At 47.0% G+C, this 71,877-nt stretch overlaps 1 protein-coding gene across 1 annotated transcript; it reads left to right on the forward strand.

The window, feature by feature from the left end:
• The first annotated feature begins 7,475 nt into the window (after positions 1 to 7,475).
• On the forward strand, positions 7,476 to 60,014 carry MYL3 (myosin light chain 3). Its single transcript, XM_074985262.1, has 7 exons — positions 7,476 to 7,696; positions 26,925 to 26,952; positions 35,772 to 35,921; positions 38,221 to 38,394; positions 52,559 to 52,636; positions 53,659 to 53,694; positions 59,201 to 60,014. Exons 1-6 carry the CDS (start codon positions 7,574 to 7,576, stop codon positions 53,685 to 53,687), a joined length of 582 nt encoding a protein of 193 aa, XP_074841363.1. The 5' UTR covers positions 7,476 to 7,573; the 3' UTR covers positions 53,688 to 53,694; positions 59,201 to 60,014.
• The last annotated feature ends 11,863 nt before the right edge of the window (positions 60,015 to 71,877 follow it).

The raw sequence follows: 71,877 nt of genomic DNA on the forward strand, positions 1-71,877 counted from the left end.
TGATTAGCTTCTATGATGAGGTAACAAGCTCTGTGGACATGGGGAAGTCAGTGGATGTGATATACCTTGACTTCAGCAAGGCTTTTGATACGGTCTCCCACAACATTCTTGTCCATAAGTTAAGGAAATATGGATTGGATCCCTGGACTATAAGATGGACAGAAAGCTGACTTGATGGTCGGGCCCAACGGGTAGTGGTCAATGGCTCAATATCTGGATGTTGGTCTGTTTCAAGCGGAGTGCCGCAAGGCTCAGTTCTGGGGCCGGTGTTGTTCAACATCTTTATTAATGACCTGGATGAGGGACTGGGTTGCACCCTGAGCAAGTCTGCGGATGACACAAACCTAGGGGGAGAGGTAGATACACTGGAGGGTAGAGAGAGCGTCCAGAGTGACCTGGATAAATTGGAGGACTGGGCCAAAAGAAATCTGATGCGGTTCAATAAGGAGAAGCGCAGAGTCCTGCACCAGAGGCGGAAGAATCCCAAACATTGTTACAGGCTGGGGACCGACTGGCTCAGCAGCAGTACGATGGAAAAGGACCTAGGGTTATGGTGGATGAAAGGCTGGATATGAGTAAACAGTGTGCCCTTGTAGCCAAGAAGGCTAACAGCATACTAGGGTGCACTAGGAGGCACATTTCGAGCAGATCTAAAGAAGTAGTTATTCCTCTTTATTTGGCACTGGTGAGGCCACATCTGGCATAATGTGTCCAGCTTTGGGGCCCCCAGTATAAAAAGGATGTGGATTGGCTGGAGCAGGTTCAGCGGAGGGCTACAAAAATGATTAAGGGTCTGGAGCACAAGACCTATGAGGATAGGCGGAGGGATTTGGGCTTCTTTAGTTTACAGAAGAGAAGACTTAGGGGTGATTTAATAGCAGCCTTTAACTTCCTGAAGGGGAGCTCTGAAAAGGAGGGTGAGAAACTGTTCTCAGTGGTGTTGGATGGCAGAACAAGGAGTAAATGGTCAGAAGTTGAAGAGGGAAAAGTATAGGTTAGATTTTAGGAAAAACTACTTCACCAGGCGGGTGGTGAAGCACTGGAATGCGTTGCCTAGAGAGGTGGAGGATTCTCCATCCCTTAAGGTTTTTAAGTCCCGCCTGGACAAGGTCCTGGCTGTGATGACTTAGTTGGGGTTGATCCTGCTTGAAGCAGGGGGCTGGACTAGATGACCTCCTGAGGTCCCTTCCAGTCCTGTGATTCTGTGATTATCCCAGGCCAGCTCCCAGGTGGAACTTCTCATAATGTAAAAAGCAAGAGCACTTCAAGATCCACAGAAAGCCTAATACAGCGTAAAAGATACTTGAGTGACTTTGGAACAGTTTTCCAGCAAAATAAAAAAAAAAAAAATCTACCACCACCATCTTTTGTGTGAGCATGATGGAAAACAGAAAAAAAAAAAAAACCCATGTTTCTCTGCACCTGAAAGACTATTATTAGGAAGCAAAATTGTTGCTAAGGTTGCCTGTATCTGTTGCTGCCTGGGATGCCAACAGAACATGTCTCTGATTTCCAAAGGGTTCCATTCCTCCATTCAGAATATTTAAGTCAGGGGTCAGCAACTCTCCCCCCGGCACTGGTGCCAAGAGTGGCACACGAGCCCATTTCCATCGGCACATGAGATGGGAGCTCAGCCCCGCTGCTTCTTCCCTATGCAGCTGGGAGCTTGCTCAAAGCCAGGCCACCTGCGGATTAACAAAAGACCAGCTACTGCTACCAACCACCACCTAAACGGTAAAGCTGTGCGTCTTCATTGATTTATTAATTAAGCCGTTGTAACTAGGACTAATAGTGATCTTCAAAAGTATCACCGGCACTCAGCTGTACATAGAGGTCAAAGGTCAAATTTCAGCCCTCTGCCTTGGAACGATTGCTGACCCCTGGATTAGGGGTCCGCAAATGAAAAAAAAAAGGTTGCAAGGCCCTGAACGGGAGCCCTGAACGAGGAAATCAGGACTCTATGCCCACCTCTAAAACTGATGTCAAGCAAGTCACAGCGACCTTGTTTATCTGCCTGGAAAATGGGAATAATAATACATGCTTACTCTGAAGGGAAGTTATTAGGTTTACATGCTAGACACCCTGAGGTCAGGTGGAGGTGTTGGGTATGTGAAACACGGTTGTGCTAACATTGCACCCCTCTCTCTTCTTGACTGAAATATCCTTTTGTTTTCAGGGTGAGCCCGTGCTGGAGAATTTTCTCTTAATTCACAATGGCCACTCTCAAAGCTTCAAAGAGCTGGCCAGTCGGCATGCTCACAAGATCCCACCCCAGACCCATTCATACCTGAGAACACCAATGACAAATTGCTTTGTGCCTTTGGTGACTCTGGGTGAAAAATATCTCTGCTGATTTGCAGCAAGGGTCTGAGCCAAAGCCTGCTGCAAAGAATGAAAAAACTCCCACCGACTTGAGTTTCCTCTGGATCAGTGGCTAACAGCCCAGCAAGGACTCAGCATTTCTTAGGTTCACCATTAATGGGGGTGTTATGAGCAAGATGCAAGAAGTAATTCTTCTGATCTACTCTGCACTGATTAGGCCTCAACTGAGTCTTTGTCCACAAAAGCTTATGCTCCAAAATATCTGTTAGTCTACAAGGTGCCACAGGACTTCTTGTTGTTTTTTAAGATATAGACTAACATGGCTACGTCTCTGATAACTAGAATATTGTGTCCAGTTCTGGACCCCACATTTTAAGAAAGATGTGGAGAAACTGGAGAGGGTCCAGAGAAGAGCAACTAAAACGATTAAAGGTCTAGAAAATATGACCTATGCGAGATGATGCAAAAAATTGTGTTTGTTTAGTTTGCAAAAGAGAAGACTTAGAGGGAACGTGGTAGCAGCTTTCAAGTACCTAAAAGGTTGTTACAAGGAGGAGGGAGAAAAATTATTCTCCTTAGCCTCTGATGATAGGATAAGAAGAAAGGGGTGTAAATTGCAGCAAGGGAAGTTTAGATTGGACATTAGGAAAAAAAATCCTAACTGCCAGGGTGGTTAGGCACTGGAATAAATTGCCCCGGGAGGTTGGAGAATCTCCATCAATGGAGATATTTAGGAAAAGATTGGATAAATGTCTAACAGGGCTGAGCTAGATGGTGCTTGGTCCTGCTGGGAGGGCAGGGGACTGGACTCAATGACCTCTCGAGGTCCCTTCCAGTTCTAGCGTTCTACGATTCTGTAATTCTATTCTAGACAGGCATTGGTGTGGGTTATGTCCTGGCTGTCCCCTTTTCAGTGCTTTGGCACACAATCCGATTGTGGTGGGCTTCCAAGTTTGTACAGATTCACCCTGCAAAATCTTCTGCCTGCACTATCAGTTTTCCACTGTCTTTTTATGATACAGTGAATGTGGCTGAGAAATTAATTTCAGCCTGTGAACCTCTGTATGAAGCAAACGCCTCATTGTTATTATTACCTTGTAAGCTCAGAGGTGATGAGATGCTGAGCTGCTGCTAAGCTGTCTCTGGCATCTTCACTGCCTGATATTTCCCTTCCCTTGTGGCCACGTTCAGTTCAGAAATGTGCCCTGCTGGAGATTCAGCTGCCCATGTGATTTGAACTGGAAGGCTGGATCCCCTAGGAAACTCACATAGAGGTTCACATGGAGGTTAGCTGCCCTCACATGGAGATCTTGGGCCATCTAAACTCCTCTCTCCACTCCCAGAGGTGGTCCCTGTCAGCTGACACAAAGGAAATGGACACATGGGGAACACTTACCTTGGTCTATCTTTACCGTCTCCAAGTTCTGTATCCATGGAGAACTTCAGTTTCCTGTATCCATGGAGAACTTCAGTTTTCGCTTCACGCTTTTCTCCAGCAGTGAATTTCCCTCAAAGTAGAATGAAAGCTGGAAAAGGACACTTCGACTAAAGGCATCAGAACCTTTTAGAAGCCATCAGACCCCACAAGATTTCTGTGGGTGGGGATAACCCGCTCAGTGGAACGTGGGTAGTCAGATGAATGAACTTTATGCCTTTGATCTGTGTCAAGCCTTACCTTGCAGCGCATCAGTCAAGGCTTGGGATACTGCCTTCACCCTCCTTCCTTAAGCTTCCGGCAGGATCATGAGTACCTCTATCTGCCAGTATTCCCTCTAAGCTGAACACTGGGGCAGCCACCCAGGAGCAGCAGTGCTAATAGCCATCAGGGGCCTTCGGGGAAGATGGGAGGGGGATCAGCTCTGCTCCCCTAAAAGGGGCGAGGCCAAGGGAGGAAGGGGCGTGGCCAGAGTTGGAGGGGGCGGGTTCTAGGGCAGTTAGCCCTTAGCGCCGCTCAGGTTGTGTTGCTGGCCGACCCCTCACTCCTCAGAGCTGTGTGTAGCAGAGCTGCAGCACTGCTGGAGCACTTCAAGGGGCCATGGAGCTCCGGACGTTTCCACGGATAAAGCAGCAGCAGTGGCGGCTGGAGCTCTGGGCTCCTTTGAAATGCCATGTCCTGGGGCCACTGCCCCCAAGCCGCCTCATGTGTGGGCCAGGTCAGAATAGATTAAGGTGCCACGCAGACGATTAGCAGAGCCCACAGCACCCACAGCCAGCAGCACACATTTCTGTTCGTGGTGCACATCCACACATGCCTCAGCACGCATAACAAAATTTATTCCACACCTGGATGCAAAAGAACTCGAGGGAAAATTGCTCTCCGCCGACTCTGACCGATGGTGGGGGCGTTACTTTTGTGCTTGCCAGCACTCACCACTCTGCCCACATCCGTTTTTTCACTTACCGACTCTTCCCCAGCTCTGCCCTCTCGGATCCCCGTTTCCTGCCCTTCCCACTGCAGCAGAGCGAACGTCACAGAGCGGGAGGGGAAAATTCTGCTCTTGATTGTGATGTTGCAAAAACCTACCACTAAGTGCGCTGGGTATCCTCATAGGTAAGTCCCCCGCAGGCCCGAGTGGACTGACAGGACTGGAGTCTAATCTGCGGAGCAGCTGATTCTGAGCGCTACTGCTAGTGGTCTGACATTTCCGTCGCAGCTGGTACTAATGAATCTCGTTGGTGTCAGTGCCCTGAGGAGCGAGCAGGGGGGCAACACTAAGGTGAAAGAGTTTCCCTGGCCCTTTCTGTGGCTGAAGGCATCAGCCTCAAGGGCTGTCAAGCCAGCTCTTCAATGCCTTTTCAGTGTGGGCACACAAAGCCCTGCTCTGCCCTTCCCTTCCCTTCCCGTTTCCTCTTCTCTCTCACACTCCAGGCTGTGCAGCTGTGGAACAGCAGCTCCCCTGGGAACTGGAGACAGAATCGGGGCAGCTTTGAATCAACCTTCTCCTTTGAGATGCTGGGAGGCTTCTCTGACCTTTGCCATAGAGTGGTGGCCGCCCTGCTCGTCCGGCCTCTGGGATGCACGTACGTATGGCATTTCAGCAGCTTTCACACCGATCTGAGCAGAGGCAACCGGAGACAGGAGCTCCAGCAGGACCAAACAGAGCAGGAAGAAACGTGAGATGCCAGCAGCGCATGCAGCTCTCGTTGGCATTTAGTCGAAGATAGCTGCAGAGCAGCCGGCGTTCGGCTTGGCAGGGGCTGGTGGTACATATCATTTCAGTGGGTTCACATGCAAATTCTGAGGCTTAGAGTTTGGGCTCCTTGGAAATGCCTGATAGGAGTTTTGATCCTCATGACCTATCTGACAAAGCAGGGAGAGGAAGACAAGCAAAAGAGGGAGGAGAAGAAGATGAATAGGAAACAGTCAGATAACCTAGAGCTACTTTCCAGATAATGATCCCACTGTCTGACAGCTCAGAACTCACTGATTATCTCTGGCAGTCAGGGAGCAGCCAGAAAAACAGCAATGAAACTCAGGGGAGAAAAGCCTACTGTGTCCCCGCATTATTTTTGCATCCGCCTCAGCTTCCAGGAGGGAAAGTCTGGGTGGATGGCACCGGAGGAGACGGTCAGAGTTTTTCAAGATTCTCAAACAACATATTATGTTATTCAAGATGAGTACCACCAGAGTACCGACAAGTTCTAGCCACAAGCTAGGCACTGGGCAAATACAGAACAAAATGGCAGTCTTTGTCCCACAAAGCTTGCCGCTTAAATAGCAATGAGACAACATGTAGAGCTTGATGGATGGAGACCCTAAGGCAACAATGATGACAAACCTAAATCAATATAGCTTCCAGAGGGCCTCTTAAACCCTGGAATATTGCATTAACCCTTCCCACACCCTTTCCCTTCTCAAAAGAAAAATCAAAAAAGAACCCACAAAGACAGACTATTGCTGGAGCTTGCCTTCATCTGAGCCAGCGGGGACACCCCGCACTGCACTTGAGATTGTGAACTGGGGAAGTTGCATAATTTCTAAGGGTACCCGGAAGATGGTGATTCAGCTTAAACCTCTCTGATCCAGCAAGCTCTCATCCAGCTGCATCTGTAATCCAGCACTGTTTTAGTTAGCCGAGTGATCACTTATCATGGGTGTGGCCAAGTTTCCGGGGGTCCCATAAAGTTTGTTTGCAGCCACCAGTCCTGGCTCTCAGTGTTCTGTGCTGTTTTTTAGCTGTAATTTATCCCTAAATGTCTTCGAAGAGCTGAGCAAGCAGCGGAAGTGATGGTAATGCTGCAGGACAAGATTGACCACCTGTGGTCTGGCAAATTCTGTCGTTTGGCAAAGGTCAGGTCCCGAGGGTGCCGGATGAGAGAAGTTCAAACTGTATCACACTTTCTGAATGCTCATGCACATATGTACCACTGAATTCTGCAGGCTGAGCAAAAGAGCTGACTATCTGGGCTCCTTTAATCTCCCTTGGGAGAGGCTGGTAGATATGGTCCCAAAGTGGATGGTGATAGCTGGGGCTCTTAGAGTGAGCCCACATTGCAATGAAAATCCAGCATCTGGTCTATGCCAGCTGACTTTGGCTCAGGCCGAGGAGCTGTGTAGAGGTTTCATCTGAGGATGCGTCCTGGGCCCAGGACCCTACAGGGTAAGAGGGACCCCACACAAAAGCCTGTGACCTGGGGCCCACGTCAGCCATCCTGGGCCAGCCTCAGGGGTCTACCTGCAGTGTGGACGAACCCCTTTTGCCTTATTCTCCCTTAGGGATCAGAGAACTTACCCCAGAAAGTGAGACAGGTCTTGTCTCAGATGGGAACTCAGACTGACCAACAACTGTGCAGCAAAAGGATTCAGCCCCTGCTAGAAGGGTGAGCCACTTAGCAGCAGGAGTGCGGAGACACCTGGCAGAGACCAGAAGGCTCAGATCAAAGCAAGGCACCTGCAGAGTGAGCCCCTCCCCTCCCTCACTGCAGCCACCCTGCAAGCATTTGATCACAGTCCAGCATCATGCCTCTAACCCCCCAACTCCCTTTCCATTTAAGTGCTAATTCAGAACAATGCCATAACCGACTGCTCCAAAATAGCAGGGGACATGTCTTGTCCTTTTATAGCCGTGCCCCTATTGTGGGCCCAGGCATGTGATGGGCTGGGTGAATGACACAATGTGTGACATTCAGGGGCCGGCGGGGATAAAGACCTCTGCAGGGGCAGTGACTTGTGCTCTGCTTGCTTCTCAAGCAGCCTTCTCTTCTCTGTCTCTCTGTCTCTATCCCCTCCCCTCTTTGTAAACCAGGCAACATGGCCCCTAAAAAGCCTGAGCCAAAGAAGCCTGAACCCAAGAAAGAGGAACCGAAGGCAGCACCGAAGCCACCAGAGCCGGAGCCCCCCAAGGAGGTCACGTTTGACCCATCTAGCATCAAAGTAGGTATCTTGTTGTCCTAAGGCAGGAGCAGCAGCCAGGGCTGTTTGCAGCAGGTGTCTTGGCTTCGGTGCATTCTGAGGTTTGGGCTGAGCATGTCTGGAGTTAGCTTTTCTCACTTGTCTAGATCCCATGCAGTGAGGGGTGAAGCAGTGGGGCCATGCTCCAGGCCAGCTCTTAGGGTCACACTCCTGCCTGAGCTGCCCAGCTGAACAATGGTTCCCAGGGCTTCTCTTTTCTCAGGAGAAAAGCTGGTGGCTGAACTCCAGTTGCAAACAATCTCTGAGGGGGAGCCGTGTGAGTCGGCAGCTTCCCCAAAAAATAAGCCATTCTGTGGCTCCTTAAAGACTAACACATTTATTTATGAGCTCTTGCGGGTGAGATCCTCTTCTTCAGATCGGCATGAGTCTGATCTTCTGACCAGCAGCCCTGGACAGAGGCAAAATCATCCCCTTCCACCTTTCCACACAGTGATGGGAAACAGAAAGTGGCAGGATTTGCTTGGCAAATCCAACCTACTCCTTTGCCTTTCAGCTAGTGAGTAAATCCCCCCAAGGTTTCTAGGAGTGGCAGAACAAAAGCTGTATATGCAGGTGCATTAGGGATGCAGCGAAAAACCCAGGTGGAAGTCATTGCATATGGTGCATCCTGCTACCCGAAGGGGCTGCCTGGAAGGGTACCCAAATGCCGGGAGTCTGTCTCCATTGTGCCTTTCTTACCTCATCTCTGTGACACAGCTGATATTGGGGAGCCCTTCAGTAGTGCTGAGGTCCTGCTGCGTGGGTGTGTTTCCCTATAGTCACAAAGCAGTCCAAATGGTCAGTACGTATGCATCAGTGCAGCTGCATTGAGCTCAGCTGAGGATCTGGCCCCAAGTGTGAAAGAGAGTGAGAACAGAGGCAAGTCCCAGCAGCTGTCAGATGAGTTAGTGCAGGGTTTGGCCTATTACTTTTTACAGTGGGAGCTGGGGGAAGCTGCATGTACATTTTGCTCTTTCTGCACCCCAAATATCCAGAATGACAATCAGAAGCCCTCTACAGGCCTTTGGAAGTCACTTTCTTGCACCGTTTGCATCGCCAGGAGGCGGCAGTTCTGCTCCGCCCTTGGCATAGGTTTGTTTTAAGTCAGGAAACGCAGGAGTCACTGTACACAAAGCATGCTCTGGTGGGAGCAGGGGATGGAGCCTCAGATGGCATAAACCAGACTCAGTCCACTGTCTGATTTACAAGGGGAAAGAGCTGAGGAATTGGCACATTGTGTTAATAGTGAGCCAGCCAGTTGCTTGGAAAGCAGCCCAAGCCCGGTCTGTGTTGAGTATGAGCATAAGATTGTACAGAAACAGTGAGGAAATGGGTAATTCCAGGGAGAGGGAGCAGAAAGCTTTTGCAGAGCATATAGCAGTAGGCCTCCAAATAGGATGAATGGACTTATATCCCCAGCTGTTGTCCAAGTGTAACTGGCTACATGCACACTTGAATCTGTGACCACTGGAGCTTAGCGCAGAAGCCTCTGCGGTTTGAGTTAAAAGCTTGCTCTGCTCAGTTAAGGCTGTAGAGGTGATTCCTTCTTTCTCTCTGTGTAAGTGGTCTAGGTGCTATTGAATGGGGCAGTGACCCACACATAGGTGTGTGGGTTATACAAGGTCATCGGTGCATTGAAATCCATGGGGCCAGACCCTCTGCTCTTACACCTGGGCACAGCTTGATCGAAGTCAATGGAATCATGCTGATTTACACCACCTGAGGATCTGGCCTGGCTTCTCTAAAGAGACATGATTAACAGGTGTGTGTGTGTGTGTATGTATTTGTATGTGTATGTGTATGTGTGCGTGTGCGAGTTTGGGGAAGGAGGAGTGTCTCTTCCTGCTGCCTTTCTGCTGGTTAAAAGTCAAGTCCTCATGCAAATGAACAAAAGAACCAGGAAAAGCCAGAGGATGTGAATGGGTCACTCTGCTGCCTCTGTGGGTTGCTCATTCAGCAGCTTAGTCCACAGGTGCAATAACCAAGCATGGCAGCTACTTTGCTCCTGCTGCGAGATTGTGACCCCACGTCCCAGCTGAGGGTTTCTGAGAAAAGAGGGGAAGGTGGAAGATCTCCTTGGTTTTTTTCACACCCTGTGGGTCCCACAGAAGGCTACATCTGCAGGAGGCAAAGTAAGTTGATTACTGATAGATAATTCTAGCTACGACAATTGCGTAGCTAAAATTGCCATATCTGCACTCAGCTAACTTGGCTGTCTACATTGAGTAAGGTTGATGGGAGAAACTCCCTTCGACCTCCCTTTCTCCTTGTGTCTCATGAGGAGTACAGGAGTTGACTGCAACCCCTGAGAGATCGATTTCATGCGTCAAAGCTAGATGGGCGAAATCAAATCCTGGATGATTGACCCATTGAGGGTCCATCTTCCTGAGTAGTGTAGACACAGCCTAAGAGTCTGCAACCAGCGGAGTAGGAAGAGGAGACCTAGGGCATCCTAATAATTAAGAGGACAAATAGGCACAGAAAGACTCTAACGAGGATGTTATGGAGCTCAGACTTGGAAGGAGGAGGGGCCAGTGCTTTTTCTGCCACTGATTTCCCACAGGACCTTGAGCGAGTTACTTGACCTCTATGTACAACAAGGTAATGGCCCCACCCTACTGCATGGCGTGTTCTGAGATACTATTAAAGTGCTTAAGGGAGTCAGGTTCTACAGTCACATGAACCTTATTAGCGAGTGAGAGAGATGGGCATCAGGACATCCTAGAGCTGGTCAAAAACATATACTCTTTCAATTCATCAAATTTTCAGAACTTCTGAATACAGTGTCATGCTCTCAGCTTGCCAAATGGACCGACTTCTCCTTTGAAAAAAACCACACTTCCCTTTTCCCCACTGGAATTATTTTTCTTCCTCCTAAACTAGGATTTTCAGATACAAACTTCTTCAGAAAAGGGAAAAGGCTGTTTTCTTTGTGAGAAAATACAGTACAAGTGTCTCAGAGGTGAGATCTATCGGACTGTGGAATGGTTTCCATGGGAACCTACTGAAATCCATTACTTGGCCAATTTCAAACTGGAGAGGCTAAAACTAGACTGGCACAACAGGGTCCTTTGCTGCCTGGATTCTTGGGGAGGGGGCAGCTGGGATAAATGGTCCTCTCTAGCACTAAACTCTAACAATAAATCATGGACTTACATCTGGTCTTGCACTCCGGCAACGAATGGAAGTTTTGCCATTGGCTTGAGTGGGTTCAGGATCAGACCCTATGTTCTTATATTCTATATCCATATATTCTAAGAATACTTTGTTACACGAGTGTGAATCCAGAGTAACTCCATATAAGTCGGAGGAGTCAGTCAGGTGGTGCAGTGGTGGATAGAAGGGCAGGATTTAGCCTGACGCTTTGGTACCTGTGCAGGACAAGGGTGGGCTCTGAAACACTTTGAAGTCAAAGGGCAGTTTGCTGTTTATTTCAGGGGAACTGGGCTGGGCCCATGAGGAACGTAAACCGTTCCCTGGATTTTGCCTCACGGCCACGTCACAGTCCAGTGAACTCACTGCCGTCTCTTGGCATTGAGAAATTGGTGCCTGGGCCTCCCTCCCATGAGGGTTGAATTCTCCTTCAGAGGTTCAGAGCGCCATACACACAGCCCAGAGAGCCTGCGTTCCCTGTAGAGTGCCCCTGATGCAGATGGGGTCAGAGTTTTTTCCTGCGTCCTGCGCTCAGGGATTCCAGAGAGGTTGCCCGGAGCATAAATGGAGGCAGGCTTTGGCCCCAGGCTGGTACCTGTGAAGAGTCCACACAGGCCCGTCTTTGGGATGTATAGGGCCCTATGCAGTACTATTAAACTGATGCCCCTGCAGCCCAGGGAAGGAAGAAATTGAAGATTTTTTTAAGAGATGTGTGATGTTTTTAATATTCAGCAACACACTAATGCTATATTTTTAAAGGGAATTTTAAACTGAGGTCCTCTCAACTGACTCAGTAAATTTGAAAACTGACTGCATATACCTGGGCTTGGGGGTTCCATCTATTTTTGCCATGAGTGAGTGGAATAAATTTTGTTATGTGCACCATGGTGTGTGAGATACGCACCACCAATAGAAACACAGACTGTCGGCGGTGGGCACTCTGCTGATCAGATGTGCAGCACCTGAATCTCTCCTGGGTGGCTGTCCAAAGGCTCAGCTTACAGAGAATGCTGATTGCCAAATGCTTGGTCAATGGCCACCGGAATGGCTCTTTCACAGGGTCAGTGTTGTGCTAATAGGTCTAGCAGGATTTTTCCCTTTTGAGTGAAGCAGGTCTTCTCCAAAGGAAGCAGAGCCACAGAACAGGGATTAGGAAGAGAAGGGTGAGCCCAAAGACCCAGTAAGGCCCCACATTTTGAGGTTCCATATGCAGCTGCTTATTTTCCATAGAGGTAAGGAGCCCAGCAGCTTCTGAGCCCAAAGACGAAATAGATCTACGCCGGGAGCTGGAAAGGCTGGGCTAATGATCATCCTTGTAGACGGTCGGTCAGATATCTCCATTCAACAATATTCACCAGTGTCTCCGGGAGGGGATGGACCTGGTTGACTTTCGTTTGGGTGCCTGTTGTCCTAGAACATTGACGGTCCACCTCTTGGGCAATGTTTTCTTCCCTTGCAGGTGAAGACCTTGGCAATTTCACTTAACGAAAAGCCCTCTTCCCCTTTCTGCAGGCAAGTAAGGATTTTAAAGGTCTGCTGCAGCCATGAGGGAGTGGAGTAGATAGTGCGATGAGAGACAGGGAAGATGAGTTCCCTCCTGACTCTCGAAAGCATGTGTTCAGTTCACAGGCACGGAGAGTGTACAGAGAGCTGTTGTGTCCTAGCTAGCAGAGAAGAGACAGAGTCAGCTGGACAAGAAACAAGGCAGGTGTGGGCATTTTGCAAACATAGGGGACACACAGAGGTAGAAAAAAGTAGCTCAAAAGTTACTTGAGTAAAAATACAACTGCTTTCAACTTCTGGATACTTGAGTACAATCAAATGTGCCGTGTGTGTACTCTTACTCAAGTAGTTTTCCAGAGGGACACTGGTGATTTGTACTTAAGTAATCCCCCCAGCAACATTACTTTTACTCAAGTAACTTTTGGGCTACTTTTTCACCTCTGGGGACATGAGAGGATTTCAGCCTGTTTGTGTGCACACCTGAGCAGGAGAAAGGCTGTGTGTGTCCACAGGTGAGAAACTGAGATTTTGTACCCAGTTAGAACCCTAAAAGACTGCTCAGTGGGGGTAAGGAATGGGGCCTGTTTGCAAAAAGCAACACTGTGTGGACTGCCTAGGAAATGCAGCTTCTGTTGCTATTAAAATAAAATGCCTGTTGGAATTAAGGCAGGGCAGGGCATATTCCTGAGTGAAGGAATATGGTGAAAGTTCACTGGTGAAGGCTGGCAGATTGGCAGACCTGAGGTCTGGAGCACTGTCTCTGTGGAGCTGCATGGGTGGGAAAAGTGCTGGTTTCTTCCATGCTGCTCATCAGCAGGCCCCACTCCAGGGTCCCAGAGAGGCAAGAGGAGGACTGAATTCTATTCATGTATAGGACTGACGCAGTTACGGCTACACTCGTACAATCCCCACCCCCATCGTTCTTTGGCTTCGGGCTGAAAGTCCCCTAGATGAGACCAGTTAGGGCCAGCTGAGCTACTTGTGTGATGTGACGCCATAAGAGATAGGTGAAGACCCTCCGGCTCTGCTCGTCTCATCTCTCCACAGCCATCAGCTGATTACAGCTCCAAAGCCCATTATCAAACCCTGGGTCAGAACATCAGCAGTGTAAATCACCATAGCTCCAAGGACTTTCATGAGGCTACACTTATACTTGCTGTGATCTTGTCCGACATAAGTCAGAAAAGCTTGAAAATGTACATCCGCTTTCACAGGCCCTGTGTTTAATTAATTTCCTGGCTATCTTCTCATAAGATGTACAAGGGTCTTGTTCACTAAACTGCTATGTAACCCCACATGAGCTGTGCCAACAAGTCAGTATTTTGTAACTAGAAACAACCCTTTTTCAGGACAAGGTCCCACCTTGCCAACTTTCCTGACCACATCTACTCAGTGGCCTCCGGTCCATCCAGTTGGGAAAGTTGGCAACCCTATAACATACGTTCCTCATGTGAAACACACCCTCAGGTGAGGTCAGTGACCGAGATTCTTTCAGTGCTTTTTTCAGGGCTGCTTTGAAACACGTAAGTTTCAGAGGAGGGTGGCTCAGTGTTCTCTGCAGATCAGGCCCCTTTTTGGCATCTGAGGTTGGGACCCCAGAATCCCTTCTGGCTTGAACACTCTTGCTGAATGAGACAATGCCCAGGCTTGGACTTGGGCTTCGGTGCTTTGCTGAGGCAGGGCCTTGATCATAAACCTCATTTTTCTCTCCTGGGAGAACTCAGCACTTCTCTTTCTGGAGGTTGTTGGGCGGGAAGTGTGGGGAGGGAAACCAGCCAATCTCTGTGTATTTCCTCACTGGGAAATGGGGAAAAATCCACCAAGCTAGTGGCAGTTTTCCCACAATATTATAATAGGAAACTGCAACAGTTACGCATGCCTAATTATGCTTGCCCAGTCCCATTGCATGGGGTGCACTGTGCTCTGCGTAATTTCAGGAGGTTGTTGGAACCAAGAGCAATTCTGACCCTGAGTGGATTCAAGCCAGATATGCCAGGCAGCACATGTAGGCACTGGCGTGGCCATCCTTGAAGAGGTAGAGTTTATGCTTCTGGCTGGGCACGAAGCACAGCCATGGCTCATCCACCTCAGGACACAGGGCATCTTTCAGGGTGCCAGAAGGCTTGGATGTCATTGGGAATTTAGCTTGATCTGTCCCAGCAAGAAGGTGGAAACTCTGATAAGCTGTGTCTACACGTGCACGCTACTTCGAAGTAGCGGCACTAACTTCGACGTTAGGCGGCGAGACGTCGAAGTCACTAACCTCATGAGGGGATCGGAATAGCGCCCTACTTCGACGTTCAACGTCGAAGTAGGGACCGTGTAGACGATCCGTGTCCCGCAACGTCGAAATTGCCGGGTCCTCCATGGCGGCCATCAGCTGGGGGGTTGAGAGATGCTCTCTCTCCAGCCCCTGCGGGGCTCTATGGTCACCGTGGGCAGCAGCCCTTAGCCCAGGGCTTCTGGCTGCTTCTGCGGCAGCTGGGGATCCATGCTGCAGGCACAGGGTCTGCAACCAGTTGTCAGCTCTGTGTATCTTGTGTTGTTTAGTGCAACTGTGTCTGGGAGGGGCCCTTTAAGGGAGCGGCTTGCTGTTGAGTCCTCCCTGTGACCCTGTCTGCAGCTGTGCCTGGCACCCTTATTTCGATGTGTGCTACTTTGCCGTGTAGACGTACCCTCGCAGCACCTATTTCGATGTGGTGCCGCGCAACGTCGAAGTTGAACATCGACGTTGCCAGCCCTGGAGGACGTGTAGATGTTATTCATCGAAATAGCCTATTTCGATGTTGCTATATTTCGATGTTGGCTTCACGTGTAGACGTAGCCATAGTGTCCAGAGGTTGGATTATGTAGTCCTCTATCCATCCAAACATCCCTATCCATCCCCATACATCTGCCTATCCTCACACAAAACCATCCACCCTACCACTTTCTCACATGCACTTTTCTTTTTCTTTCTTTCTTTCTTTCTAATCATCCCCATTATTGCTACTGATGCACAATGCCATCCTGCAGAGCTATATGTGCAGAGCAATTTCCAGCCTAGCTCCCCACTGGTCACACATTTGAAAGTTTCAGTAGTCGCCTGTTAGGCTGAAACTTTCTTTACACTGCCTGTATGTGGCTTTTTCTTTTTCCCAGGAGTTTGAGCAAAAAGAAGTCTGAGTCGAATCTCTGGGTAGCTGAGATTTTGGCATGGCCAAAGCCCCCGATCCAAAGCTCCCAGGAGTTTTTCCTTTCCTTTCAGTGAGCTTCGGATCTGGCAGTGTTCTGTCAGGCTCGCCATACACCACGGCTGAGACCTGCCTCCTCCTTGCTCTTGTCTTCTATAAATGGAAGGGTCTTTCTTCCACCCGCTGTGTCCCCTTTTGTAACAGGCGGCAGGGAGGTGTGATGTTACAGGGCACACACGCGGGGAGGGGGCATCTCAGCTAGAGGCATCCAGATCTGGTCTGTCAACACAGTCTCTGTTTCCTCTCACAAACGCCTCCTCTGCTGCAAAGGGCTGTTGTCTTCAATTACCCTGGCCAATTCTCACACTGCATTCAGGAGTCTGCCGCCAAGAACGGATCTGCTTTATACGTGCCATACAGCCAATGCCCGTGCTTAAAATACCCTATTAGTAATTTACTCAGATGGATCCAAGCAGTAAAGATCATTGAAGCACCAGGCAGTAATAGGGCCGTTCTAATGGGAGCTTTCTTCTATTCGCAACTTTATTTATCAGAGTGCCTGTAACTCCAGAGGTACAAACTGTCCTCCCTCAGGCTGGGCACTGGCGGGGAGGCTTTTAATCGATAGAGAAAAGCTCTCCCTTTCCATTGCTTTCTTCTGATCATCTGGCTTGGATTGACTTAAACCTGGCAACTAATTCGGCAGGAGTTGGCCACTGAGCCTACAGCTACACTGCGGCTCTATTTTGAAATCAGAAATTTTGAAACAGCTATTTTGAAATAACACAAGTATACATAGTCTGTAACTACCCTACATTCCCCTTTTGGAAGTGGACTGCAAATGCAGCTGATCGGAAGTGGAAATGAGGTGCAGATTAATGAGTATTGTGTTTTATATACACAATCACACAGGATCTCACTTCTGGAAGAGCTGTTTTCCAAAGCCAAAGCAGCAGTGTAGATGGGGCTCATTTGACAGGAAACCCTGCTTTCGAAACCACCCTTCTTCCTGAAGAAAATTAGGAAGAAGTGCATTTTGAAAGCGGGTTTTCCTTTTGAATGAAGTCCATCTACACAGCTGTTTTGGCTGTTGAAAACAGCTCTTGCAGAAGAGAGATCCTTTGTGATTATGAAATTAAGCACGAGATTTGTAAATCTGTGCTTCGTTTGCATGTCCAATCGGCCACATTTGCATTCCCCTTCCGAAATGGAAATGTAGTTTAACTGCAGCCAAAATGTATTTCAAAATAGCATTTCCGGATGCAGTGCTATTTTGAAATGGGATCACTGGATGCCGTTATGGCTTATTTCAAAATAGTGCTGTTCTGCACCTTAATAATGGCCATTTCAAAATAGCAGTTTTGAAATACGGCTATTCTTCCTGAATTGAGGGTTTCCGGTTTCGAAATATTGCACCTGCCATTTGATTTTATTTAGAAATACCTTTGAAAACAAGTGCATGGGGTAATAATGGCCTGGATCTGACAGTCCCTTTTGAGTTACTCAGGTACGGAAGGGTGGCAGGATCAAACTTTTTCTCTTGTAATTGGGGATGTGGCTTCGGTCATCCTAGCTTGATCCAGATCTCGAAGCACAAACTGGCCCAAATTCCCTAGGGCAGTGTTTTCTAAACTATATTCCATTGAACACCCGTGTTGTATGAACAACTCAAAGGTGTGCCACGAATGTCTGACACTTGTTTGATATCATACAATGATAGTATCTATTTTCTGTTGTTAAAACCAGATACAATATTACTTTATTGCTGGAGAGTTGATTAAAGGACTTGATTTTGGTTGACTGTATATGTTGCTGTTTGGGATTTTTTATTTTTTGTTTTCAGACAACAAATCTTTTTTTTTTTTGGAGAAAATTTTCATAGGGGTTCCACAAAAAACATATTATTGTTTGGTGCTCGATGGTCTCACCAAGCTTAAGAAACGTTGCTGTAGAGGGACTGGGTTTGAAAATGGCAGGGCTGGGAAAATAGGTTCCTGGGAGCTGCTGGGTCAGATGCATAAGGACAGAGCAAAGGATCAGAAAGTGGAGAGGAGGAATGGGCTAACGGATAAGGCACTGTGCTGGGGATCAGGAGATTAGAACCACCGTGGGACCCCTCCTGCTGTCAGCTTTTTTATCTTTTGCTCTAGGTCAGTCCAGGGTGTGAAAGAACAGGAAATTCAGGACTGGGCACCCACAAAACTTACACTGGGAGTCTTGGGAACTTGGTGCTGGAGGGGTTAAAACTGAGCTGGTGTTGAGCTAAACCTGGCATGAACCTCCACAAAACCAGCCAAAATCATACATATCTTTCTCTTTCTATTGCCACACATACCTGTGTATCTATTCACCTAATCATCTATCAACTCCCTAGGTAGCCACGTCTCTGTGTATCTCTTTCAGCCCCCACAACCCACCCGCTTTTCACACTTATGTGGTTCTTATCTTCGTAGTTTCCAGTTTGAATTTTAGCTGCGTAATGAAACAGAGAGGTGGGTGAACATAACCCCCTGCCAGAGTTCCACCTGGCTTCTCTATTTGTTAAAAAGTTTTGCGTGGTTCAGAATAAGTGGTCTCTGTTAGCCAGTCTATTTTTGGGTGTGGGTCACTTTAAAGTCATTACCTATACTCGGGATGTGCTGAGATAGCTATTACTGTATTGCCAAGTTAGCATCATCTGCAGGAGATCTGAGGTCTTTTTTTAATCTATTTCCCCAGACCCCTAAATGGGCTCTTCAAGGATTGTGTTCACAGCTCTAGGTTTAGCAGGTCACTGCTCAAACCACTGAGCTATCCCACCCTGAGCTTTGTAAGCTTCTGCTACCTAATAGTCGTGTTCACTAAGGCAGGAATGGCAGCCTAGAGCTGTGTCTGGCCCAAGACACTGGTGTAATTAATCTAATGATAACCCATGTCTAATAATGCTGAGAATGTACTCCTGCCAAGGATGTGGTGAGAATCCCTATTGTGCCTTTGAGACCCAGTCCAGCTCTCCTTGAAGTCCATGAGAAGCTGTTCAGCTTCAGAAAAGTGTTACAGCAGCTGAAAATCAGCCTACGGATTTCGATGGAGCACGAACTGAGGAGATGGCCCTGAATCTGAATGGAGGTGCCCTGCTTTACCCTAGCAGAGAATGGAGCCTGTTAATTTTAGTCTTCGGTGTACCTGGTCCTTGGAGATAGACTAGAATGCCTTCCTGCCTCTCAGAGGGGGTAGACAGTGCTTTGAAGGATGAGGGTTATTTAGTGTTATCTTCCTATATTAGCTTGTAAAGCAACAAATGTTATTGATACCAGTCAGAAGACTGGGGTGGGTGCTAATGCTTCAGAGAGTATACTTCGGTGTTGGAACTATTTTGATTTACACTAATAAAGTATCTTATGTTTGCTCTACTCACTTGTTTATGTAGCCTCGTCACTGTAACTTGTGAACACCTTACAACCCTTCCAAACATGGGGAGGTTTTATACCCATTTCACAGGTAAGGAAAAGACCAGCAGAGGAATATGACCATCTTTGTTCAGGTCTCAAGAGCAGTTTGTACTTGGCCTATGAATTTTATCAATATGTCCTGATTCCCACTCGAGTGCCCTGTCTGTTTCACCCCCATGCCCTTGGGCCCCTTCCTTGCAGGTCTTTTTAATAACCGAGCCACCATGTGTCTTGATGAGCAGGTAATTGTTAAAAATCCACTCTGGAGGCAGAACCGTGCTGTAATCAGAGCTACATTTCTCACAAAACTACTATACCTCAATCGATGTGTGTCAAATCGCTATTTGTTTAACGTACAACAGCTGGTCTAGTAAATTTAAGTTAAATACATGGCTGACGGTTTGGTCCTGTTTACAGCAGGGGGCTGGACTCGAGGGCTTTTTTAGGTCTCTTCCAGCTCTATTCTATGATTCTATGAATGCTGGAACCAAGGTGATAAACTTTCCCGAAGGGACTCAAGGCCAATGAGGAGAGAAGAAACTGAAGCAGAGTGTTCATTTCACCTATAAAACTTAAAGGGAAGGGATCAGAGCCTTGAGTGTACCTACTTCCCGCCTACCTATTACCATCCAAGGGGCATTGATACAGGAGAGAACACATGGACATAAAGGGGCTCCTTTCTTCTGCCTTTGATTTCCCTGGGTAGGTGTTTAGTTGGGTTCACAACTGAGCCCTCAGAAAGAGACAGCCCATGACCCCAAGAGTTTGCACTGTAGTTAGACAGGCCAGACAAAGGAGGCATCAGTGTATGGAGAAAGGATGGGCTGTAGCATGAGGCCAAGATGCAAGTGCAAGTTCTGACTCTGCCACAGACTTGTTGCATGACCTTGGCCAAGTCATTTAGCTGCTGTCTGCTGCAGGTCCCCCTGTGTAAACTTGAGATAGCACCTGTGCTGGCTTTTCATCAGTAAATCTCAAAGCTTACAGCCCCCTGGTTTGCAGATGGGGAAACTGAGTTGCTGAGAAGGGGATGTGACTTGCACATGGGTCACTCAACAGCAGAACCCAGATCTCCGGTATCCCAGCTCAGTAGTCTAATCACTGAGCCACACTGCCACCTCCTGGGGTTAGCCCTGTGCCATCGCCATTGTCTTTCAAGTCAGGAGGGCCCACCAGAGCATCTCATCTGACCTGCTGTGTGCCGTGGGTCACCCACACCCTCTGCCTCACCCCCGCAAATAAAGCCAACAATTGAAATGAGACCCAAGGGAGACAAAATTACATGCAACAGGTGGAGGGGCTGAGCAGGCCCACCAATGAGGAGGGGAAGGGAGCAGCTGCACAGAGGCCTGGCGTTTCAAAGGGACCAGAGCTCCCAGCCACGGCCAGAGTGCTGCCACTCCACACGATTTCAGAGAGGGGAGTGGCAGCACCATGCTGGGGGCTGATGATACTTAGCCCTGCCCCTTCTGCCCAAGGCTCCGCCCCTTCCAAAGCTGTGGAGCCGGGCCCTCCCACAGGCCTGCACTCCGAGCATTCAGAGGACTGTCACAAGTAACGGGGGGTGAGGGTGAGGTACGGATAAGCGCCTAGATGACAACTGGGGCCCAGAGGCGGAGCGCAGTCAGGAGACATGCCCAAGGTCATCCTGCAAGTCTAGGGCACAGCTGGGCAGCGCATTGGCAATTCTATCCCTTTTTTTTAATGCTGGCAAGTTCATAGCCTGGAACGAACCACAGGAGAGGAAAGGCAAGTGATAAGGCCAGAGAGACAACGCAGCCACAGCCCACAGTAGAATTCTCTCTAAGCACAATCCCTTCCCGACTGTAATTACATCCCGCCACTGCATTCAGGCCTCTTATAAGGCATTGTTCCCTCCTCTCTGTGTCCTGCCTGCACAAAAGAAGTGGTAAGAAAGGAAGGGGCAGCAGAGGAGCTAAATTTAACCTGAAAGCACTGGGTTAGGCCAAGGGTATGAGGCCACCGATGAGAGAGCTGCCTCTGAGAATCAGGGACCAAATGCTCGCATCCAGGGAACGGCGTGTTATCACTGCTAATAATAGAGGCCCAGAACGTTTCAGAGGCATTCACTCGTGGTGTTTCTCTGCACTCAGGTCCAGGTCCTCGGCTGGTGTAAATCGGCATGAAGGTATTGAATTCACAAAAGCTGACCAGGTCCCAGAGCTCCTGACTTCAAAGAATTACACCATCTGCAGATTTGGCCCATTAGCTTTAGTGGAGCTGTGCTGAGTTACCCCAGCTGAGAACCAGCTTACGGTGCTAATAAAGGCGCACTGATTTACACCAGTGGAGGATACAGTCCTTTGATATCAGTGCAGATATTTTGATTTATACCAGCTGAGGCTCTGGCCCACTGATCTAGAGGGAGCGGTGCTGATTTTCACCAGCTGAGATATGGTCTGTTGATTCCAAAGGCCCCATGCTGATTTACACCAGCTGAGCAGAAAACCTATTGATTTCAATAGAGCTGTGCTGATTTACACCAGGGGAGGATATGGCCCATTAATTTCAACGGAGCTGTGCAAATTTACACCGTGTGAGGCTATGGCCTTTCAATTTCAATTGAGAGGTGCTGATTTGCATCAGGCGAGGATATGGCCCACTGATTTCAATGGAGCTGTGCTGATTTACACCAGCAGAGTGTATGGCCCATTGATTTCAATGGAACTGTGCTGATTTACACCAGGTGAGGATACGGCCCGTTGATTTCAGGGGAGCTGTGCTGATTTGCACCAGTTGAGGCTTTGGCTTATTCTGTCTCCCAACCTTGATCCTGACTGCTCTTTGGGTGGGGTGCTAATGAAACATTTCTACATAACGGGTGGGAGGTGTCAGTATGTCCCCATGGGTGAGCTCTCCCAATATCACCCACTGACCAACAGTGGCCTGGCCTGGAGGGATAACTCCTGGATGTGACCATGGTGCTGAACCCTTGATCTCTCAAAGCAAACCAACTGAGATCTGGATCCAATTTACCCAAAGGGTTCATGAGCTGCAGCAACCAATGGGGTGGAGAGAGAAGATTGGGTTCCCCACCCTTTGCATAGGTTGAAATTATACTGAAAAAGTCCATTACAATCCTGATATTTCCAACAATCCTGGCCAGCAAACATCGCCTGAGCTTCCTATTTTCTTTTAGCAAACTCCATCCTCCAGGCAGAGTGTCTGGACCAGTTGGGATTATAAGGAAACCCCAGAACACAATGTTTGTTAGCATGGAATGAAGTGTGTCCCCTATAGAACAATAATAAATTACAGTAATGGGTCTAATCATGCCCGAGGGCAGATTTATCCTTGTGTAGATTTGCTCAGGGGATCAATTCCCCCATTAAAGACCATGGCTGAAGGCCAGGGTAATTATTTTGGGAAAGGCACGTCGGTTGACTGCCAACTCTGAAACAAAACCAGAGCTTTCTCTAGTGCCAATTCTTTATCGCTGTGATTCTTTGGAAGAGCCAGTGTGACCCTAGTTTTTCAGGCTGGTGCTTACACAGCTGAGTGGCATTTCTGGCTGGCTGGTTATGATTTGCACTGCTGGGATTTTAATAACGGCAAGTGCAATGGCAGGGATTCAATCAACAAGGAGTCTGGATCTGCATGGGGTTGGTGCACCTTTCCAGGGTATGTTTGGACATTTGTGGCACCATAACAGGAGGTCTTCAGGGACGCATCAGGAAGTGAGACTGGTGGCAAGGCAGCTGGGTCTCCCAAGCAAGCACTGAACATCCTGCATTCTCGACTGGATGTCTGTTTTCCCACCGGTGGCCTGGTCAGTGGCTCAACTCCATTTGGCCTCTGTGGAGGGTGAACTCATATGCACCGTACGCAAAAGGTCAGGCCACTGAGTGGAGCACTCACCCATTCCTGGAGCACTGGACCTTCCAGTACTTCCAGGAATGGTCTGAACCTGCCTGGATGACCTCATGCTCATAGTGGTTTTGGGGCTGTGCCTCAAGAGGGAACTGCTTTGAAGAACTCACCATGCTGCTCCCGCCTATGTGACCTCCCACGCTCAGGATGTGGGGGCTTATGCTGGCAGCCAAGTAGCGCACTCCCCATGATGGTGTCTCCTGCCCCATAACGGCATCCAACTTTGTCTCAAGAGAAACCACCCAAAAAGAGGTGTCCAGTTTATAACCGGAGGAAGGACATCGTTTCAGGCCAGGCAGAGGACTCTATTTTGGAATGCCTGGGGCTTGCAAATGATTGGTTGTAAGCCTGAGTAAAAGTGTTCCGGCGCACTGCTGGTTACGCTCATGGTGACAGCACTTTCACCACGGTGCCACAGGGGTCACAGGCAAGTTGTTAGCCAAACACCAGCCAGGGCTTGTCTTGATCCATGTTTCGTAAACCATGTTCTGCCGAAAACTGGTGTTCTGTGAACAACTCACAGGTGTGCCGTGGGAATTTGGAAAAACAATTCAAAATTTTACAATAAGACATCATTTTAGGATGATTACCAGATACAATGTTACATCTTCATTGCTATGATGCCTGACTAAATTGCTTCATTTTGCTTTTGCTGTATATGTTGCAGTTTGTTTTTTGCTTTTCTGGCCTGACAACAATTTTTTGAAGAAAATTTTCATTGGTGTTCCACATAAAAATATTATTGAGTGGTGTTCTACGGTCTCAAAAAGTTTAAGAAACACTACCCCAGATGATACTTGTGTAAGTGTAGGGGACTAGGTTAAGTGACATCTCGTGACCTAGAGAAGTGGTTGTTCCTCTGTATTTGGCAATGGTGAGGCCACTTCTGGAATATTGTGTCCAGTTTTAAGCCCTCCACCCAGTATAAAAAGGATGTGGATGTTCTGGAGTAGGTTCAGTGGAGGGCAACAAAAATGATTAAGGGGCTGGAGCACATGACTCATGAGGAGGAGGGATTTGGGCTTGTTTAGCTTATGGAAGACAAGACTGAGTGGTGATTTAATAGCAGCCTTCACCTTCCTGACGGGGAGCTCTAAAGAAGATGGTGAGAAACTGTTCTCAGTGGTGTCAGATAGCAGAAAAAGGAGCAATGGTCTGAAGTTCCAGAGGGAGAGGAGTAGATTGGATATTAGGAAAAACTACTTCCCCAGGAGGGTGGTGAAGCACTTTAGCGTTGCCTAGGGAGGTGGTGGATTCTCCATCCCATGAGGTTTTTAATTCCTGGCTTGACAAGGTCCTTGCCGGGGTGACTTAGTGGGGGTTGATCCTGCTTGAAGCAGGGGGCTGGACTAGATGTCCTCCTGAGGTCCCTTCCAGCCCGATGATTCTATGATCTCTTCTACCAGTCTCTGTTTCCGTGACTGTGAGAGACATTGCAAGCACAGGCAGAATCCTTGGGGACTGTATTGTATTTCACATTGACAGCATGAAAACCTCAAGAAGCCATTATACTGAGATAGACTAGGCCGCATGAGCTATGTATATTCATAGACTTCACTAGCGGTACAGGACCATGAATATTTGTGTGCTCCTGGAAACACCAGAGGGTGACGAATGCAAAATCACATGCCTGGGTATAAAGTTTGACAGTCAAGCCAGGGCAAAGTACCGGCTTTACCACTTTCCAGAGACCAGGAGGTAAAAAGATGGAGTTTAAAGAGACTCTAGCTCTCCATTTTGATTCAGTGAAGGGACAGCACCTTCTATCCAAGGGGAGGGCCCAGCCCTTGTTGAAAGGACATTGGCCTACTGCAAAGGATGAGCAATACCTGGTACATTAAATGAGTTTTTAGATCCTCAGTTGTGGTTACCAGCAGGAAGCAGAGTGACCCAGCCAGGTACCCCGGAGATTGAAGCTGCATTGCTCCACTTGTGCCAGAGAGTACAGGGGGACCCACCCGATCACTATGATGCAGACCTGGGTGGGTTTCTGGTCTCAGCATTTATGATCCCTGAATTGGGCTTCCATGAGAAAATCTCTTCCCGTTTTGCCCTGTTTAGTTAAAAGCCTTGTTATTGACATTGGACTCCCTTAGCCTGTCATCGAAGAGAAACACGTTAGTTGCAGTCTGGGGGCTCCTTGCTTGCATTGTCGAACTGCTTTCCTTAACCAGCACCAGTTTAACACAGGCAGGGCTGTATGAATAGGACCTATTTCATCATAATCTTGTGTGGGATTGAGATAGAGGTATACAGAACATCCTCCTGGCACCGAGCTATTTAAGGTTGAGGAATAACATCACGCAGGGAACGCTGGAAACCCCATCACTTGGGATATTGAAACAGGGCAAAACTGGATGTTGGATGAATCACACTCTAGGAAGCAATACTGCTCTGCTCTGGAGTTGGACCAGATGATATGACCGGCTCTGATTCACCTTTAACCCGCTCTGATTTGGTGATAATACAGATTTAACCTCTCTAATGCAGAACTCTCTTGTCTGGCAAACTCCGTAATAAGGCAGAATTTAAATTAGCTGGACAATCGCTTATCATGGGTGTGCCAATCTTCCTGTCATCCCACAGTTTATTTCCAGCCACCAGCCCTGGCTTTTAGTGTTCTGTGCTGTTATTTAACTGTAATTTACCTCAAATGTCTTCTAAGAGCCCAGTAAGCAGTGGAAGTGTTGGTAACGCTGCCAGACAATATTGACCTCCTGTGGATGAGCAAATTCTCTCATCCGGCACTGAACAGGTCCTGAGGGTGCCAGATGAGAGAGGTTCAACCTGTATCTCAATGTCATTGCTTAGGAAACCAGACAGTATCTCATATATGGGGGGCTGGGTACTAAAATCAATATTTAATAAGAGGGCCAGATCTTCAGGTGGCATAATCTGGAGATATTCCAGTTAAGACAGTAGGGTCCTGATAGTTTACACCAGCGGAGAACATGGTGCACAGCTTGATTTGGAAACAAATGAATGGAGACTCACAATATCATTGTGGAACAAAAGTCACCATCAGAATCCTACCGTGGGATTAAAATCCTATGGCTACTGCAGGAGCCACTCTGATAGCAGCAGGAGAGCATTAAATGCAAAATATACTTCATTGTAGGTGGTACTGGGTGGGCATGAAAACCAGACCATGATCATTTGTGGGGAAATGTAATATCACCAAATAGTTTATGTGAGATTTGCTGAATTCTTTTAGTGATAAACATGGTATCTGAATTCTGTACATATGTATATATAGAGAGAGAGAGACAGAGAGAGAGAGAGAGAGAGAGAGAGAGAGAGAGAGAAATTGACTGTTTGTTTGTTTGGTAGGAGGTCGGTCTCTCTTGCAGAATTTGAAAGCAGTGGTTCTCAACCTGGATTTTTTCTATCCATGAGCAGGATAAATGTTGTTCTGTGCATGAAGGTATGCATAGATACGCTCCAAGAATAGGAACACACACTGTGGGCTGAGGGAGCTCTACTAATCAGCTTGGTAGCACCTGAATTTTTCCTGGGTGGGCACCCAAGTACTTAGCTTACAGGGAAGGCTGGTACTTGGACCTTTCCAGCACTTGTCATCTGCAGACCTCCAAGTGCTTTACAAAAGAGATCAGCATCATTAATCTCATTTTATGGGGGGAAACTGAGGCAAAGAGAGGTGATTTGTGAAATCGTGTCCTCAGTCTCTAGCCTGGGGTATTTTGGGCTAAATTTTTAGCTCTGATTGAGTCTCCTCAATAAGTGGCCGGCTTTTCAAATGCTGATTTTGATCTGTCAGAGTGAAAACTGATTTTTTTTTTTCAGTTGAAAGGGGAAAAAATCTTGATGGGAAACAGAGCAAATAAAGGTCTGGTAGTGGTGCTGGTACTTTCCATATTGCCTCCCTCTACAAGGGGGGATTATCACAGGCCCATTAGAAATGCCAGAATGAATCAGACCAGGGTCTACCCAGCCAAGTGGCCTTTCTTCATCAGTGGTCTGCACTGTGTCAGAGACTGCAACCCCTGAGGTCCACCAGCAGAGGAGCTAATTTGTGGCACTTTTGTTGCTCTCTTTCAGCTTGAATTCACAGAAGACCAGATTGAAGGTGAGAAGGATTTGCAGCCGTTTCCAGGTGCTGCATGGAATGAACACAGCTTCAAATGCTTATAATTCACTTGGCAAAGAGAAGGCTTCATGAACAACGTAGCTTTGTTATTTGATGACTGATAGGTGTGGGATGGTGGGACCAGGCAGCCTGCAATGAGATAGGGGACCCACTAAACCCTGCACGAAAGCACAACCAGAGGCAAGTCCTGCCCCCTACCTATATAGGGTATTTTGCTCTCCCCCCATCTAGTGCCATACCAACCAGTTGGAAAGCAGGGCTGAGGAAGGCCCCCTGGTAGATTCTGGAGAATTGATCATTGATGGGCCATATACTTGGCATGGAGATGCTTGGTCACTCCAAGATGCTGGAGACAGACCAAAGACTTTCCGCACAGAAGAGTGAGGCTACAGCTACACTACCCTGGAAGATCGACACCATCAATTTCACATGTCTAATATGAACCTGAGAAATCGACCTGGCAGGGGTTACGGTCAACCCCTGTACTCCTTGCAAGATGCAAGGAGTGAGGGAGGTCGATGGGACATTTTCCTGTCGACCTTCCCCTCTAAAGTTAGACAAGTTAGCCAAGTGCAGCTGCATCAATTTTAGCTGCCCAATTGGCGTAGGTAGAAATGTGTATCAGCAGTCAATTTTCTTAGTCTAGTGTAACTGTAGCCTAAGTGAGGGTTTCTTGCAGATCCCTCCTTTACCGTGTTGCTTTCTTGTTAGCTGTGGAGATACAGATCTCATAGGATGGGAAGGGACCTTGAGAGGTCATTGAGTCCAGTCCCATGCCCTCTTTGCGGGACCAATTACCATCCCTTTTTTAAAATCTATTTACACTTCTCAGTATCACAACTCTTGGTCCCTGAGCTGTGTACCCCATGTTCTTATCATGCCTATCATGCAGACGTGATACATACACAATCCACTGAAGGGACAGGCCCTTTAATTTACTCCTTGATTAAATGAATACACATCCCCAAATGGCCCTGCGCTGCTCAGTAGAGAGTTGAAAATCACACATCATTTGGATTAAAGACACGTCAAGCAGATTTATTACATTTGGGACTACACAAACAGCAAAGAATAAAATTATCCCATCTAACCATATGATCTTTCTTTTAAAGAAACCCCCCAAGCCAAAAAAAACCCAGCCACCAGCCTTCTTTTGCCTTTGAAAATGATTCCCTGAGTTCAGCTGGGATGTAATCAGTTGCAGCTACATAATGGAGCATGGAGCAGTTATTTGATTCTAATTTATTTCAGTCAAAGGAAAACATCAAGTTCAATTTCCTAGCTGTCCAACCACCCTCCCCACCCCGGCCCAGAAACTGACACGTAAGCTGATCTCAACAGGCAGTGCAAACCCCACATGCTGTCGCAGCCTGCAGCTTGGCACCCGCTGCATTATTTGCTTAGATGTAATTGATGCTTTGTGGTTGAATGTCTGATGGGGGTTTTAACGGGTCCTCAAATGCTTGAGACGTAGCACTGACAGACTGGTTAACAGCACTAGGGGAAACTTCCCCGTGACTGGCAGCTAGCAGTGGGGAAGGAGGCATTTCTTACTTAGGAGGGTTTTTCTGAGCTAGATGCGTGACTCTTGTCTTGAGCCTAAGAGGTAGGGGATGCAGATTCTGCTCCCTGTTGTTCAACTGACCTCCTGTGCAGTGCTGGGGAAGTGACTTTGGATAATAATAGCTCTGCTTCAAAAAAAAAAAAGGGCTCGTGCTTTGGGGTGCCTCTGTTTTTGGGGCCTAGGCTGTATGGCTTGGCACTCAGAGCCACTGTGCCGTACCGAGGCATGCCCCAGAGAACTCTCCACCAAGCGTAAGGGAAAAGCCCCATGTCATGGGCCACAATTGCCGTCTCACTGCTGGCATCTATGGCTGCACAGGAGCAATTGGCAAGCTCATCAGGCCAGACTTGGAACTGGGAGCCATTTCCCTTGCACCATTGCGGCAGCATGAAAGGGTTGGAAAACAGCTGGATTCGCTAGATAAGCAGATGGCTCAGCCCTTTCTGGCTCCCGGGCTCTGTCTTCTCCCAATGGCCCATGATATAGGGCACATGTAGGGAAGGGTGGAGGAAAGGGTGCTGCTGAGCACCAATGTTCTCTGCTGATCCTCATGAGGAGAGAGCCTCTGGAGACCACAGATAGCTGGTGTATTTTGGAGCAGCCCTGAGGCTGCTCTAAAGTGCTCCAAGCCCAGAGCAGGTATAGGTCATTCCTGGAATCAGGGAGCCATGCCCATCTCCGTCTCAGCCCCTCCCTGCCAGCAGCTGCACCCACCTGCTCCTGGGCAGAGCTGAGAATCCATGCCTGTGCTATTGTCTAGTGACAGTCTCAGCATCAGACCCGCGGGCAGGAAAGATGTCAGCTCATGCAGCCACGAGGTCTCCACCAACACCATCTCTCTGGAGCTACATTCGCAGCAGCATAAATTCCTGAGGGTGGGAAAAGCACCACAGAATCCCAGACCACACCAGGCCACTGGAGACAAGCTGGGTATAACCATCTCTCTTTACCTGCAGTGGCGCACCCAGACCACTTTATTCTCTCAGCACCTCAGCATGATGCAGTGTGGAGGCCGTGAGGGTACCACCAGCAGCTGCACTGGGCAGAAAAGCCGTTGCATGCTGCATGAACTGAAAATCCTACCCACTGCTCCAATCCAGTTACTTTCAGACTTTCCTGAGCCTTGTTGTGGACTGTAACCAACCACGCTCCACCCAAGTCACTGTCAGGCAGTTTCTTTCCATCGAACAGGCCTTGATCTTCTTTCCCTGTTGCCTTCTGGGCCTAACATGGGAACTTCATCAAAGGAGGGACCTGGCACCTGTTCCCTTTGTGTAAGGAATTGTCTGCTTGAGGGATTCAGGCTTATTTAGTCTACAGAAGAGAAGAGTGAGGGGGGATTTGGTAGCAGCCTTCAACTTCCTAAAGGGGGATGACAAAGAGGATGGAGAGAAGCTGTTCTCAGTAGTGACAGATGACTGAACAAGTAGCAATGGTCTGAAGTTACAGTGAGGGAGGTCTAGGGTGGATATTAGTAAAAACTACTTCCCCAGGAGGGTGGTGAAGCACTGGAAGGCGTTACCGAGAGAGGTGGTGGAATATCCATCCCTAGAGGTTTTTAAGTCCCATGTTGACAAAGTCCAGGCGGGGATGATTTGTTAGGTTTGGTTCTGCTGTGGGCAGGGGGCTGGACTCAATGACCTCCTGAGGTCCCTTCCAGCCCTAGGATTCTATGTGGCACGAAACTGTCAAGAGAACAACCTGGTCAGCCTGATTCTGCGGCAGGCAGAGGGAGACGGAGTGGAGGCATTTCAGGGAGATCTCCCTCCTGCGCGTCATGCATTCCTCCTGCTCATGCTGCTCCTGGGAGGAGAGGACAGACCAGAGGGATGGGGTGGGCCGGAGAAGAGTGACACAATGAAGAGTGGCCCAGGAAGGAGACGGGGAGAAGCAGAGAGGCCTTACCCATTCCGGTTTGGCCCAGTCACCTGGGTGCATCATGGGGACCTCAGCAGCGTCTTCGAGAGGGTGCCTGGGAGGAAGTTCTCCACCAGCAGCATTGTGGGCAGGGCGCATGGAGTCACAGCAGAGCTGCCTTCCCACAGTGCCACAGTTCTTCCCTCTTCTCCTCCCCTGAGCCGCACGCAGCAGCATCAGCCCAAGGTCTGTGGCGAAATGCAAAGCCACAGCTTTGGGAGAGCTACCGAGCGAGCCAGCCAAGAGTGAGGCTCCTGCTGACGGGGACTTTCGAATCGCAAGGGCCTGGCCAAAGCAAACCAGAGGGAAGGGCTGTAAGCAAACCGCTGAGTGTTTGTTCAGCTGCAGCTGGGCACAGCAGGCTGGAGAACCACTCTCGTCTTCGCCCCGCCGTGACGTAAGGGCGGATCGCTGGGCGCGTTGGCAGCAGATTGGAGTGGTGATAACCAGCCAGAGCAGGAGCACAGGAGGGAGGAAATAGGTTGGTTGTGGCATGTCTGGAATGGAATCTAAGCAGGCTTCTGCCCCTCAGCTTATCCCTCTCCAAGACTGCTTTCCAAGGGCTTCTATTCATTTCACACCAGGCAATACCAAAAAGGCTGTGGTCTGGGTGCGTCACTGCAGGTAAAGAGAGGCGATTGTGCCCACCTCATTTCCAGAGACCAGCAAGGTTTGAGTCTAGCACCTTTAGCACAGACCTCCACCACTGGAACTGTAGGAGTAACTCCTTCAGCCGGCAGCAATAGTAGGCTGTTATCCACACCGCAACGCATACACTGGAGGGCGACAGAACACATGCTGTATGAGCATATCCCAGGATCATATCTCCTTCTCATGTGTAGAACAACCTGCTACTTACACCTACAGAGTTTGCTGTTCGCCTCTGAGATGGGTTTGTACAGGGCTAAGTCTACAGTGCCCTGACAGCATATAGTCCTTTTTCATTCCATTGTTCAATTTGTTTTCCATTCGGAACTATGCTGCCTTTTGCTCTACTCAACACTCATTAGGCCTCAACTGGAATATTGTATCCAGTTCTGGGCACCACATTTCAAGAGGGATGTAGAGAAATTAGAAACGGTTCAGAGAAGAGTAACAAGAATGATTAATGGTCTAGAGAACATGAGCTATGAAGGAAGACTGAAAGAACTGGGCTTGTTTAGTTTAGAAGAGAGAAGACTGAAAGGGCCTGTGATAGCTGTTTTCAAGTACCTTAAAGAGGGTTACAAAGAGGAGGGAGAAAATTGTTCTCCTTGGCCTCTGAGGATAGAACGAGGAACAATGGGCTTAAACTGCAGCAAGGGAGATTTAGATTGGGCATTAGGAAAAACTTCCTAACCATCAGGGCAGTTAAACACTGGAATAAGTTACCTAGGGAGGTTGTGGAATCTCCATTGCTGGAGATATTTAAGAGCAGGTTAGACAGACACCTACTGGGTTGGTCTGAAGAAGTGGGTCTGTCTCACAAAAGCTCATCACCTAATAAATTATTTTGTTCGTCTTTAAAGTGCTACTGGACTGCTTTTTTGTTTTGATAGACTATAGACGAACACGGTGATCTCTCTGTTACTACTGGGGATGTTCTAGATGGTGCTTGGTCCTGCCAAGAGGGCAGGGGACTGGACTTGATGACCTCTTGAGGTCCCTTCCAGTTCTGGAGTTCTATGATTCTGCATTCTCGTTGTGTTCTTCTCTAACTGTGAGTTCCATGTATTTATTTCCTCCCACCAGCATCTCCCTGCAGCTCTCTCCTTCTCTTTCTGTCCTCCCATTGCCTCCCTTCCTCCTCCACTTGAGCTTTCTTCTCTTCCTTTTCCACTTACGTTGCTCTGCTTGTTTCTACCCCTTGCTCGTTTCTTCCGCCAATTCCCTCTGTATCCCCGTCCTTTCCTAGATTTGCAGTCTTTCCCTCTCTCACTTTGCTGTGCTGATCTTGCTCTTCCCCTTCCTGGGCACTGTCCGCATTAATGGGTTAGACACTAGGTTGCCTGGGAATGATTTACATATGTAGCTATTCTCACAGTACCCCTGTTGTGTGATATTCAAATATGCTTGGGATTCAGGTCAATAACGAAATCCACCCATCTATTTTAGACTCTTAGACTCTCACCCTCTTGAGTAAGCTCTGAGAAAGCTGAAGGCCATGTCTGAACTTGACATGCACTTTTTGGAATATCTTGTACTACGACATGATCTGCATGCCAGGGTCACTTACCACTTATGTGGATCATCATCATCATCATCAAAACCCATGGGCTCAGCGCCTGTTGGTGTCTTCTGCATCTCTCATTACTTCCTTCCATCTTTCCCTGTCCTTCATGGAATGGCTTAGTTTCTGTAGACTATCTCTGCACCAATCTACTATATCATCTACCCATTCTCTGTGGGGTCTGCCTCTTCTATTCAAACCATCCATTATGCCAAATACCAGGGTCTTAGATTTTTCGTTCATCGTTCATTCTGTAGATATGCCTAAATAGCTGTAACTTCCATTGTATAACCTTCTGCAGCAGGTTCTGTTTAGGCTGCATGTTCCTATATAATCCCTCGTTGGTGACCTTCTGCATCCATCCCATTCTCAGGATCTTTCTATAACAACTCCTCTTGAACACCAATATCCTTCTCTTTGAATCTTTTGTTATCAGCCATGTCTCACATCTCTACAACATGCTGCTGAATACACACATTTTCAAGATGCTCAGTTTCATTCCTAAGCTAATTGCTTTGCTTTTCCAGATTTTATCCATCGCCTTCAAACTCACTCTTGCTTTCGCTATTCTCGTTGCTATTTCCTTCTTACAGTCTAGATCATATATTATGCTGCTCCCCAGATACATGAACTTCTCTGCGTTCTCTAGTTTGATCCCATTTACACTGATCTTCCTTACTATGTCCTTATCTCCAAATACCAGTGTTTTTGTTTTATCAATGTTCATAATGAGTCCGTATTGCTTCCCTTCCTCGTTTAGCACCTGCATCATTTCCCCTTGCTTCTCTTCACCCTCCTCCATGGTAACTAGATCATTCACGAACCTCAAGTTGTTCATTCTTATCCCATGCACGGATATCGCTTCTACCTCTTCCTTGATCTTGTCCATCACTCTCTCTAAATGGGTGATGAAGACTTACGTGGTTATTTTATCTTAACGAAGGTGCACTCCAAACCCAGCACAGGTCTGTGGCTTTGGGGGATCAGTAATGTCTCTATGCAAAAGCACCCCTTTTTTTTGAGCTCAATAGTTCACAAAGTTGCACTCTGAGCAACGAAACTGATGCTTTCCTTCCCTTCTCTGTTCTTATATTAGCCGTTAAACCACTGTCAGGGTCCATGAATATGTTATTATGACTAATTGCTACCTACAGTCTCAGCTTGAATAGCGTGTATTCTTCTCCTCCGTTCAGCCAGTAAGGAATGTGGGCTGAAAGAGACCAGAATTACATCATCCAAAATACACATCTTGCCAATGCCAGTTCAATCCACTCCCAGCCTGACCAGAAGAACTTGGGACAATGGGTGTATTACACGCTGCTGTCGGCCGAGATGTCAAGAGTGGCCGGGCGTGACGAGGTGTACCAGGAGCCCAGGATGGCCCTGAGCTCCCTGTAAAAGGGGCTAGTGGTGGGGGCAGCCCCAGATCAGCTGGCCACGTCCCGGGCCTGGGCGTAACCCTGCCGCAGTTCCTTGACTTTACTCCTGACGTGGTCAGGAGTGCAGGCAGGATGACCCCAGGCATCCAGGCCCTCGGCCAGCCGAGCGAACGCATCTGTGTTCTGCCTCTTGCTCCCCATTACCTGGAGCACCTCCTCCTCGCCCCAGAGCCCCAACAGGTCCCGGATCTCGGCCTCCGTCCAGGAGGGGCCCCGCTGCCTCTTCCCCAGCTGGCTGCCAGCCTGGGAGCCCTGGCTTCCCTTGGGGGGGTGCCCTGGGGACACTTGGGGGGCTGGCTGGCTGCCATGGGGTGCAGGATGGTGGCTTGGGGCTGCTGAGGTCCATGCAGGCTGGGCACGTGGCAGTGCTGCTGCCTGCACAAGCTCTCAGCTTCCTGCACAGGAAATAAGGGGGCGGGGAGCTTTAAGGGGCTGCTGCACGCAGCGACCATAGAGCTCAGGGGCTGGAGAGAGCGTCTCTCAACCCCTCAGCTGATGGCCACCATGGAGGACCCCGCTATTTTGATGTTGTGGGACATGGATCGTCTACATGTGCCCTACTTCAACGTTCAACGTCGAAGTAGGGCTCTATTCCCATCTCCTGATGGGGATAGCAACTTCAACGTCTCGCCACCTTACGTCCATTTCAACTTCGAAATAGAGCTCGCCACGTGTAGACGCAGCGGGCGCTATTTTGAAGTTGGCACGGCTACTTCGAAGTAGCTGGCTCGTGTAGATGCGGCTTAGAAGGCAGTAGCCTACAAATGCTACCGGCTAGTAGAGATGCTTCTTTAACTCAAGTGTCGAGGACTTATGCAGAAGCTCCTACATTGTAGAACACTACTGATGACTCAAGCAGGGGATTGTTACCCAACCAGCTAATATACAGAGTGGATACTGAAGTCTTTGCCATGGCCTCTCATTGGTCTGGTTAGCTCTCAAAGTCTGACTTTCCCATGAGCTTTCCTGTACTTCCACTAAGCTGAAAATACTACAAGAAGAACGGGTTGAGCTGTGTAAGTCCATTCCCGGCTGGAAGCAGGAAGTGTGGTGGGAAAGGAATGCAAACAAAGCAAACAACAATGTTAAGCAGCTTTTCCAAACAAGAAGACAAAAGGTTCAGGGTCGAGTTGAATAGTAACAGAGAGGAAGCTGTGCTAGTCTATACACTATCAAAACAAAAAGCAGTCAAGTAGCACTTTAAAGACTAGCAAAATGGTTTATTAGGTGAGCTTTCGTGGGACAGACCCACTTCTTCAGACCATAGCCAGACCAGAACAGACTCAATATTTAAGGCACAGAGAACCAAAAACAGTAAGCAAGGAGGACAAATTACAAAAAGATAATCAAGGTGAGCAAATCAGAGAGTGGAGGGGTGGGGGGAAGGTCAAGAATTAGACTGAGCCAAGTATGCAGACAAGCCCCTATAGTGACTCCGAAAGTTTTTGGTTCTCTGTGCCTTAAATATTGAGTCTGTTCTGGTCTGGCTATGGTCTGAAGAAATGGGTCTGTCCCACGAAAGCTCACCTAATAAACCATTTTGCTAGTCTTTAAAGTGCTACTTGACTGCTTTTTGTTTTGGTCGAGTTGAGTAAGAGTTTGCGGGGAAAGTTCAGGATGGCTGTTACTTTATCTGTGTGTGTACATGTTTTTCTCTTTTGTCTCCCAGAATTTAAAGAAGCCTTCTCGCTCTTCGACAGAACTCCCACATCTGAGATGAAAATCACATATGCGCAGTGTGGAGATGTTCTGAGGGCTTTGGGGCAGAATCCAACTCAAGCTGAGGTTCTCAAAGTCCTTGGCAAACCCAAACCGGAAGGTATGTGACCTTCTTTCTGTTTGTTTGGAACAAGAGATCTCCAGGACTAAATTGTCGGCCCGAACGGATTATGTCTCCCGATCATGTAGCCGTAACTTGAAATAACTTATACAACTTACTCAATGCAAATTGCGTAAATTATTTTGAGTTAATTTGTTTTGAATTTGGGGCTGACCAAACGGCAATAAAGTTCATAATAAGCAGCTCTTTCGAAGTTTCCGCTACCCCCTTACAACGAGGGGTAGTGGAAATGGAATACTGAATTCAAAATAGCACTACTGTTTTAATTGGTGTTTAGCCAGGGAGAGGCTATTTTGGGATACCTTTGTAACCCGATACAGCAACAATACTTTAGCCATAGCTTATCAGTCCATTCATACACATTCATGCACATCTGTCCAACCATCCATCCATCCATCTAGCCATCTGTTCTCATTCTTATCTACATCATCTGTCCATCCAACCACCCCTATCCATCCCCATACTTCTGTCTATCCTCACACATATCCATCTACCCTATCACTTTTGCACATGCACTTCTTTTTCTTTCTTTCTTTCTTTCTTTCTTTCTGTCGGAGACACAAGGGCCGTTTCTACACAGGCCACTTTCTATGAAAGTGGCATAGTAATACACGGCCTGAAATATGCTAATGAAGTGCAGATGTAAATTTCCTGTGCCTCATTAACATACGGTCACGTGATTTGGAGTCCAGAAGACCGTTCTTTCACACTCCAAAACGCCGTGTAGAAGCGTGGCCCCGGGGAAGCTTCCAGAAGGAAGTTCTTCCGGAGTCCTCTTCTTCCTGAACATTTTTGGGAAGAAGGGGCCTCCTGAAGAAGGACTTCCTTCCGGAAGAACCCCTGGGGGCCACGCTTCTAAACGGCTTTTTGGAGTCTAGAAGAATGGTCTTCCGGACTCCAAATCACATGACCGTATGCTGACGAGGCATGGGAAATTTGCCTCTGTGCCTCATGAGCATATTTTGGGCGGTGTATAACCATGCCACTTTTGAAGAAAGTGGCCTGTGTAGAAACGGCCAAGGAGGGTGAGAAATGGACCAACTTCTGGTGCCTTCCCCTCCCTTGTTTCTCTAATAGCATGGAACAAACCCAGCTACAGCAAGCTTCACCAAGGAGAAATGTAGAGTCCTGCACTTGGGACAGAAGAATCCCAAGCACTGTTATAGCCTGGGGACTGATGGGCTCAGCAGCAGTACAGTGGAAAGGGACCTACAGGTTATGGTGGATGAAAGGCTGGATATGAGTAAACAGTGTGCCCTTGTAGCCACGAAGGCTAACGGCATACTAGGGTGCTTTAGGAGGAGCAATTCGAGCAGATCTTGAGAAGTAGTTGTTCCTCTCTATTTAGCACTGCTGAGCCACATCTGGAATACTGTGTCCAGTTTTGGGGCCTGCATATAAAAAAGGATTGTAACAGAGCGAGAGCTGTGCTAGTCTGTACACTATCAAAACAAAAAGCCATCAAGTAGCACTTTAAAGACTAGCAAAATAGTTTATTAAGTGAGTTTTCGTAGGACAGACCCACTTCTTCAGACCACTGCTTTTTGTTTTGATAAAAAAGGATGTAGATGTGCTTAAGCAGGTTCAGCGGAGAGCAACAAAAATGCTTAAGGGGCTGGAGCACATGACCCATGAGGAAAGGGTGAGGGATTTGGGCTTATTTAGCTTACAGAGAGAAGACTGATGGATGATTTAATAGCAGCCTTTAACTTCCTGAAGGAGAGCTCTTAAGAAGATGGTGAGAAACTGTTCTCACTGTTGTCAGATGTCAGAACAAGGAGCAATGGTCTGAAGTTGAAGAGGGAGAGGTGTAGGCTGGATATTAGGAAAAACTATTTCACCAGGAGGGTGGTAAAGCACTGGAATGTGTTGCCTAGAGAGGTGGTGGAATCTCCATCCCTAGAGGTTTTTAAGTCCCAGCTTGACAAGGTCCTGGCTGTGATGACTTAGTGGGGGTTGATCCTGCTTGAAGTAGGGGGCTGAACTAGATGACCTCCTGAGGTCCCTTCCAGCCCTAGGAGTCTATGATTCTATGAACACTGCAAATATCCATTTACTATTCAGCGCTCTCCAAGCATAGTCCTCTCTCTCTCTCTCTCTCTCTCCCCTCCTCAGCCCCTTCCCATGGTCCCATGCTCCTACCTTCCAGTACTCTGACAGTTTGCCAAGCTCCCTCACACAAATATCCTGCAAGGTGCCGAGCACCTTCCAAATGGCTTTGCACCCCTCTGTCTCCACAGAATCCTCGTATCTTTCTTTTGAACCTCTGCTCTTACAGAAATGAACAGCAAAATGCTTGACTTCGAGACCTTCCTGCCCATGCTCCAGCATATCTCCAAGACCAAAGACACCGGCACCTACGAGGACTTTGTGGAGGGCCTGCGCGTGTTCGACAAGGAGGGGAATGGAACGGTCATGGGTGCTGAGCTCCGCCATGTTTTGGCTACTCTGGGTAAGAAGAAGCGCTCTTCATATACTTTCAGCTTTGCGGCCTTTTCTCTCTAGCTGGTGACATTGGCTAATGGGACCAAGTACCTCTGCTGTCTGTGGGACACAAAGACAAGAGCACTTCAGCACATGTGATGATTAGGTCACACTTTAGCGCAGTGGTGAGCAACCAGCAGCCAATCCGGGTTCTACGCATGTCCCAAGAGACGTTGTGTTTACCGTTGCCCATACACAGGGTTACCAGCTCCTGCTAGTTCCTGTCCACATACTTCTTTTCCTAGCAGTGTTCCTGAAGTGACAAACCCTTAAAGCAAGTGCGTGTGAAGAGTGGTGCGGACTGATTTCACACAACATTGGCTGGGAGAGCCGTGTGCACCCTCAACAGCCAATCAAAGCGCTGCTATGATTCAATCGGCGTGCTCCGCAAATTCAAGGTATGCAAGTGCAGTTAAGAAAACAGCCTTATCCCAGGAGACTGTCGAAGGCTGCATTGCCACTACGAGATAAATTCGAATTTAAGGCAGTTAGTTTGATAGGACCCCATGACTGTCTTCACTGTAAATACCATTAGCCGATTTAAGGAGCATTAACATCCATATCACAATATTGTTGGAACTGTCTGGGTGTAGCATCAAGTTTGAATTTAAAAGTTCAATTAAAAGCCATGTCTTAAAATTGAATTTATTATCCTCCAGAGGTCTCCCATATGTGTCCCACAATGCCCCTCAGTGCTCCACTCTGGACGCTTCCATCTCCGCTGCTCTCTGGGTGCACAGGAATTAGGTAACAGGAAGGCCGTGAATTTCAATTCGGGACCAGGAAGCCCGTGGCTGTGGGGTCTTGTTTGTATGAGAGCCGGAGAAATGTCTTTTTTTCTTTGCTATGAAAGCTGTGAGCTCACCTAGGCATTACAAATAGCCCCAGCAGGAGTTCACGGTGTTGTCTTTACCTCTGCTAGCTGAGCACTTGGTACTTTTTTCTGTACTGCCTGGTGCCAGTGACTGCCCTGCCGTGGCAGCAAGGCTGTTGTGGGGGTTGTGCTTGTATTAGAGGCTGAGAAACTTCTTCTCAGTGGTTTGCATTTGTGCAGGCCCTGCCCTCTCCCCCATAGGCGCCACGCAGTCAGGGTCTTTCCCGTGCTCAACCACATCAAGTGGCTAGCCCCCAACCTACTGAAAGAATGTGCCTGTAGTTCAGTGCTGACCAGGCTGCCAGGAAGCTCCACGTCCTGGCTTGTGCACGGTGAAGGATCCCAGGACAGGAAAGATTTTCAGGGGCTTGCAGCTGCCTGGGGGAAGTCTGCCCCAGCAGGTATAATTTTCAGGGGCTCGCTGCCACCAGGGGGACTTCTTCCCTGTCGGCTAAGATTTTCAGGACCTTGCTGCTGTTGGGGGGACTGCTTCAACTGGCTCCCCACTTCTCATGCCCTGCCTCCCACCACAAGGACACAGGGTGAGCTAGCTGTCACTAGGGGGAAGTGTCCCTCAGCGGCTACGAATTGTGGGGCCTGGCTGCCACCTGGAGGAAAGGTTTAAATGGCCCTCGAGCCACGGTCCTCACACCCCACCGCCAAAAAAAAATTTCAGGGACCATATCAACTGACCATTCACCCTCCCAAGCACCAACCCCCTCCACAATGGCAATGAAATTTGAGGAGCCTCATCCCTTTTTCCCCATCCCCCTTGTTGGCAAAGTCTGTGTACTGAAGAGGGAAGCCACAAATCTTTTTTCCTAGCCTTTTGTATCCTCTAACTTTGGACCCTTTCATGCAGGGAACAGTGGGAGGAAGGCCAGTTGAGAACACAGACTATTCCCAGAAGACGTATAATAAGCTGAGAACCCAAAAACTCTCCCTCACCAAAACTCTTTTTCAAAACCTTTACTATCGACTTTTTCTTCAAGCTTTTCAGTGTCACTGTGTTATTTTCAGGGATCAGATGTAACCAAAGGAGTGAGGACAGTCAGCAGAGAGTCAGTTGAGAAGACGAACTGTGCACAGGAGCTCTATGATAGACTGGGAAGCCAAAAACCCTCCCACAGATAGTTTTATAAAGCAATTCAGTTATAGAAGAAAGAGATTTTTGTTAATTTAGAGATCTTTATTCATGCACTAGTTTTCCTTCCTTCCACCATGGAAAATGGACATTTGCTTTCCACAGGAGAGGAATGATGATAATGCAATGTGGGAAGATGATGTCAAATATCAACAACCCCTTGCGGGGCATTTGTTCCCATGCTGCACCGGCTAAAATACCAAGAGTTCTATGGGCATGAGAAAACATAAGAACATAAGAACAGCCATACTGGGTCAGACCAAAGGTCCATCTAGCCCAGTAGCCTGTCTGCTGACAGTAGCCAATGCCAGGTGCCCTAGAGGAGGTAAATTGAAGACAATGATCAAGCGATTTGTCTCCTGCCATCCATCTGCCGCCTTCGTCAAAAGGCTAGGCACCATACCTTACCCCTTGCTAATTGCCATCTATGGACCTAACCTCTGAATATTTATTGAGCTCTTTTTTAAACTCTGGTAGAGTCCTGGCCTTCACAGCGTCCTCCGGTAAGGAGTTCCACAGGTTGACTGTGCGCTGTGTGAAGAAAAACTTTCTTTTGTTAGTTTTGAACCTGCTACCCATTAATTTCATTTGGTGTCCTCTAGTTCTTATATTATGGGAAAAAGTAAATAACTTTTCTGTATTCACTTTCTCCACACCATTCATGATTTTATATACCTCTATCATATCGCCCCTCAGTCTCCTCTTTTCTAGACTGAAAAGTCCCAGTCTCTCTAGCCTCTCCTCACATGGGACCCGTTCCAAACCCTTAATCATTTTAGTTGCCCTTTTCTGAACCTTTTCTAACACCAATATATCTTTTTTGATGTGAGGAAACCACATCTGCATGCAGTATTCAAGATGTGGGCGTACCATAGTTTTATTTCAGGGAAGTAAGGTATTCTTCGTCTTATTTTCTATCCCTTTTTTAATTATTCCTAACATCCTATTTGCTTTACTGACTGCCGCTGCACACTGCGTGGATGTTTTCAGAGAACTATCCACTATAATTCCAAGATCCCTTTCCTCATCTGTTGTAGCTAAATTTGCCTCCATCATATTATAAGTATAATTAGGGTTATTTTTCCCAATGTGCATTACCTTACACTTACCCACATTAAATTTCATTTGCCATTTTGCTGCCCAATCACTCAGTTTGCTGAGATCTTTCTGAAGTTCTTCACAGTCTGCTTTGGTTTTGACTATCCTGAACAGTTCGGTATCATCTGCAAACTTTGCCACCTCACTGCTTACCCCTTTCTCTAGAAACTGTGGTATAGGTTCCCATGATGCACTGCTGCAACACTTGATGTTTGGCCATGGAGTATAGCAGCAATAAGGGGGAGGGATAGCTCAGCAGTTTGAGCATGGGCCTTCTAAACCCCCAGTTGTGACCTCAGTCCTTGAGGAGGACATTTAGGGGGCTGGGGCAAAAAGATCTGAAAAAAAAAATCTACCAGGGTTGGTGCTTGGTGCTGCCAAGAGGGCAGGGGACTGCACTCAATTGACCTCTCAAAGTCCCTTCCAGCCCTATGAGATATGTGTGTATCTCCATATCGTCTCACTTCCCCATGAGGGCAGTGAAGCACTGGAATGCATTGCCTAGAGAGGTGGTGGATTCTCCATCCCCAGAGTCTTTTAAATCCTGGCTTGACAAGGTCCTGACTGGGATTACTTAGATGGGGTTAAGTGTCAGAGAGGTAGCTGTGTTAGTCTGTAGCTTCAAGAACAACAAGAAGTCTTGTGGCACCTTATAGGCTAACAGATATTTTGGAGCATAAGCTTTCATGGGCAAAGACCCACTTCATCAGATGCATGAGTTGGGGGTGGAGGTGGTTTCAGAGGGGTGTTAAAAGAGTGGGGTCTCAGTAAAAAGGAGGGCCAGAGCTTACAAGATCTATTCAGCAAGGTGGAAATAGCCCAGTATCAATAGCACTTATCAAAAGAGGAAAAAACAAGTTAGATCAGTCAGGGGGATGTGAGCTTTTGTCAGAGTCTAATGGGCTACGTCTACACGTGAAGCCTACATCGAAGTAGCCTATTTCGATGTGGCGACATCGAAATAGGCTATTTCGATGAATAACGTCTACACGTCCTCCAGGGCTGGCAACGTCGATGTTCAACATCGACGTTGCGCAGCACCACATCGAAATAGGCGCTGCGAGGGAACGTCTACACGCCACAGTAGCACACATCGAAATAAGGGTGCCAGGCACAGCTGCAGACAGGGTCACAGGGCGGACTCAACAGCAAGCCGCTCCCTTAAAGGGCCCCTCCCAGACACACTTGCACTAAACAGCACAAGATCCACAGAGCCGACAACGAGTTGCAGACCCTGTGCCTGCAGCATGGATCCCCCGCTGCAGCAGCAGCAGCCAGAAGCCCTGGGCTAAAGGCTGCTGCCCACGGTGACCATAGAGCCCCGCAGGGGCTGGAGAGACAGCGTCTCTCAACCCCCCAGCTGATGGCTGCCATGGAGGACCCCACAATTTCGACGTTGCGGGACGCAGATTGTCTACACGGTCCCTACTTCGACGTTGAACGTCGAAGTAGGGCGCTATTCCGATCCCCTCATGAGGTTAGCGACTTCAACGTCTCACCGCCTAACGTCGAAGTTAACTTCGAAATAGCGCCCGACGTGTGTAGCCGCGATGGGTGCTATTTCGAAGTTAGTGCCGCTACTTCGAAGTAGCGTGCACGTGTAGACACAGCCATGGGGAGATATTAATGCCCAGGGCAGAGCAGCTGGTTTTGTAAGCTGCAAGCTACTCCCAGTCTCTGTTTAATCCTTGGTTAATGGAGTCAAATTTGCAAATTAATTGCAGCTCAGAGATTTCTCTCTCCATTTGATTTCTGAAATTTGTTTGTTTCAGAACTGTCCCCACGAAAGCTCATGCTCCAAAATATCTGTTAGTCTATAAGATGCCACAAGACTTCTTGTTGTTTTCGATTGGGTTGATCCTGCTTTATGCAGGAGGCTGGACTAGATGACCTCCTGAGGTCCCTTCCAGCTCAAGGATTCTAAGATTCTAAGTCAACTTTGTGTGGAGCACATCAGGCAGTGAGGAAACTCAAATTCGAATTTATAAACCCAATGTTACAAAAATGAAATGAATAAATTTGAATTTATCTCATAGCATAGAAATAGCCTTTGTTTTGACAATCTTGCAGCCTACTGAGATGAAGGAGGGCCACTCCTGTGGTCCATTCACTGGGCTAGGTTGCCCATCACTACTAAGAAGTCCTAAAATGATTCTAGCTCAGGATGCTTTTCTTTTAGCTCAAATGTTAACTGGTTTTCTTTCCCTCTGAGTTCTTTTGCGCTAGTTCCATTATTCCCTTCTCCTGAAAACTGTTAATTGATCTGGCCCAGGAATCATCCAGCTCTGCCACATGCTTTCTTTGGAAACTGTGAAAAACCCATCTGTGCCTTTGTTGACTTTCTTTCACTGCACAGATGTGTGATGAAGGCTTAAGGTTTATAATTTCTTCTACTCAGCGGATAACCCTTTCCTAATGAGTCATTTATGCAATCTGAAATGACTCTGCAGTGTCGCTTCCATGACGCACCACAGCCAGGGACTCCCATGATGCACTGCCTCCCTCCTCCACCTGGCTATTGTAAGGGAGTGAGAGGAAGGCCTGGCAGGGCAGGGGCTAAATAGAGCCTGTCTGCTCAATTAACCCCACCCTGTTTCACCTGCAGCCAGCATCAGGCCTGGAGGCAGGATGAAAGGAGAGAAGCTAGACCTGTTCAGGGCAGACCAGCCAAAAAGCAGGGCTTGAGCCAGAGCTGCAGCTGGGTCAGCTGCCAAAGAATGCAGACTCCAAACCCTCCCACAGGCTAAAAGGGGTGAGAATCCCAGAGAACCTTCCCCTTAAGGAGGGGAAACTAGAAGCTCGGGGCCATGCCCCACACTAACCCTTCAGCCTCCAGGATCTGGGCTGAAGGCCTACACTTTGGATGCCTAGGCACTGCAGGGGCCTAGCCTCTAGACCACCCTGCCATGAGTGGGACCCGCTCACAGATATTAGGGGGAATGTGGTCTGACCAACAACACCAGGCTATGACAGAGAATGGGAGCATGAGGCAACTGAACCACAACTCCCATGAGGCACTTCAGCAGCCACTCCGAATATTTTTTTTTCCACTCATTGGCTGAACAATTTTGGTGTTTGAATGGCAATAAACCATCAGAATTTCTCTTGCCAAAATCCCCCATATTCTGAGCAGCTCTGCTCAGCAACTCACATGTACCCAGCCCACAGTGGTGAATTTTTCTGAACATTTCACAGTCATAGGATCCTAGGGCTGGAAGGGACCTCAGGAGGTCATCTAGTCCAGCCCCCTGCTTCAAGCCTGATCAACCCCCACTCAGTCATCCCAGCCAGGACCTTGTCAAGCTGGGACTTAAAAACGTTGAGTGATGGAGATTCCACCACCTCTCTAGGCAACGCATTCCAGTGCTTCACCACCCTCCTGTTGAAGTAGTTTTTCCTAATATCCAACCTACACCTCTCCCTCTTCAACTTCAGACCATTATTCCTTGTTCTGCCATCTGACACCACTGAGAACAGTTTCTCACTCTCCTCTTTAGAGCTCCCCTTCAGGAAGTTGAAGGCTGCTATTAAATCACCCCTCAGTCTTCTCTTCTGTAAACTAAACAAGCCCAAATCACTCAGCCACCTATGTTACTGCCCAAGTGGGAGAATATCTCTTTTCCAAATTTTCCCCCAAAATGTGTCTACTTCTTTACCCGTGTTGCTAATAACGATCTACTATATAAATCCATGGCACACCAACCTCTTGAATACTGCATACTGATGTGGTGGCCTCATCTCGAAAAAGATATATTGGCACTGGAAAAGGTTCAGAAAAGAGCAACAAAAATATGAGGGGCTTGGAAAGGACACACAGGAAGAAAGAGTAAAAAGGCTGGGACTTTTCAGCTCAGGAAAAAGAAGACTAAGGGTGGGATATGATAGAGGGCTATCAAATCATGACTGGTGTGGAAAAAGTGAATAAGGAGAAGTTATTTGCTTGTTCCCAAAACATAAGAACTAGGGGTCACCCAATGAAATTAATGGGCAGCAGGTTTAAAACTAACAAAAGGGAGTTTTTCTTCACACAGTGCGTGGTTGGCCTGTGGAACTCCTCGCCAGAGGAGGTTGTGAAGACCACGATTTCAACACAGTTCAAAAAAGAACTAGATTCCAGATACATTCATGGAGGTTTGGTCCATCCGCGGGTATTAGCCAGGAGGGGTAGGAATGGTGTCCCTAGCACCTGTTTGTCAGAGGATGGAAATGGATGTCAAGAGAGAGATTACTTTCATGGTTATCTGTTCTGGTCACTCCCTCTAGGGCATCAGGCAATGGCCTCTTTTGGCTGACAGGACACTGAGTTAGATGGGCCTTTGGTCTGACCCAGTGTGGCCGCTCTGAAATCGTACTGGCTGAGGAGATACTGTTCCGATCTGGTTGTAAGAGGAGATTCAGTGTGGTTTAGGAATCAGCTTTAAACTTGCAGCTCAGATTTTGTCTTGTGACATCAAGGAGATGTGTGTTTGTACTGGACACAATTCTTTCCAATTACATTAGGGCAGTACTCAAAGACTCCAGCAGGCCTCCGATTAGCCAGGAACTGCACAAGTGTAGTTTGGTTCCTGTTAGGGAGGGTTTACAGTGTAAAAACACAGAGACAAAAGGGGAGGAAAGGGGGAAAAGACATGAATGAATGTTGTGAAGAACTGGCGCAGCTTTGGTAGTCACTTGCATTATTTTTGTTTCTTTGGGGATGGAGGCAGTAGGGAAAGGAAAGAAGCAGACAAGGAACAATCACAGTTTGCTATTGACTTTGCCATGGTGCACAGTCGGGGATTTGTGGCAGAGTGGCAGGGATGCATTTCAGAGGATAACTTGGCGCTGAATGAGAGCTTCTCCATACTGGGGTTTATTTTGCAGAAAAAAAAACTTTTTTTTTTCTGACTCATGCATCTGACGAAGCGGGTCTTTGCCCACGAAAGCTTGTGCTCCAAATATCTGGTAGTCTATAAGGTGCCACAGGACTTCTTGTTGTACTGCAAAACTTGTAATTCTGGAATAACAGGGCATTTACTTAGAAATAGTAACTCCACCAAAACAGTTGTCTTTTGCCAACCTCTCTGCCTTTCAATTTGGAAATTGTCTCAGTGTGTACTAAAGCAGAGGTAATTGTAACTTCATGGACCTCCAGGACGCAACCCATCATTGCTCTTATTTCAAAATTGGGCTCTCTAGGGTGAACGCTTAGTTTCAAAATGCTCTTGCTGAGTGACCGCTCTTTTAAGAAGTAACTTGTTTTGGTGTTAGAACGTCAAAATGAGTTGTTTGTGGAAAACCCTACAGAGTAGACACAGCCTGACAGTTTGAGGGCTGACGCACTGCACGTTGGTGAGCCTCACTCAAGGTCAGGTTTTGGTACCTTTTTGAAAAGACTCAGAAAACAAATCCATTCCGCTCCGTGATCTGACTTGGATGAAAACCAATAAGGATGGATTCAGATCTGGGGTGTCCGACTTTAACCACAACTTGAAATTGGAAGAAGGTTGCATTCTATTTCAGGCTCATCTCTACTAATAGAATTTGACAAGATTAAAATACCATTTTCACCATTGATGCTGTTTGTTTACACTGGAGACAATCATTTGAGGGCAATACGTCCCACTTTTATAGGGATAGTCTTATACTTAAACCTTCCACCCAGTCCCAGTTTTTCACACTTGTTATCTGATCAACTTAAGCCAAATTCAGAGGGTACAACACCACTGAGATCAGGGGAGCTACATCTTTTCAAACCATTTTGGACAAAGACACTAGCTTGCTCATTGTCCGTTTCACATCTTTTGATAGACATTTCCCCTTTCCGGTTCTCCTGCTCCAACAAAACACTGTAATGTCTGGCTTCCAAGCCCGAGTGGGGAATATTTCAATCCAAAGGAAAATAGTTGAGTTAGCAAACATTTACATTTGGATTAAGGCTTCAAAATTATGTCTTCAAGCCCCAACTGGTGTAAATCTGGCTTCGGTGGAATGAGATAGATTTCCACCAGCTGACCTAATACACCCAAAATCAGCGGCATAAAATTGGTTTAGCAGCAGTGAAGCCAGCATAATACATTTTATTTTAAATGCTATCTACATTTTTGGCTAAGGCTACCTGACAATTTCACTTTCCAGCTGAAAAATATACTGACACCAGCATTTTTTTAATCCGCACGCATATCTTGTTACTGATTAGCAGATCTCAAGTGGATTTTTGCACGTATTTAGCTCCATATTTCAGGGGAAAATACTTTTCAATTCACCATTAAGCAGTTAATAGAAAACCTGTTGAATGTGACTTCACATCCACGGACTCTCTAACTGCCACATACTTTCCTGGCAGTCACATACTGTGCTGAATAATACCCTTAACCAAACCCCGTGAAAGTCACTGGAAACACTCGCATTAACTTCAAAAGACATTTGTGCAGGGCCAGATCTTCAGCCAGTGAAAACTCGTTGAGCATCCTTGACTTTGCTGGAGTGTCACCAATTTGCACCAGCTGAAGTTTTGGCCTGTTCTGCACATCATTGGTATTTGAGGGCGACAGGCATATAGCCCGTCTGTCAAGGTCTGATTTTAAGTTTCATTACAAAAGTTATGCTAACTAGGGTAAAATTTTTAGACAGTTCATTGTGGGTCTACTCCAGATGATAATTATATAACCTGCTACAGGTTGAACTTCTCTCATCCAGCATGCTTGGGACTGACCAGTGCCAAATGAGATAACTTGCCGGACAATGGGAGGTCAATATTTTCTAGCACACTATCAACACTTCCATTGCTTATAGGCTCTTAGAAGGCAGTTAGGAGTAAATTACAGCTGAATAACAGCACAGAACAGTGAGAGCCAAAACTAGTGCCTGTAAACAAACTTTATGAGACTATGGGAAACTTGGTCATCCGGCTAACTAAAATTATGCCAGATTACGGATGTAGCCAAACAAGAGACTGCTGGATTAGAGAGATTCAGCCTCTACTATGGTATCACTTTAAAGGTCTCAAAAAAGACAGGGGCTCTGTTCACATAATAAGAGAAAGTTCCTGCCCCCAAGGAACTTGCATTCTAAAGAGACTAGCCAGACTGAGGAGAGAAGAAACGTAGGTCCGGGAGAGAGGAAGGAGTTTCTGACTGGTCTATAGGTCCGGCTCTGCTTCCACTTACACCAGAATTTTAATCCAGGTTAATCCAGTGCGGTTGTGATTGGGTCATCCGGAAGAATTCAGATCTCAAGGCAGACACAGTTCCAGTCTTCAGTTTGAAATGGTGACATGCAGGAAAATGGGGGAGACAAGGAGAGGTGGCAGGAAATGGGTAATGGCAGGCAGCAGGCAGAGCACTAAAATCATGTTAAAATACTCAGTTCAAATTGAGGTCACTTGGCTGAGGAAGTTCTGTCTGAACTAGGGAGCAGGAAAGAACGTTTAGCTTCTGAACGGGGAAGGTGGGTGGAGATGGGCCCAGCTGGGACCACCCATGGAGCCAGCACTGTGTGAGGGAGAACTCCTGTCTAATTATGGGGGTAACACTACCCATGCTCCCAACCTCCTGCTGTGCAGACAGGGTCAGGCAGAGCACAGCCTCTGCTGAAACTCTAGCAGGGATTGGCCAGACACTAATGATGTCATCAGGATGCTTCCTATGTATTTAACTCTGGATGGTCTCTTCTCTGTGATGATTGGGTTGTGACTCCAACCCCCTCCCCACAATATCATGACTTCAACCTTACTCCTTCATCCTCCCACCTTCTCTTCCCTCTCTCTTCTGCCTTGCCTTCCATCTTTTCTCCTTTTCCTCCACTTATCTAATCCATTCCTAACAGAGCTGAGTTCAAGAGAAAAAACATGGCACTATCATAACCTTATCCAATCATCACAAATTATCCCCCTTCTTGTGTACTAAACTCCAGATCCCCCAACTTGAAATTGTTGCATCTTCAGACTCTACCATGAATATTTCTTATTCTTTGTACAGCACCTAGCACAACAGAGTTGCATTCTTAGGCAATCGCTAAGCAATACCATAAATGTATTACTCACAGTGTTGTTGACTTGAAGTATTCAGAAATCCTGAGATGGAATTAGAAAAAAAATGAGGTTTATAAAATAAACTAGTTTCTTTTTATTTGTCCCCAGGGAGTAGAGTGATGAGGTTAACTTGGTCATGTTCCCAATGTTTTATCCACAAATAGAAACTCACATTTTTAGGAAAAACAAGAGCTGAGATTCTGAATTACAAGACCCCAGGAGATGGGGCTTTAATAAAACTATACTCATGATAACATTGCTAGAGTTGCTGATACTGTATTAAATCATAAGCATGACTAGTACTATCTAAAATACATTTCTTCTATAAATTGGTCCATATTAACTCTGCACATGGCCCCAAGCTTTGACCATAAGACAACCATTTCAGTAAACATTGTGCCAGGGATTTCAGGGGGAGCAGGAGAAAACCGTGAAAGTGCAGAGATCCTGGGTGACATCCTGGATCCTTCCTGAATCTAAACTCAGAGCTAAACTGGCGTGACTTTACTATGGGTTTTGCTGGAGTGATCACAGAAGTGAAAGCTGCCATCAACGTCAAAGTCCTCTTGATTTTAGTTGATTTCATTAATTGCAATGGAAATGGAGAACCTAAACATGTTTAAAAAATTGGAGCAAGGTGCTTTAAGATTTTGCCCTTTCTGTACGAGTATACTAAGTAAAGTGATAATGTGAAAGGATATGGAGAGGATTTCCATATTCATTCAGACTCACCAGCTTGCAGATAAATTCCTTTGGTTGAAAGCTCTAAAGTAGATTTTTAACACACAGCATTGCAAATCCAGCTTCGGAACTCTCATTCTCTCTCTGTTGTTACGTGGCATCGATCACAATAGCATCTGAACACTTCTTAAATATTAATTATGTGGATTAACACATTGAAATGTGCAAAACAAGAAGTCATGTGTCGTACGAAAATATCTGTTAGTCTATAAGGTGCCACACGACTTCTTGTTTTTGAAGATATAGACTAACTCAACTATCCCTCTAATACGTGAGATGTGCATTAACCTTATTTGCTCTGAGTTCTTTCTGCTGCTCCGTGAAATGAAGAAGATATGGGAGGTAGCATATGGGAAAACTGAAAAAAAAAATGATTTCTGTACACCGCCTCTGACTTGAAGACAGACAGCTAGCAGTTAAGATGAGAAAGATGGTGCTGTTATGGTTAGTGTTTGGATGGTGACCTCTACCCAAGGGGGTATTGGACAGATAGACTCCCTCCTCAAACCCTATGCCACCAGCACTCCTCGCTATCTCCAAGATACCACTGACTTCCTGAGGAAATTACAAAACATTGGAAACCTTCCTGAGAATTCCATCCTTGCCACCATGGATGTAGACGCTCACTACACCAATATTCCTCATGCAGATGGACTACAAGCTAGTTACCACAGCAAATCTGGTGGCTAACCTAGGTAACTTTGTTCTCACCCACAATTATTTCCAATTTGGGGACAACTTCTACCTCCAGATTAGTGGCACTGCTATGGGCACCTGCATGCCCCCATAGTAGGCTAACATTTTTATGGACGACTTAGAACAATGATTCCTTAGCTCTCGTTCCCTGTTATCCCTACTTTACTTACACTGTATTGATGACATCTTTATCATTTGGACTCATGACAAAGAGACTCTGGAAGAATTCCACAGAGATTTTAACAACCTGCACCCTACCATCAATCTCAGCCTTGACTATTCCACATGAGAAATACATTTCCTTGATACCACAGTACAAATCACTCATGGCCACATCCACACCACTCTCTACCAGAAACCCACTGGCCACTACAGTTCCCTACATGCCTCCAACTTCCATCCAGCACACACCACATGAACTATTGTTTATAGTCAAACCCTTTGATACAATCGCATCTGATCTGATCCTACTGACAGAGACCAAAAACTTTAAGACCTCTACCAAGAATGTATAAAACTTAATTACCCACCAGGAGAAGCAAAAAAACAGATTGAAAGGGCCAGACAAATACCCAGAAACCAGTTACTTCAAAATAAGCCCCAGAAGAGGGGCAACAGAACACCACTTGTCATCACCTATGGCCCCCACCTCAAACCCCTACAATGCATCATCAAAAACTTGCAACCTATTCTGGATCAGGATGCTACACTCCAGAAGGCTCTAGGTGACAGGCCTGTCATTTCCTACGGACAACCTCCTAACCTAAGAAAGATTCTCACCAGCAATCACAGGCTACACCACGGTAATACTAATCCTGGAACTTTTTCTTGCAACAAACCCCGCTGCCAACTTTGTCCACTTATTTATTCTGGGGATACCCTCACTGGACCTAATCAAGTTACTTACAAGATCAAAGGCACATTCTCATGCACTTCCAGCAACATTATACATGCCATTATGTGCCAACAATGCCCTGCCACTATATATATTGGACAGACTGGGCAAAACCGTCTCCAAAGAATAAATGGACACAGAGAAGACATCAAGAAACTCAATACACATAAGCTGGTCAGTGAACACTTCAACGGAGCGGGCCATTCTGTTAAAAACCTGAGAATTTGTATCCTAGAGCACAGAGAATTTAAAAACTGATTGCAGCAAGAAATGTTTGAATTGGAATTTGTAGTCAAATTTCACTCATTAAGACATGGTATGAACAGAGACATCAATTACCCCATGCATTATGAGGACTGCTTCCCTTCCTTTGATGCTTGTAATTATTCCAAGCAGGACAATTCACATCCCCCTCCCCTACCCCAGTCTTTCAGTCCTATTTGATTTATCAGTTTTTATTGCAATTTTTTTTTTGGTTCTTTGTACTTATAAATGTCAGTCTGTATTGGAAATGAGAATGATCTGATGAAGTGGGTCTGTCCCACAAAAGCTCATCACCCAATCAATCGTTTTGTTAGTCTTTAAAATGCTACATTTCTGCCATTCTGTTTTCTACCCAAGGGATGGTTTGGCCACTCCTGAACACTGACCAGCTATTTGTTTTTCTGTCCAGGTGAGAGGTTGACCGAAGAGGAAGTTGACAAGCTAATGGCAGGACAGGAAGATGCCAATGGTTGCATCAACTATGAAGGTACAAAGCGGTTAGGGTCAGACGAGTCTCACAGGGCTTGGAGGCTTGATTTATACAATAATATCATAGAACAGGAAGGGACCTCAAGAGGTCATCAAGTCCAGTGCCCTGCCCTTACGGCAGGACCTCTGATCATCCCTGACAGATTTTTTTAAAACCTGCCCTAGGCCCCTCTCAAGAGCTGAGCTTACAACCCTGGGTTTACAAGGCCAATGCGCTAACCTGTGAGCTATATATCAATAAGCTTGTGAGTGCTTGGCTAAACTTCAGTCTAAGCCATAAAGCTCTGGTTTGGCTCTGACCTTCCTCAAAGTTTGGGTTTCATTCATGCTCATTGTCCAGAATAAGGTTCCTTGCCACTTAGGCTATATCTACACTAGAGGGTTTTGTCAACAAAGCTGACGTTTTGTCGACAAAATCCAGAGAGTGTCCAGATTCCCAAGGCATTCTGTTGACTGTAAATCGATAGAAAGCAGCACTTTTATTAACATTCCTATTCAATTCTCCATGAGACATAACTCCTCTGTTGACAGAGATCAGTGGACAGAAAGCTAGTCTGGATGTTCCGTGTGGCCCTCCGTATACAGACAGGACTTCTGGGAAACTGGGCAGCCCTTTTTGCTGTGCTTCTGGTTGACTGTTTTGTTGAGAGAGGCCGGGCAGTTCAGCCGCTCTCTGTCAACAGAGAGGATCATTCTTTCAATCCTCCTGGCAATTTGGCGGCAATCTGTCTACAGAAGTTTTGTTGGAAGATACAAATTTCTGTAGACAAATTAATCTAGACACAGTCCTAGATGTTATGTGAGGCAGACCATTAGAATGGACTGCCAATATTGTCTGAAGGATCTACAGAGCACTTATCACCATGACACCAGGCAGCTTATTTATCAAGTTAAACTTCATGAATTATACAAAATGAGATGGGAATGGAATTAAACATCAACAGTGAGGAACAGATGCCTCATAATGTTCCTGAAGGGTAGGAAATATGTGCTAAATGATCTTCTTTCTCTTCATTCTAGCTTTTGTGAAGCACATCATGGCCAGCTGAACGTTAGGTGAGCCTCTTTCTTCTTCCTCCCCAAGCCTCAGCCTGTTTTTGGGCTTCCCTTTTGGTTTTTCAGCCTCTCTTCCTCCTCATGAGGATGTGGGGTCATGCACAACTGGAACTCAACTTCTTTCTCCAATGACCTTGTTTCCAAAGACATTGTCTTAGACTCCCTGGATGCTGGGGAGAATCATGGATGGGTGGAATCTACCGTTCATTGTTTATCATGGGTATATTTAACCCCTTCTGATCATTTTCAGGAGACTACAAGGCAAATGCCCTTGTGGATGATCATTGTAGCTATGTCTACATGGCGGGAACTATTTCAGGATAGGGTGGTATCCCAAAATAGCTGCCCACATCTAAGCAACACACTTATTGTCTTGTAACATTTTTCAAGATAACAGGTGCACTGCTTGGGTATGCTTGTGCACCTCATTGCAGGAGGAGTACAAGGAGGCCTCAAAATAGCACTTTATTTTGGCATGTCTTGCTGTTTAGACAGTGCCATATGCTGAAATAACCTCTTTCAAAGTTAGGGCACTGTGTAGACACAGCCTGTATGATCTGAAGCAATGTTTTCTTTTCAGGTTTGTGCAGGGCTCTGCTTCCAGTGTGCTCCTTCCATCTCGGTTCTGGGAAAAAACAAAAAAACAAAAAAAAAACCCAGCTTTTTTGAGAGTGAGGCTATTTCAGAGACTACTTTCAGGGCTAGATTTTTAAGCTCTTAAATAAACAGTTAGTTGCACAAGTGGCTGGGAATAAGTTATTCCCATTGTATTGATAATGAGTGGCCAAAATCAGAACGAACCCACCAATTTTGGAGGAGTAAAAAGATATTGGCTCTTAGTTTGAGCTGATATCTTACTAGCTGCCCTAATATAGATCTTTGACAAGAAGGTGAAAGGTGAATGGGGGGAGCCAGGAATTTATCTCTGTTTTTGAGTCAGGCTTGGAAAGCTCATCATTGTGTGAAGTGCAAATGGTCGGGAAATTTTCATCAGGCTGCGTGATTGCCAGAAATCACCATGTTGGGTCCCTTCTGTGAATCATGCTGGCTTGAGGAAATAGTGAACACAGCAGACTATGAGTGACCCCCTGAAAGACCTCAAAATAAAATAAGGTTTGAAGGCACCAGACCAGGTTTATTGTACCTGAAGCTCAGTCCTAGCTTCCACAGATCATAGAATCATAGAACACTAGAACTGGAAGGAACCTTGAGAGATCATTGAGTCCAGTCCCCTGCCTTCATGGCAGGACCCAGGACCATCTAGACCATCCCTGAGAGTTGTCTACCCTTAGGCTAAAGCATGAATGCTTGTTGCAACACACTCAGCTCAATGACATGGGATCTGTCGCTGTTCCCGAGGTCAGACAAAAAGAAGTTCTTTAGGGTTCATTTTTATACACAGGTACAGCAAGTTACTCATCACTCCTGACATATCAGGTAGCCACCCTTTGGCATCACCTAATTACTACCTGTTACCTTGTATATGGGGGCCTAGTCACTATTTATCATGCTGTCAGTTTAGACCCTGTCCTGAACCTCGGACAGTACGTTCCTGTTTTCTGTGAGGGGTGTGTTGGTACCAAGATGTTTCTTCATCAAGTGCTCTCTTACGACACCTCTGTAATTTACTTACATACTCTGCTTAATACCGCTTAGCAATGAATATTTTGCAATGTCAGCCTTGTTCTTGACAGCTGCTGTGAGCAGGGGCCTGCCTCTTGCTCTCAGCTTCACTTTGCTTTATATTAGCAAGTCTTGACTATTGTGGCCTAGGCCTCAGGCTTCACATCAGCCCTGTGGTACATGAGCTTATGTTTCAGTCCCTCATCTTATGACAAGCTGTCAGAGAAACCCAGCTGAGAACTTCCATTCAAGGGAATTACAGATAATTTTCTGCTCTACACTGGAAATACAGTACAATGACCCCTGTGAGTTACCTTTCCAAAACTACCACAGGATCTGGGTGGGGGGACTTACATTTTTGCAGTCCAATGGAAGACTGCCTAGGGGGCCTTGCTTTTGGAGCCTGGGCTTTCCTCACTTTCTGAAAATTGGGCCCCTTAAAGTTTTCTCCAGTTACATACCTGAAACCTGAGGATCCTCAAATAACTTGTCACTTTGAAAATATAGGTGTGAAAGGGAAGTTCTGCTGTCACAGTCTTTCCCTGCAGAGCAGACAATGAGAAACTGACCTGAATAGGGAGGAAATTAGTGTAGAGAGGATTCGGATGCACTGGAGAGGGTCCAGCGGAGGGCAACTGAAATGATTAGGGGTTGGAGCACATAACCTACGAGGAGAGGTTGAGGGATTTGAGCTCATTTTATGTGGTAAGGGAAAAGTGAGGGGTGATTTGATAGCAGCCTTCAACTTCCTGAAGGGGGACTCTAAAGACGATGAAGAGGATGTTTTCAATAGTGACAGAAGGCAGAACAAGGTGCAATGGTCACAAGTTACAGAGCAGAAGTGGGAGGTTGGATATTAAGGAAAACTATTTCTCCAGGAGGGTGGTGAAGCACTGGAATGTGTTACCTAGAGAGGTGGTGGAATCGCCATCCTTAGCGGTTTTTAAGTCCCAGCTTGTCAAAGTCCAGTCTGGAATGATTTAGTTGGGGTTGGTCCTGCTTTGGGCAGGGGGCTGGACTTGATGACCTCCTGGCCCCTTCCAGCCCTAGGATTCTAGGATTCTATGAGTATAAATCCCAGGTAAATGAAATCTCGACAGACAGAAACAACTCAATCTTATGGCACTATAGCCAGATTCTCAGGAGCATGACTGGCCATTGATAACACCAATTGTCCACCTTTATGGGAAGCTATCCCAGTTTTCCAGATGAAGATTTCACCTTTTTCAAGTAGTGCCTTTGGCCTGCTATTCAGAGGTGTGCTTTCCATACCACAACAGAGATTAAATCCCCCAGCCCAAGTCTTGTTATTGCAAAGTGGCTGAACTGCACTCCTAGTATTTGCTGCGCATAATGTTTTTTTTTTTTCCTTTCTGGAAACCAGGCTAGAGATTTCTGTGTCTTATCTCAGCATTTGCATCTTTACAGCCCAGGGGAAAAGTATGACCTACAAACCAACCACCCCATTTATTTTGCAAAGGATCTGAGAAACCAGAAAGGAATTTGGCTTCATTTGGACCAGTTCCTTCCTCTTCTGCTGTGGTTTATCTTTGCACTCATGCACTGACTAGGCCCAGCTTTGCTTAGCTTGTGAGATCTGCCACTGCCCCTGATCATGGTGACAGAACAGCAGAATAGCAGCTTTCTGGTTTTGTTTGCTGAAGTCCTAGGGAGTGAGTTAACTTGAGTATGAGTCAAGCCCCAGTCTCCAGTACTTTTGTTTCAAAATATACTTTGCCGCTTAAAGTAAGTTGGCTTTAAACAGCAGTTGTTTTCTCATCCTCATCCAGTTCTTTTTTAGACCTGGGAGGAGTATCTGGTCATCTCATCTCTATACACACTCTGTTTTAGTCAATGGCTTATATGTTTTAAGTTTTCTCTGGCCTATATCATGAATGGATTGTAGCCAAGGTTAACATAATTCGTTATGAGTACGATATAGAGGTAGCCCCAAATCTAATGCCCCCAGAATCACCCCAGCTTTGGGAAAATTCAGATCAGGAGTCCAAATTTATAGCAGACACCTTATCACAAGTCAACTCCAAACCCTGGATATGAATCCTTCTGAACTTTGGAGATTTGGATTTGAATCTGAATCAGAACTGTGGCTCTTTTTAATGGGTCTAAGCAAATCAGGATGCAAATATAGCAACTTAAGCTAATCTTGTGTTCTTCTTGCTTATGATCATTGGTTTGCATCTTTATTCTCAACCACCACTTACTCCCCAACAGATGGTTGCAAACTCTTGATAATATACTTTGGTAAATCCTCTGCTAGTGAATCCTCAGTTCATTTCTTTAGATCTTTAGACCAAGTGCATTCTGGTTCACAGCCTGTTCTTGCTGCTTCGCACTCACCACGGCTGTAGAGAAGCGGTCCCAGGTTTGCTGCTCTTCTCATTTCTGATGCTAATAACTCAGAAAAGGCAGAAGGCACAGGGGATGCGGAGCTCTCAGTGGGATGGGAGACTGTGGTTGATGAGCTCAATGTAAGAAACAAACCATCAGAGCAGGGATGGTCCAGAGCAGTGTTTCTCAACCTTTCATTTTTTAAAATAAAGTACCCCTTGTAAAAAATATAAGTACCCCAGACCTCTCTTGCATAGCCCTACTGGCATGAATACCACCAGTTTAGAAACATTGTCCGAAGGCAAAGTGAGGTCTTGGAACAAGTGCCATTCAACCTTTCCATATTACTGGATCCTTTTCAGGAGTCAGATTTGGTTTGCATACCACCTAGTTACACCTGACTCTGGTATGAGGCAGAACGGACGGTTCGAATAGGAGAGGCAGACCCCACAGAGAATGGGTAGACGATACAGTAGATTGGTGCGGAGTTAGTCTACAGAAGCTAAGCCACTCTGCAGTGGACAGGGAAAGATGGAAGGAAATAGTGAGGGGTGCATCAGACACCAATCTAGACCATCCCTGCATTGCAGTTTTCTTTCTTACATTGAGCTCGTCAACCACAGTCTCCCATCTCACCAAGAGAGCCGCATCCCCTTGCCTTCTGCCTTTTCTGAGTTATTAGCATCAGAAGTGAAAAAAGCAGCAAATCTGAGAACACTTCCTTACAGCCATGGTGAGTGCAAAGCAACAAGAGCAGGCTGTGAGCCAGAATGCACTTGGCCTCAAGATCTAAAGAAATAAACCGAGGATTCACTAGCAGAGGATGTACCAAATTATATTATCACGAGTTTGCAACTGCCTATCGGGAAGTAAGTTGCACCTCATTTAAAAACTACTTACTTACAAAACCATGCAAAAATATCACAGATAACTACTACTGAAAACTTGACTTTTTACTTACTATGTTATTATCAAATAAATGAACTGGAATAGAAATATTGTGTTTGCATTTCAGTGTAAGGCATATGAAGCAGTAGAAACAAGCCATTGTCTGAAGGAACTTTTAGATTGTACTGACTTTACTAGTATTTTTATGCAGCCTGTTGTAAAACTAATCAAATATCTAGGGGAGTCCATGTACCCCCTGGGAGACCTCAGTGTATCCCCAAGCATACATGTACCCTTGGTTGAGAAACACTGATCTTGGGAGCATAGGACATGGAGTTGTAACTTACAAAAATTGGGTTCTGTTCCAAACTCTGTCAGTGCGCTTCCATATGACCTTGGGAAAATCACTTTGTTTCTTTGTGTTTTTGTTTGTTTGTTTGTTTGTTTTTGCTAAGCTCTTATGGGAAAAGACTGTCATGGGTCCCAAATCTCCATCCCTGCAACATAAATAATAGCACTAGGAAGAGGCTCAGTTCAAGATTTTCTTATTGATAATTTGAGTGCAGATGCAAGAGAAGTCCAAGCTGGCTCAGGCTTTGTTTTTTGCTGGTTTTCCCTTAATGCTTAAAAATAACTTTGTTTTTAGGATCAGACAGATTCCGACAAACCTCCGATGCTGGCTTTGGATTTCGCCATAACGGAATAGCTCTTCACTTTCCAGTCCAGATTCCTGTTACAAAGCTACAAAATGTCCCAGCCCTGAGATTATTTGGATAAATGTTATTTTTTTCCATGGGAAGATGAATGACCTTTACAGAAATGTGGCAATCAGAAAGAACTGGGGTCTGAATTATGACTACCTGGGCATTTTCATTGCTCTCTGATACCAGTGATAAAATGACTTGAAATGGATAGGCTGGGGAAAAAGGATATTTCACTTATTTCATGCCAAAAAGAACTGGAAGATCTGAGATTTTTTAGAGGTTTTTCCACAAACAAGTGGATCTGTCTCTTTGCATTTGTTTTATTGAGAGGCCTCAAAGTTTACTCAGAGGTGAGGCAGTAATTAACAGTGATTAATGCAAAGATCTCTGGTGTTCAGAGCATCATCTCTGGGGTGTCTTAGTCCTTGAGGAAATGTGGGCAAGGGATATGAGTAATACCCACCAATGCACCAACAAATGCATCCTAATACACTAGTTTCTGGGATACAAAAGGTGCACAATTTAGGTTCAACCTGAAAAAGTGCCTTTTTTGGCATGATGTTTGTGCCTTTTAACTTATTTTGGAGTCAGTTAAGGGGGGTGACAAAGTCCACCTGGTCCATAAAGGTCTCTTCCAGTTCGATAGCATGAGCAATGGAGTAAGTGAAACACCTACCTCCAGTCCACATTGGAGAATCTTCTAATACACGTGTTCATTGTTACTGTAGCTTTTCTCATTAAAGCATTCTTTTCTCATATGGGGCCTTGGTTCCTTGTTTCTTGCATTGAGTTTGGGTGTATGTAACTATTCACAGGCAGATTTGAACCTGGGAACTCTGAAGTTTAGTGCACAAGCTCTGTCACTTCAGCTAAAAGAGACTCTCACCTAAAGCTGTAGAGGGGACTAATTCTTTCTATCCGTAACAGGGCTTAGTGCCACTCCATGGGATGAGTATCAGCAAGGTAGCTGTGTTAGTCTGTATCTTCGAGCACAACAAGAAGTCCTGTGGCACATTATAGACTAACAGATACTTTGGAGCATAAGCTTTCGTGGGCAAAGACCCACTTCATGCATCTGATGAAGCGGGTCTTTGGCCATGAAAGCTTATATTCCAAAATATCTGTTAGTCTATAAGGTGCCACAGGACTTCTTGTTGTTCTGTGGGACAGTGAACCACACCCTTAGGTGCATGAGTTACATGCGCATGTGTGTATTAGAGAGCGTCTGAAGCGAAAACCATAAGTCTGAACTGCAGCTCGGGGTCTGGAGTTCTCCATTCAGTGATGGGCAGAACATGACCATCGTTCTAAAGATTATGTGATGTGGTGGCTGAAGCTGCATTCCAAATGTCCTGGTGTCAGGACATTGGCATTCTGCATTCCCACATTTTAGAGCTTACTTCTCTCTATTTCAGGGATCCCTGGGTGAATTGTTATCGCCAGCGAGAGGCAGAAACTCAGCGTTCATGATCACAGTGGTTTCTTCTGGCCTTCCAACCTAGGGATCCATTCAGCCTCTTTGTACAAGTGTCAGGCAGAAAACTGGGATCTGAATCTAGAGCTCAGATTGTGGTGAGGTCCAACTCTAAAATTTAAAACTCAGCCATTTTCTCCAAGAGGAGACAAAGCATCGCTTCTAGATGCCCTCTAAACAAGCCCCCCAGATGAGCTGGGTCATAATGGATATGTCTACACAACAGAGTTATTCCAGAGTTAGTATGTCAAAATAAACTATTCTGGAATAACACATCTGCACCACAGGGAAGCTCCAAAATAAGCAAAATTTATTCCAAAATAGTGTATTCACGCACAATAAAGCCTATGTCAGATTAGAATCCCTGGGACCACTGCTTCCACGGGCTCTAATCTGACATACTGGGTGCGTCTACACTAGCCGGCTACTCTGAAGTAGCTGGCGCAACGTCAAAATAGTACGCTTCACGTCTACACTCGCCATGCGCTATTTCGACGTTGAAATCGATGTTAGGCGGTGAGACGTCAAAATCGCTATTCCTATCTGAAGATGGGAATAGCGCCCTACTTCAACATTCAACGTCGAAGTGGGGCATGTGTAGATGATACACGTCCCGCTACGTCGAAATAGCGGGGTCCTCCAAGGCAGCCATCAGCTGAGGGGTTGAGAGATGCTCTGTCCAGCCCCTGCGGGGCTCTATGGTCGCTGCATGCAGCAGCCCTTAGCCCAGGGCTTCTGGCTGCTGCTGCAGCTGGGGGTCCATGCTGTGTGCATGGGGTCTGCAACTTGTTGTCAGCTCTGCGGACCTCATGCTGTGTAGGCTGAGTGTGTCTGGGAGGGGCCCTTTAAGGGAGCATCTTGCTGTTGCCCCAGAAGGGCTAGTCCAGCCTGTGACTCCATCTGCAGGCTTTGCTAGCCCCTTATTTCGATGGGGAGCACTTGTGTGTGTGGACGCTCCGCATTTTCTTCTGGGGTGACTCCTTTCGACGTTCCCTGTCACTACTTCGACGTTGAACGTCGACGGCACTAGCCCCGGAGGACGTGTAGAAGATACACATTGAAGTAGCCTATTTTGATGTTCTTACTTCAAAATAGGCTCCTTCGATGTAGTGTGCTAGTGTAGACGTAGCCACTATGTCTACAAAGCAGCTTCATTTCAAAATAAGCTATTCCAGACCAGTTTATTTCAAAATAGCTCCTATTCCCGGACCGCCCAGCCCCTATATGGAAACATGTCTTTCAAAATAGGCACTGTTCCACGTGGAATGAGGTTTATCAATTTCTAAATAAGCCATCTGCTATTCCAAAATTATTTTGAAATATCAGTTGTATTGTGCATTCCCTTGCAGAATTATTTTGAAATAGCAGTCATTATTTCAAAATAACTTTGCTGTGTAGATACATCCAGCCTGCGTCTACGCTCGCAAGTTCTTTCAAAATAGCTCTCGAAAGAAGGGGGTTCTTTTGAAATATCCTGCACAGCATCTACACACAAAAAACGCTCTTTTGAAATTGTTTCGAAAGAATGCAGCACTCGTTTCGGAAGCGCTCGTCCACTCCCGTTGTGGGAAAAGCGCCTTTTTTCTAAAGCTTTTTTCAAAAGAAAACGTGTGTCGATGCGCTGCAGGACCATTTTTTGAAAGAGCAGTGCTCACAGGGCCTGATTTTTCGATCTCTGGCCTGTCCTTTCAAAAGAGAGGGGACTGTGTGGATGCTCGCTTTCGAAGGAGCAGCTCACTCTTTTGATCCGCTTTTTTTTTTTCCCGGAAGGGCTTCTTTCGAAAGATCGGCATAGTGTAGATGCAGCCCCAGTGAAATTTGCTGGGCATTTGCATATGTAAACCATTTTGCAAACACTTGGTCCCTCTGCAAGTGTGAGAGAGAGAGAATCTTGGCAGCACTGACTTGAAGCTGGGTGTGTAGCACACCTTGTCCACTTGTTACTGCTGGGGCTGGGGTCTTCTGAATCTTGCCGCCCACTGAGTAAAGTTTAGGAACTTATATGGTGGTGCCTCTACCCCTTGCTTTTTCCTGACAGGGTCACCTGGGTGGGTGGGAAGAAAATTCTACCCACAATGTGACCCCCACTTAGTAGGTAGAGAGTTGGAAGGTCCCAAGAGAATATAACATACATGCAAAATATTCTGTGTGATCCTACTTGGCAGGAGAGACCTATAATACGAGTAGAATACGAGACCAAGACAAGACCAGACCTGTAAAGTCTCTGAGGCCTGTGACCTAATATTGCAAATGAAAATTAGCAACCCAGGAGCACACAAACTCTTTAGGGGCCCTCAATGGCCTGTAACTGGTGTTGCCCATAAGCTGAGCACTTGAGCATCTGCCCAGAAGTGATTCAGGTGCTGCCTAGCTGATTAGCAGAGGCCCACAGCGGGCAGAAGGTGTTTCTATTGATGGTGCACATCCACATACGCCTCAGTGCACATGATAAAATGTATTCTGCCCATGGATGGAAAAAAATTAGAGGGAACCCAGCCTATGTGATATCTTCTGTGCAGCAGTTAACGACTTGGCTGTGTGGGTTCAGTGCAGACCCAAAGCTTCATGAGTGGGATAAATTGGTAAGTCCCCTGAAGGTATAGGACCAATGAGTGATAAAGGCCCCTAACACTTATCCCCTGGCTGCTGGCAGGCCTCCTCGTCATGCAGGAGCCAGTATTTCCCCTGCCCACAAAGGGGCGCTGTGTTCAAGGCGCAGATGACAAAATCTTTCATCTCCTATGCCAGCTCCGAGACAGACTCCTCACAACAGACGACAGACCTGCACTACCAGCCAGTGTTTGCACATGAACACACCCGCACACACAATAACAGCTGAGATTCGTCCCTGATCACCTGACTCCAGGAGCATAAGGAAGCCCGAAATCTGATGCGGTTCAACAAGGAGAAGTGCAGAGTCCTGCACCTGGGGCAGAAGAATCCCAAGCGTTGTTACAGGCTGGGGACTGCCTGGCTCAGCAGCAGTACAATGGAAAGGGACCGAGGGGTTATGGTGGATGAAAGGCTGGATATGAGTAAACGGTGTGCCCTTGTAGCCAAGAAGGCTAACGGCATACTAGGGTGCATTAGGAGGAGCATTTCGAGCAGATCTAGAGAAGTAGTTATTCCTCTTTAGTCGGCACCAGTGAGGCCACATCTGGAATATTGTGTCCAGTTTTGGGCCCCCCACTATAAAAAGGATGTGGATTTGCTGGAGCAGGTTCAGCAAAGGGCAACAAAAATGATTAAGGGTCTGGAGCACAAGACATAAGAACATAAGAATGGACATACCAGGTCAGACCAAAGGTCCATCCAGCCCAGCATCCCATCTGCCGACGGTGGCCAATGCCAGGTGCCCCAGAGAAGGAGAACAGAAGACAATGATCAAGTGATTTATCTCCTGCCATCCATCTCTTGCCCTTGTTCTGAAGTCTAGGGCACCATACTTTATCCCTGGCTAATAGCCATTTATGGACCTAACCTGCAAAAATTTATCAAGCTCTTTTTTAAACCCTAATAGAGTCCTGGCCTTCACAGCCTCCTCAGGCAAGGAGTTCCACAGGTTGACTGTGCGCTGTGTGAAGAAAAATTTCCTTTTATTAGTTTTGAACCTACTACCCATCAATTTCATTTGGTGTCCCCTAGTTCTTGTATTATGGGAAAAGGTAAATAATTTTTCTATATTCACTTTCTCCACACCATTCATGATTTTATATACCTCTATCATATCGCCCCTCAATCGCCTCTTTTCCAAACTGAAAAGTCTATGAGTATACCTATGAGTATACCTATGAGTATAGGCTGAGGGATTTGGGCTTGTTTAGTTTACAGAAGAGAAGACTTAGAGGTGATTTAATAGCAGCCTTCAACTTCCTGAAGGGGAGCTCTAAAGAGGAGGGTGAGAAACTGTTCAGTGGTGTCAGATGGCAGAACAAGGAGTAATGGTCAGAAGTTGAAGAGGGAAAGGTGTTGGTTAGATATAAGGAGAAACTACTTCACCAGCATGGCGGTGAAGCACTGGAATGCGTTGCCTAGAGAGGTGGTGGATTCTCCGTCCCTTGAGGTTTTTATGTTCCAGCTGGACAAGGTCCTGGCTGGGATGACTTAGTAGGGGTTGATCCTGCTTGAAGCAGGGGGCTGGACTAGACGACCTCCTGAGGTCCCTTCCAGTCCTGTGATTCTGTGATTCTGTGAAATGTCAGGAATCACAGGATCATAGAACTCTAGAACTGGAAGGGACCTCGAGAGGTCATCGAGTCCAGTCCCCTGCCCCTGTGGTGGGACCAAGCACCATCCAGACCAGCAGTTGCCAAACTATGTTCCGGCAAAACACTGGTGGTCCGTGAGATATTGCCAAGTGTTCTGCCAGTGAAATTGATTAATGGCGGTCTCTCCCCCATTCTCAGGGAAAAATTGGTGGTGTAATTTGATCAATTGTACAGTTTTGCTCACTGCTGACTTAGACCTACAGTAAGCCGTGGCTCAAACCACCAGCCCCAGCCCAAAGTTCCCATCCCTGTGCACCTACAGCTAAGCCCCCTTGCCCTGGATCATCATCCCCACTCGGCCCCAGCTCAACTCCATCGCCAGCCCCTCCTGCAGCCCTAACCCACTCATCCATCACGTGAAATTTATTAAGTATGCTGATTTTATTCATGTTTTATCTGTCATCCCTGCTATGTTTGTTTTGTTAATGTCTGGTTCCATTCTTATTTGTTGAGTTGCGTTTACCATACGATCCTTATAATTAATATTATTATGAAATGGAAAGTGGTCCTCCAGCCCCCAGATGCTTTGGGGAACTCTCCTGAAGGACCTGACAAGGTAGACCCTGAATGTCCATCTTCTCCTGGTCTATGGGTCACAAGCAGAGTGAGGCACTTCTCAGTGGCCTGGATTGAGGTGCCAAACTCTGAGGGGGGTGCGGGGCTTGGGATGCACCCTTGGGTGGGCTTTTCCCATTGACTAGCATCGGCCTCCCCCACCTCACATGCTGGCTCAGTGGATTATGTTCTTAAGTGCCCCTCTATTCCCATTCACAGTACCAGGCCTGCCAGTATGGAAGGCTCCACCCCTTCCACTTTTGGCCATGTCTTTCCATCATTGGCCACACCCCTTTCATCACTGGTCTCACCTCATTCAGGAGGCACAAAGCTAGAACCTCCCTCCCACTTTATACTGGGACCTGAAGTGGCTGTTGTCCCTGCTGCCCAGTACAGACTGGCAGACTGGGCCTCTACGGATAGCCACACAGAAACTGTAATTTCCTGGGCATTGAAAATCTCACCTAAAAGCCTTTCAGGCGGGGTATTGCAGGACCACCAGCAGTGTTCCCTCAAAGTTGTGGGCTGGGGAGGACAACCAGGAGAGATTCCAGTGCTGCCCAGATGATTAGCAGAGCACCTAGAGTCACTGTGTGTCTATGAGCGGTGCACATCCTTACATGCTGCGGTGCACATAACAAAATGCATTCCACCCTCGGATGGAAAAAATTAGAACATTGCTTGCCTGGCCCTCGGGCTGGACTGGCAGAGTGCACATGATGGGGGCGGAGAGAACTGGACTGGCAGATAGGGTGAGACCCAAACAGCCAGCGCTGTCCCACCTGATGCGCCTCAAGAGAGCTATTTGTGGGAAGAGCAGGAAGTGCTGCCGCGCTGAGGTGATTCACGCGAGCTGCGGGTGGGAGAGAGCTGGCGGTTTGCCTGGGACTCAGGCTGTGTTCAGCATGTCCCAGGACGTGCTGTTACAGGGTTTGGATTTCACCAGCGCAAGATTCACTCTTAAGTTAACAAAACTAAACAAACAATCTCCCCCCCTGCCCCCGGCCCCGCTCCTTAAGCAAACAACATCCTCCTGGAGAACGCTGCTTTTTTTTTTTTTTTTTTTCCTAAACTGGGACCAGGAGACCTGCCAAGTTTCTCGCAGCGCTTTTTATAGCCAGAGCATCTGGCTCCCTGGGAGACTTGGTGGCTTTACATCTGCTGCGGTTACGCTGCTAATGGACGGACTGTCTGGGCCACTGCCTTCCCGGCTGACATGAGGTGTTTGGGGAGTTTAAGTCCATTGACCTCCCCGGGGTTAGCTGGAATGACACTGGACGTTTCAGCAGCTGCTTTCAGCCTCGCCAGCCCTTCATGCAGATGCTGCTTCAGGATAAGGCGCATCTGCTGGGCCACATTGTGCATCTCCCCGGACAAAGGCTGTGCTGTGCAAACTATGAAACACTCCACAATCATTGGGTCAGCTGGTTGACAGGACTAATGTCTCCCCTTGCTCATAACAAAGGCTGTGTCAGGCTGGTATGCAGGAATTTCTAGGATGGGAGGTGCTTTTCTTGGGAAATGTGGACCATATATATTTTTTTTAACCTCCAGGAGCTCAAAGGAGTGGTGCAGTTGTAACCGCCCACAGGCGGACTTGAACCTGTGACTTCTGGAGCCTCTACTGCATGATATAAAAGGAGGCTAGCAGCCAGCTAAAGCTAGAGGGTCACTTTGTAAGCAATCTAAGTGCCACTATGTGGAACCCTGCAGCACACCCAGGAGGTGGGTGGGTTGGTTATGCAATGACTAGACACCCTCCAAAGGTCAGCTTTAATTCTCATATTCCAGAGCTCAGAGCATTCTCCTGACAAGTGCAGGGCTACGACTTTGATCTTTGGTGGGGCCTCACATGTATTTTGTGATGACAGCTTTCAGGTACCTTGGGGCAGGTTAAATAAACCTCTGTCAGGCATTATATGGCTGGTGCTTGGTCCTGCTTTGAATGCAGAGGACTGGATGACCTTTTGAGGTTCCTCCTGCTTGTAGTATTCTATGAATGAGTGTATATAAGAGAGGCTAATGGAAATCTGCATGGAAACAGGGATTGGTGGAAAGGTTTTGTTGTGACATACTAAAAACGTATACACGCATCCCTCGTTAAACAAGTACTTTACTTACGAGTACTTGCTGAAAAGAGGGACACACACACCTATCTTTATTCACTGGATGATTGAACTCCCACCGCTAATATGAGCCATAACCCCCTCAACGCAGCTCCAACCCATCATAGCCTGACCTCCACAGCTCCAACCTGCCACAGCCTGACCCTTCTGCCAGCCCCACACACCCAACACCCCTCCCCACAGCCCATCTGCCCCGGACCCAACCCACTACCAGGTTTTAACCCTCCCTCCTGCTCGTGGCTCCAAACTGCCCCCAGAAAGCAGAAAGTCGGGAACCAATGGTGCTCATAGAGTGAAGGATGAGTACAGTAAGAAAGGTTTATAGAAATTACCTTCTGGGATCTGGCTGTAAGTGAATAAAACAACTAGTCCTCTCAAGTGGTTAAAAATATTACTTGTGATTAATCACACAATTAATCACTGGGCTGCCAGGGTACCCCAGCCATGGCCAGGATCCCACAGCTGCGGGGCTGGCCCCAGACAGGTCCTGTGAATGTGGATTGCCAGTCCTACCCCAGGGGCCAAGGTCAGTAATGCAACTGTGTTTCAGATAATAACTGTGGTCACTGCATACATAAAGTGTTGGTCATAATCGGGATCCTGGCCTACGGGCTAAAGCAGTGGAGTTGGACTTCTGGAGCAGTGGAGTCTGTTCCCAGTTTTACCACTGGCCTGCCAAATGCCCTTAGTAAGCCACATCACCTATCTGTGCCTCAGTTTTCCCAAATGTAGAAAAGAGGTAATAATACAGAACGGAGCATTTGATCAAGTGCTTTCATATGCACTGATAAAAAAGTGCTATGTAAGAGGCATTATTATTATCCAACGTTAATTACAACGTATATAAAACTGTCTAAAAACACAAGAGTTCTGCAAACGGCAAGAACTGTTAAAATCCTGATGTTTTCCCCCAGACAGTTTCCCTGCCTTTCAAAGAGCTTCTTTGTGTGCAGCCCCGGGTGTGCTTACACCTCCTAGTGAGGGGTAAAGGAAAGTTCATCCCAAAGCAAATGCTCTGCTGGCTGGTTCGCAGTTCCTGGAGCCTCGCTCAGCGTCAGCTGCACGGATCTACAATCTGTGTCTTTGCTTCTCCTGCCTGTTCTGGGTCACAGGAGTCTGAACTCTCGCAGGAGTTTGTCTGGGCTGGAGAGCGAGAGAACAAAGGGAATGGAGAGTTCAGAAGCTCAGATCCTATTGGTTTCGTAAATGAAAGAATTAATTGCCGTCCTTCTGCAGTACCTTCAATATAACACAGGGGCATTTTGCTTGTCCAGATAGCACTGGAGGTACTGGCGAATGAGGGAAATTTCCATCTGAACGGCAGGGCTGACACAGCCCTCCAGAGGAAGACATGGCATATGGAGCCTCAAGGTTCAAATAGTCTAGGCTGTGCTGTATCATCTTTTGGCAAGTGCAGTGTACACCTCTATGCTTAAGACCACAGCCTCAGCAGGGATACACGGGCATAGCTCCACTGAAGGCCATGAAGGTGTGCTGGTTTATGTTATGTAAGGATCTGGCCGAGAGTGGGTATACACACCCATCTAGCAAACCTCCATAGGAAATGTGTACAGATCCTGCAGCAGCCGTAGTCGTTTGATCAAGTGGCCGGGACGTAGGGGTTTGGGTGCAGGAGGGTGTGTGAGCTCTGGAATGGAATTTGGGTGTTGTGTGAGAGCTCTGGGCTGTGGCAGGCGTTGCGCTGCAGAGGTGAAGTGGGTGGCAATTGCCTCAGGAGGCTCCTGAAAGTGATGGATACGCTCCTTTGCCAATGGCTGTACAGAGATCCAGGAGGACTCTCTGCCACCGCCACCAGCCTGTCCCCTGCAGCTCCCATTGGCTGAAGGTCCTGGCCAATGGGAGCCATGGCATCACCACCCAGGCCAGAGCAGCTAAGAGAGACCCACTGGGAAGGTGCACAGACATGGTGCCGGCTGCTTTTGGGAATGGCACGGAGCTAGGATCGGAAGAAATCCTTCCTTAGCCGCGCTGTGCTGCCGCCTGCAGCCCCAGGCCTTATTAAATTTCCCAGGCTGCTGGAAAACTGCCCCTCTTGTCTCACCTATCAGTGGGCCTGGCCCCACCCCCCAGGGCTGTGGTACTGCAGAGAAGGATCCAGGAGATCTGGGATCTATTCCTTGGTCTGCCAACCTCCTGCCCTATCCCCAAGCCCTCACCCCACACTCAAACTCCCTCCCAGAGCTTCGCACCCCCTTCTGCACCCCAGCCCCCTCCCAGAGCTTAAGCACATGCCTGGTAAGAGTGAATGAGGGTGGAGGAGAGTGAGTGACAGAGAGACAGAAGATGGCATGAACATGGGGTGTGGCCTCAAGGAAGGGGTGGGGCCAGGGTAGGTCTTTGAATTGGTAGACTTCACTAGTTGGGTGGGCATGGGAAAGCCCTGGCTGTGCTGGGCACCAGCAAGTGCAGGCAGATCTCTGCCCCAATGACAGGCCAGTTGTGTGCGTGTGACCCATTGACTGTTCTGCCCTGGGGTGTGAAAGTGCTGTTGCTCCGTCTGGGCGGAGCTTTTGCTTTCTGTCCTGGGCCCCAGTGAGTTTAAATACAGCTGTGCTTGACTCCATGAAACCTGCTTGAGCCCCCTCTCTCTCCCACCACTCTGGTGTAGAACTGCTGCTGTTTCACTGGAGATTGTAGAACCTGCTTGATGGAGGACACATGGGGAGTTTGGAGCATGGACACTAGCTTCCCTCCTCCTCTGAACTAGCTCACAATATCCTCTGCCCAGGTTTCATCTGTGGTGGCTTCCCAGCTGGAGGTCCTCTCCAGCTCTCATGGCTGTTGACTCAATGGGGACTGACTTTGTGCCCCCACTTCTTTAGGCCCTGAGTCATTCCTGTTCAGTTGCCTCAGAAGACATAAATCTATGCTGAGTTCAGCTTCCCTGGTCCTCCGTCACAGACTTGCTGCCTGCTCTCTGCAGAGCAGCCGTCTCAGCATCATCAGCTGATAATTTTAGCTTACCGAAGGATGTTGTCCAGGGATCAAGCACGCAACACTTTGTCCTGACTTTCTCCTGCCAATCGGCATGAGTTTTATGACACAAACACCTGCCTACCCAGAAACAAAAGATCTATGCACAAAACCTGCCAACGGGAACAAAACGTAGTGCTTAATCCACCCAGCTGTCTGATGCAGGCGGCTAGGGCTGATAATGACTGAAACATGGGCCTTTGGCGGCTGTCTCAACCATCCAAAGCAATCAGTTCACCGGGGCCTCATGCTTTTGCCCAGGCCTCAATGTGCAGTTGTTATCAAGAGCTAAATATAGTCAGATCGGCTTCGACACAGGCTGGGCTCTTTCTGTGCTGGCTCATTTCACCATCTGCTGCTGGTTATCATGGCTCTGTTTAGTTATTGCCACAAAGGACCCACTGCTGCTCCTGTTTAGGTCATTGACTAGACTCTTTGACTTTAATGGGAGCTTTGGGAAATTGTGTCCTTTGTAATTTAGGAATACACTTCCGCTAATCTCATCGAGAGTTCGAGGAAACCTTTGAATTCAGCTAAATGGGAACAGGCACAACAAAAGGCGCTTCCTGCAATCATGTCTAACTGCTGTCAACTACTGTGAAACTCATAGTGTGTGGCTATATTATAAAGTGATCCACAAGGGGGTAGAGTTAAGGTTACCCAGGCAACCTTAATTTGAGCATTTCTTAAATTGTCGGTGTTTAACTTTGCATATAAAATATTCTTTTGTTCCTGATGTAATTATTTAAAGGACTTGTCTCTACAAGGAAGTTAAATTGGTTTTAAACAGATTTCATTAAAGCAATGTGGATGCTCTGATTTTGGTCAAAAAGTGGCTTATTTGGGTTTAGCCTCATTGCATTTCAGACTGATTTAAAGTAAATAGAAATAAACCTAGTTTGAAACCAAACTATGAGTGTTCACATGGCTTTGTGCACCCATAGTACCAAATCAGCTTATAGTCACATCCGAGAGGGTTAACTCAGGGTTGTGAAGCTCGAGCCTTGACGGGGCCATTTAGGGATCTGGGGCAAATAGATTGATTTATTTTTTAAAAAGGGAAGATGCTTGGTCCTGCCAAAAGAACAGGGAACTGGACTCAATGACCTCCCGAGGTCCCTTCCAGTTCAATGAGATGTGTATCTTCTATGAGATATGAAGTTTAACTGCTACGGCTGTCTCATAAAAACAAGTCCATAGCA

The sequence above is a fragment of the Carettochelys insculpta genome, chromosome 2, assembly GCF_033958435.1.
Source record: "Carettochelys insculpta isolate YL-2023 chromosome 2, ASM3395843v1, whole genome shotgun sequence".
Taxonomy (NCBI): Eukaryota; Metazoa; Chordata; order Testudines; family Carettochelyidae; genus Carettochelys; species Carettochelys insculpta.

Bases quoted from the DNA above. Each gene is read 5' to 3' on its own strand.
- MYL3 (XM_074985262.1), top strand. From the start codon at position 7,574: ATGGCCCCTAAAAAGCCTGAGCCAAAGAAGCCTGAACCCAAGAAAGAG. The intron at 26,953-35,771 runs GTGAGAAGGATT...TTTGTCTCCCAG, and splicing joins CACAGAAGACCAGATTGAAG to AATTTAAAGAAGCCTTCTCG. The intron at 38,395-52,558 runs GTAAGAAGAAGC...TTTTCTGTCCAG, and splicing joins CCATGTTTTGGCTACTCTGG to GTGAGAGGTTGACCGAAGAG.